This window comes from Bufo gargarizans, unplaced genomic scaffold (genome assembly GCF_014858855.1).
Source record: "Bufo gargarizans isolate SCDJY-AF-19 unplaced genomic scaffold, ASM1485885v1 fragScaff_scaffold_695_pilon, whole genome shotgun sequence".
In the NCBI taxonomy this organism is placed as follows: domain Eukaryota; kingdom Metazoa; phylum Chordata; class Amphibia; order Anura; family Bufonidae; genus Bufo; species Bufo gargarizans.
Window position 1 is genome coordinate 1 of NW_025334168.1, and position 50648 is coordinate 50648.

The 50648-nt window shown below is 45.8% G+C and overlaps 2 protein-coding genes across 2 annotated transcripts; both read left to right on the forward strand.

Moving 5' to 3' along the window:
• Positions 1–10307: 10307 nt before the first annotated feature.
• On the forward strand, positions 10308–23073 carry LOC122922772 (hyaluronan-mediated motility receptor-like). Its single transcript, XM_044273497.1, is given in 8 exon segments — positions 10308–10399; positions 10878–11009; positions 11839–12837; positions 12839–12925; positions 13015–13108; positions 21290–21466; positions 21993–22155; positions 22935–23073. Coding segments are annotated over 8 exon segments (1764 nt in total). The 3' UTR covers positions 22955–23073.
• Positions 23074–41419: 18346 nt separating this feature from the next.
• On the forward strand, positions 41420–45809 carry LOC122922767. The gene is made up of 2 exons (XM_044273489.1): positions 41420–42906; positions 45030–45809. The coding sequence occupies exons 1-2, from the start codon at positions 42893–42895 to the stop codon at positions 45691–45693; spliced, it is 678 nt and encodes a 225-aa protein (XP_044129424.1). The 5' UTR covers positions 41420–42892; the 3' UTR covers positions 45694–45809.
• The last annotated feature ends 4839 nt before the right edge of the window (positions 45810–50648 follow it).

Consider the following 50648-nt stretch of genomic DNA (forward strand, 5'->3'; position numbering starts at 1 on the left):
GTACCACTCACAGGTACACTATTAGCATAGGGATCATCTCACCAGGACAGGCACACAGGGCTATTAGGGCCCATTCACTCACTGCTGCTGCAAACGTCTCCTTTCACATGGGACAAAGTGCATAACGCACTTCGCCACATCTTTGGGCGATTTGCGCTTTGCACATTGTCCCATGGGGAAGGAGAGGTTTGTTCTATAAAGGTAAAAAAAACAAAAAAAAAAACACCAGTAAGCAAACGGGTTAATGTTCAGTTAAAAAAGTTAAAGTTTATATGTTCTGTTGCAAAGTTAATAAAAATTATTGCGTTGCGGCCTGGTTTTTTTTACCTTCCAGGTGGACCAACCGATCGACCAGCTGCAGCACCGATGTGCATTCTGACAGAAGCATTGCGCTGCTGTCAGATTACACGCAAGTCGGTGTATGCGGCGCTGCAAGACGAGATTTTCTCCTCTGCAGTGACAGATACGTTTGCCCAGGCATACGAGCTGAGGAGGAGGCGGCGTTCCTATGCTTTGGCAAACACTTTGTATAAAAAAAAATCCCGGCAATGATTTATTCATCCACATCGATTGATGTGAATGGAGAAATCTGGTTTGCCAGGGCATACGAGCTAAGTGGGTATGGATGTAGGGCGGAGCTCCTATGTCCTGGCAGACGCCTTTCCCCTCCATTTTTTTTTTTTTTGGCAGAGATTTTTTCATCCACATTGAATGAAGAAATCTGTGCCGTTCATTTTTTTCTTTCAGCCCAGAGGCTGAACGGAAAAAAAAATCTCATTACCTGTATTCTCAATATAAGGAGAATAGCAGAAACTCCTAATGCTGGCCATACATGTAATGATTGCGGAGACCCTCAAATGCCAGGGCAGTACAAACACCCCACAACTGACCCCATTTTGGAAAGAAGACACCCCAAGGTATTTGCTGAGGGGCATATGGAGTCCATGAAAGATTAAAATTTTTGTCCTAAGTTAGCGGAAATTGAGACTTTGTGAGAAAAATAAAAAATCAATTTCCGTTAACTTATGCGAAAAAAAAAAAATTCTATGAACTTGCCAGGCCCCTCATTGGATACCTTGGGGTGTCTTCTTTCCAAAGTGGGGTCACATGTGGGGTATTTATACTGCCATGGCTTTTTAGGGGCCCTAAAGCGTGAGAAGAAGCCTGGGATCCAAATGTCTAAAAATGCCCTCCTAAAAGGAATTTGGGCACCTTTGCGCATCTAGGCTGCAAAAAAGTGTCACACATCTGGTATCGCCGTACTCAGGAGAAGTTGGGGAATGTGTTTTGGGGTGTCATTTTACATATACCCATGCTGGGTGAGATAAATATCTTGATCAAATGCCAACTTTGTATAAAAAAAATTGGAAAAGTTGTCTTTTGCCAGGATATTTCTCTCACCCAGCATGGGTATATGTAAAATGACACCCCAAAACACATTCCCCAACTTCTCCTGAGTACGGCGATACCAGATGTGTGACACTTTTTTGCAGCCAAGGTGGGCAAAGGGGCACATATTCCAAAGTGCACCTTTCGGATTTCGCAGGCCATTTTTTACACATTTTGATTGCAAAGTACTTCTCACACATTTGGGCCCCTAAATTGCCAGGGCAGTATAACTACCCCACAAGTGACCCCATTTTGGAAAGAAGACACCCCAAGGTATTCCGTGAGGGGCATGGCGAGTTCCTAGAATTTATTTTTTTTTTGTCGAAAGTTAGTGGAATATGAGACTTTGTAAGGAGAAAAGAGGAAAAAAAAATCATCATTTTCCGCTAACTTGTGACAAAAATAAATAAATTCTAGGAACTCGCAGTGCCCCTCACGGAATACCTTGGGGTGTCTTCTTTCCAAAATGGGGTCACTTGTGGGGTAGTTATACTGCCCTGGCAATTTAGGGGCCCAAATGTGTGAGAAGTACCTTGCAATCAAAATGTGTAAAAAAAAAAATGGCCTGCAAAATCCGAAAGGTGCACTTTGGAATATGTGCCCCTTTGCCCACCTTGGCATCAAAAAAGTGTGACACATCTGGTATCGCCGTACTCAGGAGAAGTTGGGGAATGTGTTTTGGGGTGTCATTTTACATATACCCATGCTGGGTGAGAAAAATATCTTGGTCAAATGCCAACTTTGTATAAAAAAATGGGAAAAGTTGTCTTTCTCGCCCAGTTTCCTTGGGGGACACAGAAGACCTTGGGTATAGCTCATCTCCATAGGAGGCGTGACACTAAGTGAAAACTGTTAAGCCCCTCCTCCACAGCTATACCCTCAGCCTGGAGAGAGAGACTGCCAGTTTTTTGCTTAGTGTCCAAGGAGGCAAGACACTCCCTGCTACTGCAGGGCTGTTTTCCCCTTGTTTTAAATTTTGATTTTTACTTTTTTCTTTTCTTTTTGTTCCAGATCATCAGGGACAACAGAGACGCACTAGACCTCTGTTTCTCCCGGGGTCGAGCTGCGCCAGTGCCGGTCATCCGCACTGCTGCCTCCCCCACAGAAGGCAAGGTGGATCAGGGCAGCCCAGCTCCCCTACATCCCGCCAGCACAAGGGTCGCCCGCACGCCAAGTCCCTCTTCCAGCGTCCTGCCACTACGGTGCCAGTAGCTGAAGGGGCGACCCTGCTGGAACGGACCGAGGGTGAAGACGGCTATGGTGAGAGATTGGCTTCTCCAGCCCTACGTCCCCACCCCTCACCCCTCACCCCACCCCGGTCTCCTGCGTGCCTGACTCCCATACTGACAGGGCCTCTGGACCCTTTTGTCCCTGCTAGCCCCTGGCTGCCACAGGGCGACATTTTGCTCCCATAGGACATGGCACCCTTCTTCCTGCAAGAAGAATGCCTGGGGAGCTGCAGACCTAGCTGCCCCTGACGTAGGGGTTAGGCAGGATTCCCACCCTCACAGACCCGGTCTCAGGGTCCCCCTCCCTCTTACCGGCCACTGCTTCAGGGCCACAGGGCCCGCGCCTTGCTGCCCCTGGTCCATCACGGGCTCCGGTCCGGTCAGCACTAATATTCCGGTGCGGCCGGGCGCCGCAAAAGATTTTAGGTTCCGCGGCTCCCGCGGCGGTCCGCCATTCCAGGCCTCCTTACTTCCGGCAGGCGGGGTGGGCTCCCGCGGCCAGCGAGCCACCATTCCAGTCCTGTCTCTCCGGCCGGCCGGGTGGGCTCCCGCGCCGGCGAACCGCCATTCCGGGCCCCTATCTCTTCTGGCCGGCGGGGTGGGCTCCCGCGGCCGGCATTGGGCTATGCCCAGCAGGTGGCGGTCGGCGGGGCTCCGCTACTTGGTCCCAGGCTTCGGCCTGCTGTGCCGCAATCCCGACCGGCCCGCGGGTGGGCTCCCGCGGCCGGTTTGAAGCGCCGTTCCGCCCCAGGTCCCGGCGGTATGACGGGCCGGGGGCCGCAATTTAGCCCCCGGCTTCGCGGCCTACTAGGCCGCAATCTTCCGGTCTCTGGTGGAGGGGGCGGGAACTTCTCCAGGCGCGAATTTTCCCGCCTGGAGGTTCCTCCGCCCCCAGGGGATCGCACGCCGCCCTCCAGGCCGGATCCCTGTTAACCCTTTGGGTGCAGGCCGGCTCCCAAAATTGGGTCTGTATAGTTGGCCCCCATTTTTTTCTCAGGGCCCCTATATGGTGGCTCCCCTTTAGCCTCAGAGGCTGAGTTGAAAGAAAAAAAAAAAAAAAAAAAAAAAAAAAAATGAAATAAAAATAATAGATCATGATTTCTATTGGGCTGCGCTTGACGCTGCAGCCTCATCAGTAATGCTGCATGTCTGCATGACCTCCTTCCACAGGCGGCATGGTGTTGCGCTCCCAGCCTGCGTCGCTGCTAGGGCATTTCCCCTTTTAGGCGGTTTTCTTGCCTCTTCCAGGATACGGCGCTGGCCAAGTGCATTCGGCCCTCTGTAGGCAGCATTCATCGTCTCTCCAGTTATGGTGCCTGCCATGTGCATCCCCCCCCCCCCTCCTAGGCGGGCTACTGCACTCTCCCTGGCTGGCCATGTGCATGACCCCCTTCTTGGGCGGAATGCTGCACCTTCACCGGATACGGTGCTGGCCTTCTGCACGACCCCCTTCCATAGGTGGAACGCTGCACTCTCTGGATTTGCTGCCGGCCATGTGCGTGACCCCCTTCCGTGGGCGGAACGCTGCACTCACTGGATTCGCTGCCGGCCATGTGCGTGACCCCCTTCCTGGGCGGAACGCAGCACTCTCACTGGATCTGATGCCGATCATGTGCATCCCCCCTTTTTTAGGCGGGATACTGCACTTTCACCGGATACGGTACTGGCTGTGTGCACGACCCCCTTCCAGGCGGCGCTGATGTGCTATGATGTACTTATGTACTATGTTATTATGCTGCACTCTCGCTGATGTGCTATGATGTACTTATGTACTATGTTATTGTGCTGCACTCTCACTGATTGCGCTGCCGGCCTTTTCTTAGGCGGTATGCTGCACTCTCATTGGATTCCCTGCCGGCCTTAGGTATGCCTCCTTCCCTCAGACAGCATACATACATCCCTCTGTCTTTGGGTGTTTCCTCGCAGGTACGTTGCTGGCCACGTGCATGTACCCCATACATGGCAGGGTGCTTGCACTCTCGCTGGATCCGCTGTCGGCCATGGGCATGACTCCTCTTCCGTAGGCAGTGTACGCACTCTTGCTGGATTCGCTGCCAGCCAGGGGCATGCCTTCCTTCCTCAGGCGACATGCACGCGTTCTTAGTGACTGTGGTTGTCTCTCGCCAGTACGTTGCTGGCCATGTGTATGACTCCCATGCATGGCGGTGTGCTCGCACTCTCCCTGGAGGAGATGCTGGCCATGTGCTTTACCCCCTTTTTCTGGGCGGTGTGCTACACTCACCGGATACATTGCTGGCCATGAGAATGGCCCTCTATCATGGGTGGAACGCTTGCACTTCCATTGGATACGGTGCTGGCCTTGTGCGTGACCACTTCTCACTTCAAGGGCAGAATTTGGCACGCTCCTGGGATTCACGGCTGTCCTTATGTGGCTGGGCTGGACTTGTACATGTCCCCATTCATTGGCAGAGTAGTTACACTCTCGCTGAGTTCAGTGTTGGGTGTATTATTGCACACTCATTTAATGCTAGGATACCCTGTGCATGTTCCCCTTTCACTAGATGGACCTCCTGCATTCCTGCTGGTTTATAGGGTATGTCCTGCTTCTCTGAAGTAGGTTCGGCCTTAGGCATCACTCCCTTTTGGGACCGGTCTTTGCACTCTTGCCAACTGTAGTTGGCCAGGTACAATTTCCCCCCTTTCGGGGTGGACTGATTGCGTTCCGTCGCATGCTATACTGGTTTTGTGCATAACTCCCTTTCAGGTTGCACTTTGCGATTCCGTACATGCTGTGGCGCTCTGGGACGAGCCCCCCTTTTTTCTAGGTGGGTTGGCCTTCTCGCTGCTTGCGGGGCTGCTCGTTCGTATGCCTCACCTGCTTCCTGCGGCATACCTTTGTTTCTTGGGAGCCGATGCTTGCCGCCAGCCTTGCACTCGTCCCTAGGGAGTTCCTTCTGTCCTCTTGACCGGACAGGCTCTATTTCTCTCTGCTGCACCGAGCTGGGTGGTGCTCATTCATTTAGTTGGCCTTTCATTCCAGGGAGTGTTCGTGGGTCCTAGATGCATGCCCTTTGCGTCCTTCTGCAGCATTGCTTCCCTGCGCTAGTGGTCCCATGGTCGAGAGTGCTGTTGTCTGCGGGGCCTCTCGAATTCTTCATTGGCGCTGTCAGGACTGCGGTTCCCTTGCCTGCCGCAATTTCCTCCTCTTCGGATGCAGTGTGGTATGAGTCCTTCCTCTTGGCGCCTCTACGCTTTCTGTCTGATCTGCTGCCGGGTTCGGGCTGCTCTTCTCGGGACGGTCACCCAACTTCTCTTGGGTGCTGGATTACCCAGGTCCGGAGGACCTCCGCCTTGGGTTCTTCAAGGTATTCGCCTTCTGCGAGGCGGTGGACCGGGCGTCTCAGTGTAGCGGGTTCTGTTTTTGAGCTGTCTTATGGCTTCCCTGTTGCCCACTCCTCCTCCTTTCGGTTGGAGGGTGTTATGTCGGCCTCTGTCTCGACTGCCTCTTTTCGCCGGCTTTGTTTGGCTCCCGCTCTATACAGATCACTCCGATGTGGCTTCCCACAAGACTACGGAGGCTGTGTTTTCACTGTCCTCCCCTCTGGGGTGAGCCTGGTTGTTCCTGTGGATGGTTCCGGTGTTCCTTTTGGCCTCGTACTGTCTCCCTTGTTCGCGCTGGCTGTATTAGCTGTGTGCTTATTTACCGAGTCTACCGCGTTCTGTCCTCCCGCTGGGTGCAGATTGCGTGGCCCGTTCTAAGACGATGGTCCTGATGTAGACTTACCTTCTCGGTAACTTGGGGGGACTACCTTTTCGGTTCAGATTGTCCTTTGATCCCACACAGGGGCTGTTCAACGTGGTTACATCAGCATGGTCTTTAGCCTGCCTTCTCCTGGCGTCTGGCGGATCCTTTTGGGTCTTTGCATCTGTCCTTCTGCTCCCCATTCGGGTGGATGCGGGTCAACGTTGTTCGGGGCCGACGGGGCTAGTTTTGTCGACCCTTCTGCCCGTGTTACTGGTCTGCGCCTGTTCTCATTGGGTTTCGCCTGCTTGCCAGGCGACTCCAGCGGGTTCACTGCTGTCCACTCCTGGCTGTGTCTCGTCCAGGTTCTGTCGTAAGATTTAGGGTTTTTTGTCTGGGGTTCTGTGGAAAGCTGTGCATTCCCCACTCTGAAGTTCTTTCCCCATGGTTCTGTCTTTTGGTTGAGGTGTCAAGTGTCGGCGCTGTTCTTCCTCTTCCAGCGTTCCCGACCCTCTGGGCCTGCCAAGACCTTCTTCCTCGGAGTGGCTCTTTGGTTCCTCTGTGCTGTCCTTCGGTACCGCCCTGGGGACTATATCCAGAGCTCTCGGCGCTCCAATCTTGCCCTTGGAGCTGTTACAGGAGTTCACTCTATCCTTCTGTCCTGTACGGTTGTGTTCCGTATCAGTCGTGTCTCTGACGGGTGCCGGCATGGCCCCCTTTTTTTGTTATGAGTTTTCTGTCCTTTCTAGGACAGGGCTGTTCTGCATCTCGTTTCTTCCTTCCTTCCTTCCTTCTGAAGGTGGTGTTGCCTTCGCTTCAACACCTCACCTATTTGGACGTTGTTTGGGCCTGGCCGTTGTTTACTTGGAGATCTCCGACTCTTGCAGTCGTTCGGCCTCTTGGGTTTCCAGGAGGTCTGTGCATAGGGTTGGCAGACTCCAGGGTGGTTTTCCTCCGCTTGATCAGGTTGGCTATTGCTGAGGTTACCGCACCTAGGGCAGGATTCTGTCTTTGGTGTCACCGTTCCTTTCACCAGAGCGGTCGGTGCCTCCTGGGCCGGAGGCATTGGGCTTCGGCCGTGCATTTGGGCACGGTGGCCACAGGTCTGCCTTGCACGCCTTTCTGAGTTCTACAGGGTGCATACTCTGACTTTGGCAGATGCTGCCTTACCCCGCCTGGGTTTACAGGCGGCGGTTCATTGATGCCTTTCGGGTGCTTCGCCTTGGTGTTGTGGTCCCTCCCCCTTTTGGACTGCTTTTGAACGTCCCAAGGTCTTCTGTGTCCCCCAAGGAAACTGGGCGAGAAAACGAGATTTTTGTATAACTTACCAGTAAAATCTCTTTCTCGCTCTTTCCTTGGGGGACACAGCACCCACCCATTAATTGTTTTTTCTCTGTGCGTTTTCCGAGTTTTTGTTACCCGTTGGGTAGTTGGCTTGTTGGTTCCTTGTTGGACTTTGCCTTTTCTCACTGCTTGGACACGCAACTGGCAGTCTCTCTCTCCAGGCTGAGGGTATAGCTGTGGAGGAGGGGCTTAACAGTTTTCACTTAGTGTCACGCCTCCTATGGAGATGAGCTATACCCAAGGTCTTCTGTGTCCCCCAAGGAAAGAGCGAGAAAGAGATTTTACTGGTAAGTTATACAAAAATCTCGTTTTTGCCAAGATATTTCTCACCCAGCATGGTTATATGTAAAATGACACCCCAAAACACATTCCCCAACTTCTCCTGAGTACGGCGATACCAGATGTGTGACACTTTTTTGATGCCAAGGTGGGCAAAGGGGCACATATTCCAAAGTGCACCTTTCGGATTTCACCGGTCATTTTTTACACATTTTGATTGCAAATTTCTTCTCACACATTTGGGCCCCTAAATTGCCAGGGCAGTATAACTACCCCACAAGTGACCCCATTTTGGAAAGAAGACACCCCAAGGTATTGTGAGGGGCATGGTGAGTTCCTAGAATTTTTTATTTTTTGTCGCAAGTTAGTGGAATATGAGACTTTGTAAGAAAAAAATAAAAATAAAAAATAATCATCATTTTCCGCTAACTTGTGACAAAAAATAAAAAGTTCTATGAACTCACTATGCCCATCAGCGAATACCTTAGGGTGTCTACTTTCCGAAATGGGGTCATTTGTGGGGTTTTTCTACTGTTTGGGCATTGTAGAACCTCAGGAAACATGACAGGTGCTCAGAAAGTCAGAGCTGTTTCAAAAAGCGGAAATTCACATTTTTGTACCATAGTTTGTAAATGCTATAACTTTTACCCAAACCATTTTTTTTTTGCCCAAACATTTTTTTTTTATCAAAGACATGTAGAACAATAAATTTGGCGAAAAATTTATATATGGATGTCGTTTTTTTTGCAAAATTTTACAGCTGAAAGTGAAAAATGTCATTTTTTTGCAAAAAAAATCGTTACATTTTGATTAATAACAAAAAAAGTAAAAATGTCAGCAGCAATAAAATACCACCAAATGAAAGCTCCATTAGTGAGAAGAAAAGGAGGTAAAATTCATTTGGGTGGTAAGTTGCATGACCGAGCGATAAACGGTGAAAGTAGTGTAGTGCCGAAGTGTAAAAAGTGCTCTGGTCATGAAGGGGGTTTCAGCTAGCGGGGCTGAAGTGGTTAAAGAGGATCAGTCACCACAAAATGCAATCTGAAAGCACCATGTTATAGAGCTGGGGTAGCTGAGGGGATTGGTGCATGGTTTTGTGGGAAAAAATTCAGTAAAACTAACTTGTACACCATCTTGGCTTTTTGTAACAGCTATTTGTACAGGGAGGCAGTATCAGTGACAGCTTTGTCTGTTCATTTGTTCTCAGTGCTATCAATCACTGATGACCTTTCTGTTCTGTACCCATAGGTATTCACAGGAGGTTGGCCCCTTCGCCTCATGTAAATTTAAGTCGGGTGTTTAAAAATGGAGCCTGCTCATGGGCTCCATAGCTGCCAGGTGCCAGCTCTTTTAAACAGTAGGCAATAGGGAATAATGTATGCGATTGTCGGTAATGTCGATCGCATAAATTTATAGCGAGCATCGGGGAGCCAGAGTGTGTGCGCTAGCCTCTTTATTCCTGAGTCATACGAGACTGCCACACACTGGTTCCTATGGAAACCCTGCCTGTGGCCTGTCCACTCACAGCAGCACTCACCGCTGGGACCTGCATCTACACTGAGAACTGAGGCCTAAAACTTGTGGAGTGCACATGCGCAGCCACCCTCCATTTATTTCTATGGGGTTGGCTATTTCAGTCGGCCCCATAAAAATGAATGTGTGCTCCCATTCAGGACTATGGGGGAGAGCACTTATTGGTGGTCAAAGGTTCGCCGAAACGCACGTCGGGGCTGGCGCCATCCTGGTGGAGACACAGCATGGGTAACTGTTCTTTGTCCCTTTTTATGTATTTGATACACTAATGCACTTGCACTTTATTTGGTTTTCTATATCAATATGGACCATTTTTTTTAACTTTGTATCTGCTGTGTCCTCCAGGTGATGTTGCCTTTCCCTGTATTGATGTCTTTTTAATCATGTATTTAATTTTGTAATAGTTTTTGTATTTGATTTGCAAGCAGTCTGGTATTGCTTTATAGGTATTAAGTTATTATACCATAGGCTTTTTTTTATGATAAGTCCAACCCATTAGGGAGTCAACTTGGCAGATATGTTCATTTTTGGGGCTTCTTGGTTGTTGTATTCTGCGTAAAAACTGCAGGATATTTTTTTGTTACTCTGAGCGAGACCACTCATTCCTATGGGATCACCACTACACTGCTAACTTGCCACGACACTCGTCATGTGACCAATGTAGCCGTCCCCTAACACTCCTATCTTATATTCTGGGCTGTGGTCACATGTCCAAGCAGCGCTTATTTCCTGTTATGTCCATGGACATGTCAAAGCAGCAATGGGAGCAGTGATGGTATCATAGTCAATCCCCCTGAGTGGTAGGGGTGGTGCTGAGAAAGAAATGCATCATGGGTTTGGTTGGCCAGAGGAAGTGCTATGTACAGAGTGAAAACTGGGCAGGAGAGTGCGGACTGGAAAGCATGGGGAAGATGGACATGAGGTAAGTGACTACATGAGCAAATCTACTGAAAACCATTAATCTGGAAATCCCATATAAGGGGGCTGTGCAAAAGGTCTCAAGGGTCCATTCACACGTCCGTAGTGTATTACACCTGGCCGGCACCCCCATAGAACTGCCTATTGTCAAATGCGGACATGTGCTGTTTTATTTCAGAAGCCACAGACTGGAAGATCGGGGCTGCACTCCGGAAATGCGGATACACTGTGCTGTCTGCATCTCTTCCGGCCCCATAGAGAATAAATGGGTCAGGATTCGTTGTGCATCATTTGCGGAATGGATCCAGACCCATTCCACGGACGTGTGAATGGATCCTTAAGAGTAAAAATAAGGTAACTGAGGTGTATTACAAAATGTTATAGGCTTATAGTTATAGATCCCAAATACCATCTAAAAATCCATATACAATATATGGTAGATATGTACAGTATAACTGACCTGTAATTCCTTGCTTCCACAGTCCAAGACTTATCTTTGTGTTTTACAGGAAAAATCTAGAGCTGGAAAAAGCGAAAGAAAACTGCAAAATAGAAATTTCACAGCTGAAAGTGGAACATAACAGCACCCTGTCCAAACTCTCCGACTATGAAAGGTAACAGAAGTAGTTTATTTTGGGCACTAAATGAAACTGCTGCCAAAGGAAAGATTCATCTAGACTGCCACCTGATCTTAAGGCTAGGTCTACGCGACAACATTTGTCGCGTGACATTTTGTTGCACTAATGTCGCTTGACAATTTTTATAATGGCAGTCTATGGTGTCTCACTGCAACATGCTGTGACTGCGACGCAACAGTCGCAGAAAAATCCATCTCAAATGGGAGGGTGTTTTTTGTGGGGGATGAATAGTTGGAAAATCTCTTCAACCCTTTCAGCCTCATGGAGGTTTTTGCCTTTTCAGTCCTTTCCTTTCAGAGCTATCCATATGGTGGTCCCACTTCCTCCCAACTAAGACTTCACAGGAAGCTGGTTTGTGCAAGGAATGCCCCAGTGGCTAGGTATATTTACACCTGCTTCTTAGTCTGAGTATTATCCTGTGTTCCTATGGAGCCCTGCCACATGTCTCAGCTCCATAGGAACTAATGTGCAGCAGCCTCTATCATTCAGGAATACAGAGGCTTCTGCATGCACTCCGGCTTCTCATGATCCTCGCTAGGGTGAGCCAGTAAGTACACACCCGGATCTAAGGAGCTAAAAGTATGTGATCAATGTTATCTTCAATCACATACATTAGTCCCGTGTGTGTTAAAAACAGCAAGCACCCAGTGGCTATAGTGCCGGCCGCACTCATGAGCTGGAGCCATCTTTAAAGTTCTGCCCAGTTCCGTGCATGTACAGTGCTGGTCGGGAAGGGGCTAATTTTAGAACCCTTTTGGTGTGTTATTTCTTTTTTGTTGCATAATGGTGTTGTTTTTGTTTTTAGTTTGCAGGTTTCAACAACAACAGAAATTGAGTCTCTGAAATCCACTAATGCTTCCTTACTGGAGAAGTGTGCTGCAGCCAGAAATGACAGTAACGTTTTACAACAACATCTCGAGAGTAAAGTAAAACTCGTACAAGAGTTGGAAATGCAAATTTGTAATCTGAAAGCAGAGTCGAACCAGACTACAGAAGCATTAAAAAACCAATTGCTTGAGCTCCAGGAAACATTGAACAACACTGAAAAAAGATTTGGCGGGCAGCTTGTTGAGCTCCAGGAGGTCGCAGCAAAAAGAGAGGGTGAATTAAAACAGCAGCTTCTTGAGCTCAAGGAATCATCTGCTAAGAATAGAGAAGCTTTGGAACATCAGCTTCTTGAGCTCCAGGAGTCCTCAGCCAAGACTAAGGAAGATTTGGAGCAGCAGCTTCTTGAGCTCCAGGAGTCCTCAGCCAAGACTAAGGAAGATTTGGAACAGCAGATCCTTGAGCTTCAGGAGTCTTCTGCCCAGACTATTGAAAGACTGGAACAACAGATTATTGACATCAGAGGCACAAAAAAAGTATTAGAGCAACAGCTGTATGAACTACAAGAAACCTCATGCAAAACCATGGAACACTTGCAGCAGCAGTCTGAGCTTCAGCACACTAAGGAAATGTTGGAGAGACAACTTTATGACCTCCAAGAGACCTCAAAAAGGACCAAGGAAGGATTGGAAAAACAACTGTTTGATCTGAAAGAGTCCTCAAGCAAAACAGTATTTGAATTAGAGCTTCAAGTACTTGAGCTGCAGAAAGAGTCTTTCAAAACTAGAAATGAAATGGCACAAAAGCATGAGGAAATGGTGAGCAAAGAGAAGGAAGCAATGGAGAAAGAAATTCATGAACTGAGAATTGCGTCTATCAAAATCGAGAAAGAACTAGAGCAACTTCATGAGCTGAAAGACTCCAAGAAAAACAAATAAACGGTTAGAGATGCAAGTCCACGACCTTCAGAAGATGCTGACCATAATTGAGCATGAATTGGAGGGGAAAAATAGTGAACTTAAAAGTCTTAAATCCCAACTCCAAGAGCTACAAGAGGAATATTCCAAGTAAGTTTAAGAAAATACAACTGTAGTACAGGAGTATTAGTCTTCATGTGCACTTTCTATTTATATACATTTCTTGTTTTTCCACACAGTAAAGAATCTGAATCTACTGAGACAATTTTATCAGAAGTGAACAAGTGGCGTACAATGTTTGAGGAGCTGGAAAATAAAGTTCGACCTTTCCAGGTATACTTGTTTTTATTAATCAGTTTGTGTAGATGGAGACCTGTGTGGATCACCACTACCATTCAGTAGTGTAGACCACATGGTATGAGACCTCTTGCAATTAGCAGTGCAGTCACGTTTACATTTCTAGCACCCCCCCCCCCCCCCCCTTGCTTTATTACCAGAATTGGTAAGTTTTGGCTTTAGCTGGATATATTAACGTGCGTCTCAAGTAATAAATAAGACCATATGTTGCAGTACATTTCCGGTTTTCGATTGTGCCGGTGAAAACTGATCCATCCCCATTGACTTTCGTTGTGTGCCAGGATGGATCTGTTTGGCTCAGTTGTCAGACGGACACACAGCGTTTTGGTGTCTGCCTCCAAAATGGAATGGCGACGGAACAGAGCCAAACTGATGACTTCTGAGCGGATCCTTTTCCATTCAGAATGCATTAGGACAAAACTGATCTCTGAACGAATGTCACAAACGGACAGCCAAAACACCAGTGTGAAAGTGGCTTAAAACACATCGGTCACTGGAGTATGGGACATACAGGAGATCTAGTGTCAGCTCCATTTTCACAGCGTGTATAGAGTCCAGTATGTAACATAGTACATAAGGCCGAAAAAAGACATTTGTCCATCCAGTTCGGCCTGTTAACCTGCAAGTTGATCCAGAGGAAGACAAACAAAACCTGTGAGGTAAAAGCCAATTTTCCCCACTTTAGGGGAATAAAAAATTCCTTCCCGACTCCAATCAGGCAATCAGAATAACTCCCTGGATCAACGGCCCCTCTTGAATTCCTTTATTGTACTCCCCATCACCACCTCCTCAGGCAGAGAGTTCCATAGTCTCGCTGCTCTTACCGTAAAGAATCCTCTTTTAGGTTTGTGTACAAACCTTCTTTCCTCCAGACGCAGAGGATGTCCCCTCGTCAGTCACAGTCCTGTGGATAAACAGATGATGGGATCGATCTCTGTACTGACCCCTGATATATTTATACATAGTAATTATATCTCCCCTCAGTCGTCTTTTTTTCTAAAGTGAATAACCCTAATTTTGATCTTTCAGGGTACTGTAGTTGCCCCATTCCAGATATTACTTGGTTGCCCTCCTCTGGACCCTGTCCAGCTCTGCTATGTCTGCCTTGTTTACAGGAGCCCAGAACTGTACACAGTACTCCATGTGTATGGATAGAAGAAAACATACAAAGAATGTGGCACTTGCTATTAAACTTTTTATTTCCTCATTAAAATGCAAGCAAGCAGGCAAATCTGTGCTTCCTCAAGTGTAACCCTAGAAGTGTAGATCTGCACAAAATGGCTGTTTGCTTGCCTGTATCACATATTGTACTTGTACAGGTCCTTCTAAAAAAATTAGCATATTGTGATAGTTCATTATTTTCTGTAATGTACTGATAAACATTAGACTTTCATATATTTTAGATTTATTACACAAAACTGAAGTAGTTCAAGCCTTTTATTGTTTTAATATTGATGATTTTGGCATACAGCTCATGAAAACCCCAAATTCCTATCTCCAAAAATTAGCATATCATGAAAAGGTTCTCTAAACGAGCTATTAACCTAATCATCTGAATCAACTAATTAACTCTAAACACCTGCAAAAGATTCCTGAGGCTTTTAAAGGGATTCTGTCACCTCCCCTAACCCAAAAAACGATTTTAAAGCAGCCATGAAGCACAGCTTACCTGGATTAGGCTGTGCTCTTTTATCTTGTAATCCGTCCAGCAGTTTCAGCAAAAAACGACTTTTATTGATATGCAAATGTGTCCTGAAGGTGCCCAGAGGGGCGTTTTGTTCCTCTTAGAGAGCCCAGTACCGCCCCTCTTACAGTGCCCAGCCCGCCTTCCTTGCACTGTCTAACTGTCCCCAGCCTGCCACAGCCTCTCATCCCTCTCCTCCCCCTCCCTCATGGCCGAACAAACTCTCGCACAGGCGCAGTACCCACTGAGGGCTGCGCCTGTGCGATCAGCAGGAGACTGAGGGCAGGAGCTTCATCCTCGTCGCTGGGCATGCGCCGAGCCCAGGGACGTCCGATGCTCGCTCTTCCCTCAGTCAGCAGGGAAGAGCGAGCATCAGACGTCACTGGGCTCGGCGCATGCCCAGTGACGAGGATGAAGCTCCTGCCCTCAGTCTCCTGCTGATCGCACAGGCGCAGCCCTCAGTGGGTACTGCGCCTGTGCGAGAGTTCGTTCGGCGCGAGGGAGAGGGATGAGAGGCTGTGGCAGGCTGGGGACGGTTAGACAGTGCAAGGAAGGCGGGCTGGGCACTGTAAGAGGGGCGGTACTGGGCTCTCTAAGAGGAACAAAACGCCCCTCTGGGCACCTTCAGGACACATTTGCATATCAATCAAAGTCGTTTTTTGCAGAAACTGCTGGACGGATTACGAGATAAAAGAGCACAGCCTAATCAAGGTAAGCTGTGCTTCATGGCTGCTTTAAAATAGTTTTTTGGGTTAGGGGAGGTGACAGAATCCCTTTAAAAACTCCCAGCCTGGTTCATTACTCAAAACCGCAATCATGGGTAAGACTGCCGACCTGACTGCTGTCCAGAAGGCCATCATTGACTCCCTCAAGCAAGAGGGTAAGACACAGAAAGAAATGTCTGAACGATAGGCTGTTCCCAGAGTGCTGTATCAAGGCACCTCAGTGGGAAGTCTGTGGGAAGGAAAAAGTGTGGCAGAAAACGCTGCACGACGAGAAGAGGTGACCGGACCCTGAGGAAGATTGTGGAGAAGGACCGATTCCAGACCTTGGGGGACCTGCGGAAGCATTGGACTGAGTCTGGAGTAGAAACATCCAGAGCCACCGTGTACAGGCGTGTGCAGGAAATGGGCTACAGGTGCCGCATTCCCCAGGTCAAGCCACTTTTGAACCAGAAACAGCGGCAGAAGCGCCTGACCTGGGCTACAGAGAATACAGAGAAGCAGCACTGGACTGTTGCTCAGTGGTCCAAAGTACTTTTTTCGGATGAAAGCAAATTTTGCATGTCATTCGGAAATCAAGGTGCCAGAGTCTGGAGGAAGACTGGGGAGAGGGAAATGCCAAAATGCCTGAAGTCCAGTGTCAAGTACCCACAGTCAGTGATGGTCTGGGGTGCCATGTCAGCTGCTGGTGTTGGTCCACTGTGTTTTATCAAGGGCAGGGTCAATGCAGCTAGCTATCAGGAGATTTTGGAGCACTTCATGCTGCCATCTGCTGAAAAGCTTTATGGAGATGAAGATTTCATTTTTCAGCACGACCTGGCACCTGCTCACAGTGCCAAAACCACTGGTAAATGGTTTACTGACCATGGTATTACTGTGCTCAATTGGCCTGCCAACTCTCCTGACCTGAACCCCATAGAGAATCTGTGGGATATTGGGAAGAGAAAGTTGAGAGACGCAAGACCCAACACTCTGGATGAGCTTAAGGCCGCTATCGAAGCATCCTGGGCCTCCATAACACCTCAGCAGTGCCACAGGCTGATTGCCTCCATGCCACGCCGCATTGAAGCAGTCATTTCTGCAAAAGGATTCCCGACCAAGTATTCAGTGCATAACTGAACATAATTATTTGAAGGTTGACTTTTTTTGTATTAAAAACACTTTTCTTTTATTGGTCGGATGAAATATGCTAATTTTTTGAGATAGGAAATTTGGGTTTTCATGAGCTGTATGCCAAAATCATCAATATTAAAACAATAAAAGGCTTGAACTACTTCAGTTGTGTGTAATGAATCTAAAATATATGAAAGTCTAATGTTTATCAGTACATTACAGAAAATAATGAACTTTATCACAATATGCTAATTTTTTTAGAAGGACCTGTATTATAACGAGGAATTTATAATGGTGAGTGCCGCACTCTGAATCTTTCTGTATGTTGATGACTGAACTGTCGGCAGAAAAGCTGTTTAAAAGGTTTAATGTTAAGCATTTATTTCTTATTATAAATATTTTTGATATATTTATTTTTCATATCACTATGTAAATTTTTATTGTTTTCACCCTTTGCCACTGAGCCTACTGCGTGGAGACTTCATCTTGGAATAAATATTGGTGATGCATTTCCTTTATTTCCTGAACGTAATTATGGGGGCTGCCATCTTGTGTGAGCTGTTTTAACAGCATTTAGAAAGCATTAAGAAAATTGCTTTATGGTAGCTCCTAGAGTTGTTGCGATACCAAATTTTTTATTCGGTTTCGATACCATGAAAAAGTATTGCGATATTCGATACCACGCGAAAAAAATAAACCAAAAAAGCCACGTGCATTCCACATTTTAAAAAATGGCGATCGCGCAAATTATATTTTATTTTTTCTGTTCACCACCTAGATTTTTTTTTAAATTTTTTAATAGTTTGGACTTTTCTGACGTGGCGATATGCAAGATGTTTATAATTTATATATTTTATATGTGAAATTGGGAAAAGGGGGTGATTTATACTTCATATTTTGGTGGGGGTTTTTTTTATTTTATTTTTTTACTTTTTATTTAATAACTATTTCCCCCCTTAGGGGCAAGAACCTGGGATCTTTCATCCCTTGTCCTATTCAGCCTGATAGATCTCTATCAGGGTGAATAGGACTTCACACTGTCCCTGCTGCTCTGTGCTTTGTGCACACGGCATCAGGGATGTTATGGCAGCCAAGGCTTCTGTAGCGTCCTGGCTGCCATGGTAACCGATCCGAGTCCCAGGCTTACCCAGCTGGGGCTCCGATCAGAAGCTGCCACTGCACCACCAATGAGGGGGAGGGGAGAGGACCCTGTGCCCACTGCCACCAATGATTTTAATACTGGGGGGTTGAGAGGGGCAGGCGCACTGTGCCACCAATGATTTTAATGGGATGGGGGGTTGAGGAGGGGCACACTGCACCACCAATGATAATTACCCCTTTATAAAGGAGGCAGGTACTGGCAGATCAGCGGCAGTTAACCCCCGCCACCTGCCAGGGAGTCTTGCTCAGAGTCCTCATTAGAAGAGGTGTGTTCTGAGTAAAAAGTTGTCAGATGCTGACTTTCTCACTGGAGGAACAGTCATCCAAACTGTCCGCTATGGTACACAATCTCATTGCAGCAGTTATAGAAACCTTGCAGGTTGAGGATCCTACACCCTTATCTGGCGGTTCTAGTTTTTCCTTCAGGTGATCCTGTCGCTCGCCAAAAGTTTTCCCCAACCACCCGGAGTTTGATTCCTCCCTTTCCAAGGAATGCAACTTCCCTGACGGGCGTTTTGCTTTGCCGAAACATTTGATGTATTCTATCCCTTTCCAGAGGATTTGACAAAGTGGGTGTCTCCTATTGATCCTCCGGTATCCTGCCTGGCCAGAACACCACCTTGCCTACGGCGGATGGGGCTTCCTTCTCACACCCCAGGGATAAGAAATTGGAATCTCTTGCCAAATCTTTTGAAGCAGTTGACACTGCCCTGCGCCCGGTTTTGGCATGGCTTGGCAAGGCTGACAGAGTGGGCAAACAAATTACATCAGGGCCCTGCCTCTGGGGACACCCTGGAGGAACTCTCGGATATTGCAGTGCAACTTTCCCACGCCAGTTCTAACATCTGTGAGACCTCTCTGGACGCGGCTAGGTTTTTTGCCCGCTCTTTGGCCCCTTTGAGTGGCTATTTGCCGTACCCTGTGGCTGTCTTGCTGGGCAGTGGATAAACCTCCCTCCATATTGCAGGTAGCAGACTTTTCGGCAAGCGTCCGGATGAGATGATCTGATGCTACAGGGGGTATAAGCACCCATTTGCCACAGATCAGGACGTGCTTCCACTGGTCTAAAAAGGCCTGTTTTTTCGGCCATTTTGGAGTTCCTCCAGCCTGAAGCGGCCAGCTGACAAATCTGCCCCAGAGCAGAAGCGCCAGCCATCTTTCAAGCCTCGCCAGTCGGGCTCAAAGTCCTATATGCTCGGCGCTCTCCAGTCCTCTGTTTGAGCCTTTGCAGCAGGTGTCCCTTCACTTTCTGTTCTACAAGGTGGCCTTTTTGGTGGCAATCACTCGTGGCTCTTTCCTGTCGGTCGCCCGTGTTTTATCCTCAATCAGGACAAAGTAGTCCTTCGCCCTGTCCAGTGCTCCCTTCCGAATGTCATATCTGCATTATCTCAATGCAGAGATCATTCTCCCTTTTTGTCCTGCCCAGTCTCATCTTCGTGAGCAGTCGCTCCACACTCTGGATTTGCTTCAGGCCGTTCACATCTATCTGTCTCAGACATCCTCTTTCCAACGTACAGATTCGCTATTCGTCATTCCAGAGGGACCGAGACAAGGGCTGTGTGCGTCCAAATCTTCAATTTCCTGATGGATTTGTTTGGCCATTGTGGAAGCGTACCGCATCAGTGATCGGGCTCTGCCCTTCCGGGTTACTGCTCATTCTGCTTGGGCAGTACATCATGGGGCATCGGCCCTTCAGGTGTGCAAGGCGGCTACCTGTTTCTTTGCACATATTTTTCCAAATTTTACAGAGTACACACCTTTGCATCTTCTGACGCTTCTCTAGGGTGTATAGTTTTGCAGAATGCAGATCTCTGGCCAGATGGCTTCTTCGTTTGACCCACCCCTGGGACTGCCCAGTACCGTCCCACGGTCAAGCCTTTGTCCCCCAAAGATACGGATGAGAACTTGTCCCCCAAAGATACGGATGAGAACTTGTCCCCCAAAGATACGGATGAGAACTTGTCCCCCAAAGATACGGATGAGAACTTGTCCCCCAAAGATACGGATGAGAACTTGTCCCCCAAAGATACGGATGAGAACTTGTCCCCCAAAGATACGGATGAGAACTTGTCCCCCAAAGATATGGATGAGAACTTGTCCCCCAAAGATATGGATGAGAACTTGTCCCCCAAAGATACGGATGAGAACTTGTCCCCCAAAGATACGGATGAGAACTTGTCCCCCAAAGATACGGATGAGAGAGATTTCTTCTGTTCATTGTTGGCCATAACTCCCACCCACTCTCTGGTTACAGGCCCTATTGTGGCCTGCATGGTTCAGGGTTTGTACATTGTTTGGTTTCCCTTTTTTTTGCTCCTACTGCTTTTGCACATACTGTTTTTAGCGTGGTCCCTGTAGGAAGGTTGTAACTGGAGGGAGAAGCTCACACTTAGTGTTGCCTCCTAGTGGCAGCATCTATACCCACGGTTAAGCCTGTATCCACAAATGAACGGAAGAGAAATTGTTCAAAAATCTAGTTTAGCCTGCAGAATAAAGTTTACAATATACCTAGTCTAGAAGTTGCCCTGCATGATGGATGTGATGTTGGCAGCAATAGGATTTTCAGGCAGGAGCACCACATGAGTTCTAGCGCTGCCAATCCAAGTAACTTTGAGATGGTAAGTATATTGAAAACTTTCTTCCGCAGGGAAGTTGGGATTAATTGAGGTAGATTGATCGGATCCGGAAACCATCTCTAAGAGCAGCCGGGCAAGATGCCTGTCCCCAGTCGTATACAGAAATTAGAATTAAAACTGCAATCAGAAAATGTAAAAAGTGTCCTTTTTTATTTTATGGATTTTTATTCTGATAAACATCCTTGTAATTAAAGGAAATGTCCAGATTTAGAAAGTCCTGCAATTTATTTATTTTATTTTTTGTTAAACTGGACAGGCCCTAAAAGGGTTTTCCAGGATTTTACAATTGGTGACCTATCCTTGGGCTAGGCCAACATTATCATATTGGTGGAGTCTTGCATTTATCAGCTGTTGGAGTAACTCCAGTGCTGATTACTACATGACTCTGTCCTATCGCTTGAAGAGCAGCACAGTAACCAGCTCTGTCCACTACACAATGGCTGGAGCTGTGTAGTTCTGGCTCCTGCTTTAGAAATAGGTGATCAGTGGGTGTCACATCCCGACCGATCTGTTAGGGCTCATGCACACGACCATATGCCCTCCAAAACATGTGGGCCATATGTCCTGGAGTGGCATACATTGTGCGCATCGGGCCGTCCGCGGGACTATTGTCCCGCACTCATAATATCATGTGTGCGGGATAATGGTACCGCAGGCGGCCCGATGCGCACAGCATCATTGTGACCTAAGATGTATGCCGCTCCGGGTCATGTGGCCCGCTCACAGACTGTTTCGGAGGGCATACAGTAGTGTGCATGAGCCCTTATTGATGACCTATCCTAGGAAACCCTTTAAGTTTGTTCTAAAGCTTCTCCTTCATATCTGTATAATCTCACTACAGCAACAATTAGATGCGTTTGAAGCTGAAAAAAACGCCTTACTTAATGAACATGGCGCAGCCCAGGATGAACTGAACAAGCTGAGTGACGCATATGCCAAACTGCTTGGACATCAGAATCAGAAACAGAAGATCAAGCATGTAATGAAGCTAAAGGCAGAGAACACTCAGCTCAAGCAGGTACTACATGGATTTTGAAGAGTTGGTTTTCTAACGCCAGCCCTGTAGATCCACATTCTTTCAGACACTAGGAGCCCCCTTTTTATAGTGAACAGTCCTAGGCAAAAAGTGATTATCTTAATACAGGCCTCTTGTGGAGGTGGCAACGTTTGCCTGTATGCCCCTTTTGTCTAGTACGGTTCACTATAAAGGGGCTCTTAGTTTGGCTACCTCTTATAGAGGAGAATAAATGCAGTAGAGATGTATTAAACCTGTACATATAAGCATTTTATAGATTGCCCCAGAAAAGACCTGTATAACAAGCTATAAAATGCTACTGTGTATAGGTTTAATAACACGTTCTCTACTCCCTTTCCCACCACAATCGGAAACGCCCAAACTAAGAGCCGCCTCGTTACCGTGAACCGCGCTAGATGACTAATATAAGCAAAAATTTTGTTCCAGAAGAGGTCTGTACAGCAAATTATAAAACGCATGGCAGGTTTAACCATAGTCTCAATTATTTTTCTCCATTCCCTCAAAACAGGAGATTGCCAAACTAAAAGCCCAGCTTTCCAAGGAGAAGAAAACAGAAAAGCTGCTCCAATCCCAATTAAATGACCTACAAGGTGTAAGAAAATATGATCCATCCAAAGCGTTCCAGCAGGATGTCAAGGAAAATGTGTATCCTAAAGCCCCATTAAGAGATGGTAAGATGGCAAACTCCTTGTGTATCACCTCTGCAGGATTATAACCTGGTTATGTGGTGTGCAGCGGAGCTAAGATGTGTCATCCGTCACTACTTTGGGGTATTTGTACTTAGTCTGGCACCGATCAACTATAAAACAAGTTGATTGGTGCTTGCCTTCCAGCATACAACTTTATACGTTGGGGCAGTAGGCTAACTGTAACCCACCCGCCATCTGAGTATCTGATCGTTGTGACAAGTGTCACTCAAACTATTCCGTGTGAAGTTGGCAGGGGCATACGGAAAGCACACGGATCATCCGTATGTCCATTCCGCAAAAAAGAATATGCGGATAGCACACAGACCACATCCATACTTTGTGGAACGCAAAGCGGATACGATCATGTGCATTAGAACAGCCTTCTTTCAGAGGGTAAGCCTGGCCTTACACAAGTATATTCAGCTGAGCCCTGGAATGCAGTAAACAGAATTTATCACCAGAACAGACTCCATTTAGAGGAGCCATAAGGAAAACGGCCAGCAAGTGCTCCTGCTAAGCAAACCGTAATGTGAATTTAGCATCCCGCCCGACTTGCTGGTCATGCAGGACACCTTTCTTGCCTGTACCAGACGTCTCCAGGATCAACCCTATTAAACCAGGCATATAGCTTGGTAAGGTTGATCCATCTGAATAGAATAGATCCTGTTGACAGAATCTTTTTTAAGTTCATTTTCTATCAGTGTAATACATGAAATGTGTTATCTGTATGATATCTGAATCCTAATTTTATTTCATTACAGGAAACAGAAACAATAGCTGAGGAGGCATTTTCTTTCAGCACGATACGTATGGTTTTAAGTGTAGCACTGTATATTTTTGTCACATGAAATGCAGACTATAATATAATTAAATCATGTAAATGAACTTTTATTTCCTATACACTACTTGTTTTATTGTCTTTTAATAAAGTTTTTCCTCATGTATTACACTTCACTATATAGCAGCGGCGCTTCACTGGTGATGCCTACGATATACTTTGTGTATCATGTCAGTTTCATACAGGAAAGTTCAATATACTAGCTAGGGTTACACGTAAAGTATCCACTTACATTTAGTCCCAATGTGCTAATCTTTACTACTGTCCTATTGGGGCACGTGGGAAGTGTCCTACTTTCACCTTCTGTGACTAATCCAGGTTTTGGAGAGGACCATATGGCTAGGACACATCTACGAGGCCAAAGGGAAAATTATCACAAGATGACATCACACAATCACAATAAGGTAAATTACATTTAATTTCATTCTGCATCAGGTTACTTACATATTTGTGCAACTAGACTCTCGTGACCCATTTCATGTAGTCCCATAAGCAACATGTCTAATTTTGTGACCTAGTCGTTATGGTTCCATTTGTCATGGATGAGCAGTAACAGACCTGCCCACACATAAATGCAAAGTCTCCATGCTCATACTGTATATGAAATAGTTTGTATGGGCATAACATAATACGATTTCACAATGCTTGGACAACCACTCGATAATACCTTGCAGTATGATTTCTTGGTATTGGCTAGTCTGGTCTGTTTATATTCCTGCTGAGAATCGTGCCTCAAGTCTAACTTCATGTAACTTTGACTTGTATGTATAGCATACACTTCCAAAGCTGGCACAATCCCTCTAAGGATGGATTTTCAAGTTATACAGCCCTTCCCCCTAGAGAACATGGAGCAGAAGTGTGCATGCCTGACCTTTCGCTCCATCAAAATGGGGGAACAGGATTGGTGGGGGTCCCTGAGGTTGGACCCCCAGCAATCGGCTAGTTTTCTCCTATCCTGAGGAATCTCTCATGCTCTTGGAAGTTGTAGTTTTACCACAGCTGGAGTGCCAAGGGGTAAGCCATCACTGCCCTATAATGTATTAACCTGTAGAGGATCCACGCCGTACATGTACGGCACAGATGTCGTTGACTGATAGCCGGACCCCTGCTGCATGAGCTGGCATCAGTGAAATCACCCTTGATGTGCCATGGTCAGTGCTCACTGTGATGTCCTTGCGGGTATCAGAGCTTCAATCAGGTCCCTGTACTGTTGTGAGAGGGACCCGATGGCAGGGAAGGCAGCCAAATGCCTTCCTTAGGCACTGTGGCTTCCTTCCGGGAGAGCCTGTGAGATCCAGCCCCCTGGATCTCACAGGCAAACAGGCTGTAAGTGTATTACAGTCTGTAGTACACTTAGAGCCAATGCATCACAATACAGAAGTATTGTGATGCATTGCAAACGGGATCAGACCCCCAAACTGCAAAAAAATATAAACTTTTTTTTTTGTCACCTTACAGCAGTGTTTCCCAACCAGTGTGCCTCCAGCTGTTGCAAAACTACAACTCCCAGCATGCCCGGACAGCATTTGGCTGTGCGGGCATGCTGGGAGTTGTAGTTTTGTAACAGCTGGAGGCACACTGGTTGGGAAACACTGCCTTACATCACTAAAAGTGCAACACCAAGCGATCAAAAAGGCGTATGCCCCCCAAAATTGTACCAATCTAACATGCACCTCATCCCTCAAAAAATTATACCCTAACTAAGACAATCGCCCAAAAAATAAACTGTCTCTCAGACTATGGAGACACTAAAACCTGATTTTATTTATTTTTTGTTTTAAAAAATGCTGTTATTGTGTGCAACTTGCGTAATATAAAAAAAAGTATACATTAGGTATCGCCGCATCCGTAACAACCTGCTCTATAAGAATATCACATGACCTAACACCTCAGAGGAACACAAAAAAATAAAAACTGTCTCGAAAGCTTTTTTTGGCACCTTACATCACAAAAAGTGTAAGTGCAATCGATCCAAAAATCATGCACCCCAAAATAGTGCCAAACGGCCATCTCATCCCGCAAAAACGATAACCTACCTACGACAATTGCCCAAAAAATAAACTATGGCTTTCATAATATGGAGACACTAAAACATGATTTTTTATATTTTTTTTCAAAAATATTGTGCAAAACTTACATTAAAAAAGACATTAGTATTTCCGCGTCCGTAAGAACCTGCTTTATAAAAATATCACATGACCTAACCCCTCAGTTAAACACCGTAAAAAAAACATTGTTAAAAAAGCCACTTTTTTTGTCACCTTACATCACAAAAAAGTGTAATAGCAAGCGATCAAAGTCATACACCCTACAATAGTACCAATCAAACGGTCATCTCATCCTAAAAAAAAAATGAGCCCCTACACAAGACAGTCGCCCCAAAAAATAAAAATACGGCTTTCAGAATGTGGAGTCACAAAAAAAATCCTTTAAAAAAAAAAAAAAAGCTTTTATGTAAAACTGAAACAAACAACCAAAACAAGTTGTCGTATTTGGTATTATCGCGGCCGTAGCAACCTCTAGAAAAAAAAAACCACATGATCTAACCTAAAAAATAAAACGGTGCCAAAACAGCTATTTTTGTTACCTTGCCTCACAAAAAGTATAGAGCAACCAAAAATATATGTACCCTAAAATAGTACCAACAAAACTGCCAACTTTTTCTGTAGTTTCCAAAATGGGGTCACTTTTCTGGAGTTTCTACTCCTAGGGGAGCTTCAAATGGGACATGGAGTCAAAAAAACAGTCCAGCAAAATCTGCCTCCCAAAAACCATATGGCATTCCTTTCCTTCTGCGCCCTGCCATGTGCCCGTAGAACAGTTTACAACCACATATGGGGTGGTTCTGTAAACTGCAGAATCTGGGCTATAAATATTGAGTTTCTCGTTAATGGCATTGGGGGACACAGTACCAGGGGTAGATGCCCAGCTACTACTAGGAGCCACTAGATATGAAAAAAAGTTTGCTCCGCCCAGGTGGACCATACCCTCTCCACAGCACTAGGCTATTCAGCTTTAGTCTAGTGTCCGTAGGAGGCGGACCTGACCTGCTTTTTTCCTGCAGGTCTTGCTACTATTTTCTTAAATTTTTTCATCTTAATTTTTTTTTCTCTCTCCTGCAGGTTTTCACCGGCTGCAGGCGGTTGCTCCATCGTGGGCTGCCACTTTAGCTGCACTCCCTGCGGGCACGTACTCTGGTATGTCGCTGGTCACCCACTCCCCATTGACTGCATCCGTAGTGGCATGCTGGCTTTCCCACGGTCCCCGTGTTGAGTCTGCCAATGGATGGGGTGACCCTGCGTCCCTGCCCCAGAGTTAGTGGGGGTCCCGGGTTAGGTCCCCTGTTGTGGGCCGGGGATGGCATCCACTTTGTCGGTGGTCCGAGGTGCTACATCCATTTCATCATCTCCCCCAAGCAAGGCCTCTTTCCGTCCGTCCCCCGTGGTCTTTTTCTCTTCTCCCTGACCACTCTGCTTCCTTTGCGGCCTAACCCCGTCCACTCCCTGGCCATCCATCTACTTTAGTCCCCGGCTTCTGCCGGAACTAGGCCGAGTTTTCTCCGGCCCGGGCCCCTGGTGCTCCCTCGTCACAGTTTTTCCCCTCCCTGAGCATCAGTTTTTTTTAATATTCTGGAGGGCCCCCGGTCTCCCGCGGTTCCGTCCTGCCGATGGCGCACCTTTTGCGGCCACCTTATTAATCGAGGCCCCGGCTTCCTCCATGCCTAGGCCGCATTCTCTCCCGCCCCCTTCCCTAGTTTCCTGGGCTTTTGCTGGCCCCTCCCTGCTCCTCTCAGCTTCTGGAGGAGTTCCTCCTCCTCCTCCTATGCCAGCCAAGTGCGGGCTTTAACCCTGTGGATGCTATTTCATCTAGAAAACAGCACCCATCTTGCCAGCAAAGGGGGGTCCTTTCCCTCTGATAATCTGCAGCTGCTGCAGCACATCTTTGGGGACTCTGTCCCTGGGATCCAGTAGAAAGCCTTTGGCTGGCTGCTTTCTTTTTCAGGCTCCCTCTCAGGCCTCATGTCCTCTTTCTGAGGACTCCCATTCCCAGCCCCCCCTCGTTGGTCGCATGTATCTGGGTGCGCCCAGGGCGATTAAAGGTTTGTCCCTGTTTGTGCGCAGGCCCTCTCATGATGCCCTGACCTATTTTTCTGTCGGTCTCTCCTGCCTGGGCCTCTTCCCTGTCCCAAGCCATAGGGAATCCTGTCAGACTGTCCCAGTCTATGGCAGAGTTGCTGCACCGACTGCCTGTCCAAAAATTGCAGCCACCTCTGCCCTCCCAGGGTCCCTTCTGCAGATGGGACACCCTATGCTAGGTCCCGCAGACTACCTCTGGTTGTCGCAACCGTGTCCTGCTCCTCCTTGGATCACTCCCAGGACAAGTTGAGGCTGGTGGCGAACCCTTCCCTGCCATTCCATCCGCTGCCTTTGCTCCGATTCTCTCTCGGTAACAGAGCATCAGGTGGTCTTCCACCATACAGATTCCCTCTGGGTGGTTAAAGACAAATGTCCGCTGAGGAACCTCTCCTCTCCAGGGTTGGTATCCCCTCTAGGGGACTTTCGGAGGGCGCTCCCCTGGCTGCACAAGGAAAGTCAACCTGCCACGTGGTTAGCATGCCGGCACACCTACGTGGTGTCCCAGGTACGTACGCCTTCCCCTTAACAGGGGTACTTGTACCACTGCTAAAGGCTGTACCAGGGGTTATATTGTACACACCCTCCTAGTTGGATAGTGTTCCTGCCAGGTGCTTTAGCCAAAGCAGCCATTCTGGTGCTAGCGTGCGACATGCAGATATATATACAGAGGGAGCCCTGGTTCACCAGCGTGAGTGCGTGCGTGCCTGGAGCCATTACAGTACACTATGCAGCTGTATCCGAGCAGATACATTACTCCTGTCATAGGTAGAGTACCTGTACCATCTCCAGATGATGTAGTCATTACTCTTGTTCTATTGTGCACCAAGCAGCCACACTGTTCCCTTCATAGGTAGAGTACCTGTACCATCTCCAGATTTGCCGTAGCCATTACACCTCTCTGGTTCTATTATGTACCATGCAGCCCTATTTCTCCCTTACCAGGTCGAGGTATAGAGGCACTCTTCTAATGCGGTAGCTATTGCACTCTGGTTCTAGTGCGTACCACACAGGCATCGTTCCCCTCTGACGTGGAGTTCCTGTGCCATCTCCAGATGCTGTACCCTTTACACCTGTCTGGTTTTAAGTCTGCACTACACAGCCGTATTTCTCCCTTATAAGGTAGAGTATATGCACGGCCTCCATATACTGTAGCATTTCCAAATGCTGTAGCTATGTTCCACTCTCATTATAATGAGCACCATACAGCCACACTACTCCTATTATAGGCGGAGTATTTCCAGGATCTATGCCCTATTGGTACAATCTGCAGCCCATACGGCTCCTGCATTACTGGGCGTAACCCTCCCTTCCCTGGCTCTTTTTATTTTACTATATCCTCTCTTTGAGTGAGATCCTTAAGGGCTTTTTTTGTTTAATGGTTAAATTGTGTTTTTTATTTTCAGACTTATGATCATAAATGAATGTAAGTTTCTTTTCCAAAACTTCTTGAAATGAATCCATGCCTTGCGTACGCTATTTTAGTGGGTAAAACTAAAGAGTTTACGGCATTAAAATTTTGTATAGCTGAAGATGAAGCTTTCCAAGTGTCACCTATTGAAGCCACAAGTCAAGTATTTCAGCCATGTGAGTGCTGAATGTGTGAAGCCAGACAAAATAGCTAATGTACAAAGCTGGACCACTCCAAAGGTAGAGATCAAGAGCATTCTTGGCTTTGCAAGTTATTACAGGATATTTCACCCAAATTGCACAACCTCTCCAGGAGCTCCTGAGGAGTTATCCTAAGAACTGAAGCTGCTTTCCAGCTACTCAGTAAAAAAATTAGAGTGCCACCAATCCTGGGTTACCCGGACTATGACCAGCTGCAGAGTCTATATACAGGTGTCATCAAAAAAGGTTTAGGAGCTGTGTTGGTCCCAGCCTTCACCTGAGATGAGTCATCACCTGCGCCAGCAGACCCTTGCAAGAGCTAGTGTGAAATAGCCAAAATTATAGCTCCTTCAAACTAAAGTTCCTGGCCTTGCTGTGGGCAATAACTGTCACCATCAGTGTGTGGGGAGATGATGACTCCCCACTGAACACAGGAGGGAAGGGGAAGGAACAGGTTACCTCCTAAACAATCCTAATCCAGGCCCTAACTACCTACTAATATGAATAGACCTTGAAGGTAGGAATATTCATAAACTGTATACCTAGGCTCTTATATCCCTATAAGGCCCTGGAATGAGGTTAGGACCAGAGACTACCCATTCCTCCCCAGATGAATGAATGTAAGTCTCTGTCTCAGGCCCAGATACAAACAATAGGGAATATAAAAATACAATAAGAAAAGACAAGTTAGCTTGAAGTAGAAAACTGGCAACTCCAGAAACACCCCAAGTTGCCAGTCTCTCCGCTCTCCTGGTACCTCCACAGGAACGTCTGTGACAGTAACCCCCCCCCCCCCTCTCTCTTTTCTACGGGTGACCTCTGGGCACCCAGGACCGACCTTATCCGGCTGAGATCTTTGAAGACATTCACTAAACGATTGGCATTAACGTCGGATGCCGACACCCACATCCTCTCCTCCGGTCTATAACCTCTGAAAGGATCCACGGAGAACTCGAGAGTCAACTATTTTCGGGATCACGATTTCCAAATTACCGTCCACTATGACCGGAACGGCTGTCAAGGAAGATGGCTGTAAAAGTTCCACGTATCTTTTCAACAAAGACCTATGGAACACATTATGAACTTTCAGGGCCCGAGGAAGCTCAAGACAAAAAGCTACAGGATTAATAATGGCCGTGCTCTTATATGGGCTGATAAATCTTGGACCCAACTTCCAGGAAGGTACCTTCAACTTAATGTTTCTTGTAGACAGCCACACCGAATCACACACACTTAGGTCCGGACCATTCATACGTTTCCTGTCAGCCACGCATTTTTATTTGTTGCCCATATTTTTCAAGTTTTTCCATTTTTCGCTAGATCTATGTCCATGATGACTAAAAACGTTCTTCCTCAGGGATACCAGAAGTATTAGAACCAGAAAATGTGCCAAACGGTGGGTGAAACCCATAGGCCCCAAAAAACAGCGACTCACCAGTGGCCTCCTGACTACGATTGTTTATGGCAAACTCTGCCAAAGACAAAAAGGAAGGCCACTACTCCTGGTTCTCAGATACAAAACATCTCAAGTGGGTCTCCAGACTCTGATTAGTGCGCTCCGTCTGTCCATTTGATGAAAATCTGAAGAAAAGGACAGTTGAATTCCCAGACGAGTACAGAACGCCTTCCAGAACCTGGAAACAAACTGAGTGCCGTGATCCGAGACCACGTCAGAGGGAATGCCATGAAGTTTCACAATGTTGTGCAAGGGTTTTAGCATTAGGCAGGCCTGGTAATGCAATAAAATGTACCATTTTACTAAAGCGATCAACTAGCACCATAATAACTGTCTTTCCTGAAGAATTAGGTAGATCAGTCATAAAGTCCATGAATCCATGGTCTGGACAGAATGGGTAACGGAAGTAAAGATCCAGAAGGTCGAGTATGTGTCACCTTGGCACGTGCACATGTAGTACAGGCTGACACATAGTCCTTCACACACTTGCGCCACCCTGGCCACCAGAATTTACAAGATATGAGGTTGGTAGTGGACCTACTCCCAGGCTGTCCTGTAAGAATCGTACATTGATGTTCCTCGAACACCTTGTGACGCAATTCCAGTGGCAAAAATAGTTTTCCAGAGGGCCACGAGTCCGGTGCATCTCCCTGAGCCTCTAACACCTTCACCTCAAGGTCAGGGTAAAGAGCGGATATCACCACCCCTTTAAACAGTATTGGACTCAGGTTTTCAAAATCACCACCTCCGGGGAAACTACATAACAACAAGGCAACCGCCTTGATATTCTTAATCCTTAACTACCTATCAATATGAATAGACCTTGAAGGTAGGAATATTCATAAGCTGGATACCTAGGCCCCTATATCCCTATAAGGCCCTGGAATGAGGTTAGGACCAGAGACAACCCATTCCTCCCCAGATGGCAAATGGAAGTCTCTGCCTCAGGCCCAGATACAAACAACAGGGAATATAACAAACACAATACAATAAGAAAAGACAAGACTTAGCTGAAAGTAGAAAATTGGCAACTCCAGAAAAACCACAGAGTACAACCAACCAGCTAGTTAGAAAACAGGAAGAAAATCTATAAACCGCACTTTCAAGAGTGAGAAGTGGCTACTTATGGGAAAGATAAATTACCAACAAGCAACACCAAGCAAGGGGTGTGGCATTCACCAAAACACAGGCGTAATAAGATCCATAGGGAACTTTTCAATTTAACCTACAAGTTGCCAGTCTCTCCGATCTCCTGGTACCTGCCACAGGAACGTCCGTGGCAATAACGGAGAAGTTTAAGGGCTACACCCTACAAGATTTACACCAATAACCCGCTGGCTCACTTGAACACTGCACGTCTTGGAGCCCTGGAGGAACGATGAACCTCTAGGCTCACAAACTAAAATTTCTCCATCAAACATTGTGCTGGCAAGACTAATGTCAATGCTGATGCCTTGTCCAGGTTTAAGGGGTTGGCTACCTGCTGGTTATTTCTGACAGGTGTTTGTAAGATGATTATATGACGCTTATTAATATAGCCTATGAAGGTGATTTGCTTGGTCAAGTGACCCTCCATCAGCAGCCATTTTATGGACAGGACCACTGTGTGGACAGCACAATAGACTTTGTAAACAAGGGAGCATACCTTATGAAATATAGAAAATACCACAGAATTTAAACAAAAGCTTTATTAGTGTCATATTATCATCTTCCAAACACATTGGTTAACAATAACCAGAAAGTGGCCAACCCCTTTAACTGCTCAAAAAGAATTCATTTCTGCAGATGGACAGTGGGAAGATGTGGAGATGCCAGTATTTTATTCCCCATTTGCCCAGCACGAAGCCCACCTCCTCAGGCCTAAGACCTTTCGAGCGGTCGACTATCCACATACAGTACAGACCAAAAGTTTGGACACACCTTCTCATTCAAAGAGTTTTTCTTTTATTTTCATGACTATGAAAATTGTAGATTCACACTGAAGGCATCAAAACTATGAATTAACACATGTGGAATTATATACATAACAAAAAAGTGTGAAACAACTGAAAATATGTCATATTCTAGGTTCTTCAAAGTAGCCACCTTTTGCTTTGATTACTGCTTTGCACGCTCTTGGCATTCTCTTGATGAGCTTCAAGAGGTAGTCACCTGAAATGGTCTTCCAACAGTCTTGAAGGAGTTCCCAGAGATGCTTAGCACTTGTTGGCCCTTTTGCCTTCACTCTGCGGTTCAGCTCACCCCAAAGCATCTCGATTGGGTTCAGGTCCGGTGACTGTGGAGGCCAGGTCATCTGGCGCAACACCCCATCACTCTCCTTCATGGTCAAATAGCCCTTACACAGCCTGGAGGTGTGTTTGGAGTCATTGTCCTGTTGAGAAATAAATGATGTTCCAACTAAACGCAAACCGGATGGAATAGAATGCCGCTGCAAGATGCTGTGGTAGCCATGCTGGTTCAGTATGCCTTCAATTTTGAATAAATCCCCAACAGTGTCACCAGCAAAGCACCATCACACCTCCTCCTCCATGCTTCACGGTGGGAACCAGGCATGTAGAGTCCATACGTTCACCTTTTCTGCATCGCACAAAGACACGGTGGTTGGAACCAAACATCTCAAATTTGGACTCATCAGACCAAAGCACAGATTTCCACTGGTCTAATGTCCATTCCTTGTGTTCTTTAGCTGTAACACTTCTGGAGTTATATATATGGCTCAATGTGACTGTGGACTTAAATATATAGGTAAAACTAAAAGGATTTTTAAAAAACGTATCCTTGAGCATATCGGGGATATACGTAATAAACGGGATAAACCCATATCTAGACATGTATGGAGCAGACATGCCGGATCCATCAAAACCATGCATTTCTCGATGATTGAGGTTATAAAAATATCTAAAAGAGGTGGGGACCTAGACAAACTGTCGAAACAAAAAGAATCAAGGTGGATATTTAGGTTAAATACTGTCACACCAGCTGGATTGAATAAGTCTATAGAATTTGCGTGCTTTATTTAGTCGTCCAATGTACCGTTTGGGATCATCATATCCCCTATATCTTAATAATCATCAATCGGAGGGTTAATTTATGTACTTATGACCCTGATCATATATTTCAGCCAATCACCCTTAAACAATTCAAATTGGCTACATAGAAACTATCGGCCTGTTGTCTGTAGATAGCTATCCCCTTAACTGGATACTATCATCTAATCCTATTGAATATGTGGCTGTAAATAAAATAAAATATATTAATATCTTCATAATAGTGCTCCTTAGCCATCGGTCTTTGCTTGGCCCCTTCTCACTAACCAGTTGAGGATGTCAGCGGTTGACTGAGTCATGTGATCGGCACGGCTGGAGATATCACATGATCGGCGCAGCAGTCATGTGGGTGCGTCTCTTGCCAGACGCTATCTGTTCCACCTCCCACAGAGGATGACGTATCAGTACTATACGTCATCAGACGTCGCCCCCACGTGGGCCGGTCATGTGACTCATACCCGGAAATAATAGGTTTAAAAGGCAGGAACGCCGTTAAATCCGGGCCGCTTCTCCACGGACACCACCGGGTCACCATGACGTTACCATCGTCATCAGCAACTTAACTTGCGGATATCACTGCTGACCTTCCTATCTAGCCAGTTAAGGGGCACGCAAGTATTACTGACTGTATCATCTGATACCACTAAAATACGTCATATGTTATATCATCTAATGGTACATATTTATCTGGTGACGCTATATACATTTATGTGGTTCAGTTGGTAGTGCTGACCTATAGCCAGTATATTCTGTTATACCATTGTTGTCCGATTTACTTGCATTTTATATCTTTCGGCCTGGTATATACATACAGGCACTCAGGGGTCAAGTCCTGGGAAAAAAAGATCCACTGCAACCCCCCCTCCCCCTCCAAAAAATAAAAAAGCACAGAAAATCTAGCATGCTGTAATTTGTGTCGCTGCGGACAAAAAAAAAAAAAAAACTTTTAGAAAAGTTTGTCCTGGGATTCGATCTCATGACCTCTACACATCAGAGGCAAGGCATATGCCCTGCACGGCTATGAAAGCTGTCTAACTAGTTACTTAAAAAAATAAATATATATAAGACTTCTACTGTAGGTAACTTTGCCCACTGTGTATGGATGTAGCAGAGCTGGGTGTGTTGGGGCAGCTGTCATGTGTATGGTTGTACAGTAGGTATCAGTAAACTAGGTATCAGTAGAAGTCTTATAAAAAAAAAAAAAAAAAAAACACTTTTAGAAAAGTTTGTCCTGGGATTCGAACTCATGACCTCTACACATCAGAGGCAAGGCATTTACCCTCACAGCCATAAAAGCTGTCTAGCTAGTTGCTAAAAAAAAATAAAATAAGACTTCTACTTATACCTAGTGTACTGATACCTAGTGTACAACCATACACATGACAGCTGCCCCAACACACCCAGCTCTGCTACATCCATACACAGTGGGCAGCTGACATGTGTATGGTTGTACACTAGGTATCAGTACACTAGGTATAAGTAGAAGTCTTATATTTTTTTTTATTTTTTTATTTTATTTTTTTAAAGCAACTACCTAGACAGCTTTCATGGCTGTGAGGGTAAATGCCTTCCTCTGATGTGTAGAGGTCGTGAGTTCGAATCCCAGGACAAACTTTTCTGAAAGACATTCTAAATGATCTCGTAGCTATGTGTCAGCTGCGAACGCTCTGCCCGAAGTGACTGAACATACTCGCAGCGTATCTGGCCAACAGAAGAAGTGAAGGAGATGATGTCAGAAGGGGGCGGGGCGCCATGAGAGGAGTCACAGTGAGGCAGTCGCAGGCAGCAGCACCGCACAGACAGCTTTCTCTCAACTGAAGCCACTCCTCCCTTAGCCTGCCCTGCACAGTGCGCTCCGTCTCCCCCTGTGAATCTGATTCTGATTCAGCCGCGTTCTCCTGGCTTGAGGCTGAAAGGGAACAGCGTTCCTGCCATGAAAAAAGTGCAGGAACGGCGTTCCCCCTGCAGGCACTGATGTTTTATAAAACTGGGCTGTATACCTAGATTTATGATTTGGCACACCCCAGTTAGGCCATAATATATAGTACGAGATGTGTGAATGGTCTGAGGCCCCTGTTTATTAAAAATGAGACCTTATTATCTACCCATTTATTCATCTCTTACTAAAAACAACTGATCAAAGCGTTTTATAAAATTGATTGAGCTACGTCTTCTTCCTATTGGCCTATTGTTTTTGTTGCTATATGTACCAATTTATCTTTAACTATCTTTAAAGAGAAAAATAAAATTAAAAAGAGACAAAATTTGTATTTGTAGTATAATAATATCTGTAACTTTATATGGTGATAGATAATCATTGTCAAATATGTACCCTGATGAGCCTGACACCAACCAGGCGAAACGCGTAGGGACGGTTTTGGACATTTGACTTTTTTCTTTTTGTTCACACTTGGTAATTGGGTGTTTTTTGTCACCTATTTTGGGTATCTATACCAATTGTTTTTGTGTTTTGTGGTGTAGAATAGCCGATGTATCCTCACTAGGGTCCCCTAATATATCAGGCATCCATCTCCTGAGAGGGACAATAAGGGACACCAGGAGGCACGTGAGACGGGATCGTCCCTATCGGGGCGGCCATTCCGTATTTAGGCAGGGCTGCTACACCAGGGCCAGATTTAGGGATACTGCCCCCATAGGTTCTTTATAACATCAATTTAACTGAACTACTATATTGCAAGTTATATCTGCCCCTAGATTCTGATTTTCATTTTCTTTTTCTCTTTATTATTTAATTAATATATTTTGAAGGGTGTAATAACTGTTTTATATATAAATATTAAAAGTTATATTTTAGAATGATGGGATTACTGTGAACCTCTATTACTTATGACCACATTCCACTATAGAATCCCTGAACAGGACTGTGTTCAAACTGTGAATAAGTTCTTTAGCCCAAGCAAGTCTCTTCTGCTTGTTGCCTGTCCTTAGCAGTGGTTTCCTAGCAGATATTCTACCATGAAGGCCTGATTCACACAGTCTCCTCTTAACAGTTGTTCTAGAGATGTGTCTGCTGCTAGAACTCTGTGTGGCATTGACCTGGTCTCTTATCTGAGCTGCTGTTAACCTGTGATTTCTGAGGCTGGTGACTCGGATGAACTTATCCTCCGCAGCAGAGGTGACTCTTGGTCTTTCTTTCCTGGGGAGGTCCGCATGTGAGCCAGTTTCTTTGTAGCGCTTGATGGTTTTTGTGACTGCACTTGGACACTTTCAAAGTTTTCCCAATTTTTCAGACTGACTGACCTTCATTTCTTAAAGTAATGATGGCCACTTGTTTTTCTTTACTTAGCTGCTTTTTTCTTGCCATAATACAAATTCTAACAGTCTATTCAGTAGGACTTTCAGCTGTGTATCCACCTGACTTCTCCACAACGCAACTGATGGTCCCAACCCCATTTATAAGGCAAGAAATCCCACTTATTAAACCTGACAGGGCACACCTGTGAAGTGAAAACCATTTCAGGTGACTACCTCCAAGAGTGTGCAAAGAAGTAATCAAAGCAAAAGGTGGCTACTTTGAAGAACCTAGAATACGACATATTTTCAGTTGTTTCACACTTTTGTTGTGTATATAATTCCACATGTGTTACTTCATAGTTTTGATGCCTTCAGTGTGAATCTACAATTTTCATAGTCATGAAAATAAAGAAAACTCTTTTGAATGAGAAGGTGTGTCCAAACTTTTGGTCTGTACTGTACCTGTGACCTTACGCCGACAAAAGAGAAAGAACTCTACTCTTTGCTTGAAGTCTGAGCAAGAGTCATTGGCGAGCTGCTTGACTACTTCTCTAGCAGACAAGCACCTGAGAGAATCTGGTAGAAGAGGGCTGACCCAGAATTGGCTTCTCTCTACAACTTTTCCTCCAAAAAGGACTACTCCTCTGGGGGGTGCCTTAACCTGTTACCTATAAGTGCTTTCATCAGATAGTAGTGCCCCGCAGAAATGCCTAAAGAGTGATGGACATGTATCATAACAGGTCTGGACACTTTGGAACACAAAAAACTGAAGCCACAATTAGGCTGCACTTCTGTTGCATTGACATGAGGCCTAAAATTTAAACCTGGTGCCGTTGTGCCTGAGCTGCCATGGGGGAGGTCCCAGCGGTCCAACAAAGGCTGCACGTTACCTGGACTAGGTTCCACAGCTGGGGATTGTTCTACATTTAGAATAGGTTGCAAGCACCCCCTCCTTGGCACCATCATGGACTGGACCCCCTCGTATTTAGGAATATTAGCTTAGGCAATTTATTGTTTGTGTAACCACTTATGTTCTTGACCTGGTCTCTTCTCAGCAATGGAAGGGAGGGGGTCAGCTTGAACTGCGGCCTTGGACTTCTGATGCAGGACTGCTAGGCGGGACTACAAGCACAGCCCAAGGACTACCTTGCTTTCACCAAGTGGGTGTCAAGTACCTCAGACCTGAGGGTACTACAAATTATCTATTGCATACATTGTTATTTACTGTTTGTTTCCTGGCCACCGCTACAAGCAAGGAAAGGTTTGCAGGAACATGGTTAAACTACCCTGCTCTTCCCCTCTTGGTAGGAGTAGATTGATCCTGCTCCCTGCCAAGAGGGAGAGATCTTGTCTAGAGACAGTGGGGAGAGGAATCAAGTTGCTGAACTTCTGCTCCTGTCACAGATTCTGCAAGGTAAAAGACCCAAATTGTCCTCAAGTAAACCCTTTTAGATTCCAGACACCAGAGCGAACTGCTACATCTGCAGCTACAGACAATGCTGTAAGGCGAATGACTACAGCCAAGCCACTCAGCACCAAACAACAATTAGGCCAGTTTTACCTAAGTGCTGAATTGCCACCAACGAAGCTGCCTCCAAATCATTACCAGTGCCAGAGAGGTAGTGCACTTGAAGCCTTCTGCTACTTTTTATATTTAAAGTTCTTCGTTGCACTTTGCAAAAAATAATAAATTTTTCAACTCTTTCATCCTTCAGTACTATATTTCCACTGCACCGATCCTCAGGGAGCAACAGCCTGAGCCAGTACACCATAGCACAACACTTCATTAGGTCTACTGGCTCCTCAGGGGGGCGCTGCAGATCAACAATCGATCAGGTTTCCCGCCAGCACCTACATTAGTGGCTCCAACCCCTACTTCTCCTCCTCCACTTCCACCTCCGAATTATCAACAGGAAGACTATACTCACATCTGGCCCATTCGCTCAACTTTTGGGCCGGGTATGAGAATGTCTTCACTGCCTTGCCCTGTCACTCATTTCTGTTGTGGCGTACTGCTCACAGGCCTAAAGCATATGGACAACTGGATAGTGTTTGGTCTGTATAATAAGTCATACCATGCTTTGGCTTACTGAATTTGTCATCCAAATAGTAATATATTTCATGCAATTTAACGTCTTAACCCCTTAGTGACCAGCCTGTTTTTGACCTTATTGACCAAGTGATTTTATTTTATTTTTTCATTCGTCGCTATGGAGGAAGGAGTATCAAGACTGGACTTGGTGGAAGACAGGGTGGTGCTTAACTGGCTGTCAGCATTATCTGCTGCAATCCAACCGACCACGTGGTCGCATTGGTGTGATGTCAAGAGTGGTGTCCTGTGCCGCCCTGCAAACTGGGACATGAAGCTAGGTATCTTGGATGATTGTTTTTCTTGTGCTCTGGCAGCAGGCACTGTTTCACTTGCTTGTAGTTTTTATTAGTTTTACTTTGGGGTACAATTCTGGCTTATATATACAGGGTTCACTTACAAAGACAGAAGATTGCAGCTCTCACCTCAGATCCCTGTGAAGCACGGAGGATAGGGCTTGAACCCAGCCACATTTGAAATGTCCAAAAACAAAGGATCGACTCCAGCTTCTGACGGATAAAAATAATTGGTTCTTTATTGGCTTCCAAAATGTAAGATCCGACATACATCACACGGAAAGACAAGTTGTAGTTGTGACGCGTTTCGGGCTATGGTATTGAGCCCTTCATCAAGACAATACAGCATGTACTAAAAGCAAGTACTTATATACAACACAGGTACAATCCTCCTCCTTTTTCGATTGGCTGAAGGTCACACCCCCAGCCCAGGTGTTCCTGGGTTAGGTGAGAGAATCAGCCAGGCGAAAAGATGGGAGGGGGAGGCAATGAATTTAGCATCATGAATTAAGTCACAGACTGATGAACTACATATATTGCAATGTTAAGTCATATTTTCTGTTTAAACCCTTCGGTGTACAGGTATCAAAATAAATATCCAAAATGTTTCTCTGCTTAATAACTTCTGTTTACGATCGCCTCCTCTAATAGGTGCAGAGACAACCTCCACGCCCTGCACAGAAAACGCAGAGGTGTCACCTTTATGAACAGTGGCAAAATGCATAGTTGCCGCTGAAACATTCCGGGACATAAAATTAGGGACATCACTTAAATGCTTCCTTATCCGAACTTTTAGATCATTTGTGGTACAGCCCACGTATTGCAATCTACAAATTTTGCATGTTATAACATATATTACGTGGTCTGTATTGCAATTTATATACTGCTTCAACACATGTCTATTATTATTAGCCATAGATATGACCTCTTTTGAGATACACATGTGTGGACAGCAGATACATCTTCTGCTACCACATTTATAGTTTCCATTGGTTTTTGGCCAGGTACATATTTTGGGGATCTTTTCCATGAATAAGCTTGGACTGATTTTTTTGTCCCACAGTGGGAGCTCTTTTTGCTATACATCTTATTCCTGCAGATGCTATATTTCTCCATTCCTCATTATAGTTCAAAACCGGAAGATGTTTCCGTAAAATTTCGCATATCCTAAAATAATCTCTACTGTAATTAGTGATGAAGGAGATAGGTTCATCTTTATTCAAATTTTTATTTTATTTTTTGTCTTTTTATGCTTATTCCCTTTTCTTTTCTTTTCATTTTTGCCATTACTTTTATCATTCCCATTAGAGAAGATGAGGGTCTTTTTGTCTTGCTAACTGTATGCCTTTATTTATGCTGGTTTGGGTATATCCTCTCATCTTAAGTCTAGCTGCAATACTATGGACTTCTCTTTCAAATAATTCCTTGGTGGAGCAGTTCCTTTTTGCCCTTATCATTTCCCCCTTAGGCCTCATGCACACTGCCGTGTTTCACAGCCGTGTGCGGGCCGTGGAACCGCGGCCTGGATCCCTCCTGAGAGCAGGAGCGCACGGCGTCACTGGTTGCTATGACGCCGTGCGCTCCCTGCTGCCGGCACAGTACAGTAATACACTGGTATAGATCATACCAGTGTATTACTGTATTGCGGCGGCAGCAGGGAGCGCACGGCGTCATAGCAACCAGTGACGCCGTGCGCTCCTGCTCTCAGGAGGGATCCAGGCCACGGTTCCACGGCCCGCACACGGCTGTGAAACACGGCAGTGTGCATGGGGCCTTAGGGATATATTTTATAACGTGTGGAGGATGGCAGGAGGAGGCAGAGAGAATAGTATTACCAGCTGATGGCTTCCTATGGGTGTATGTAATCACCTCATTACTGCCCTTATCCACTTCCAGACACAGATCCAGAAAGACAATTTTATCCGGATCGCTGGAAAAGGTTAATTTTATGGATGTGGTACAATTATTCAAGTATTCTATACATTCACCTATTCTCTCTTTGTCCCCCTGCCAAACCCACAACATATCGTCGATAAATCGACCATACCATTTAAAGTGTTCTCTATAGGGGTTATCATTAGAAAAAAGATACCTGCTTTCCCACCACGCCATATATATATTTGCGATCGATGGTGAGTACTTCGCTCCCATAGGGATTCCTGATTGCTGAAGGTAATATTTTTTATTAAACATGAAAAAGTTATGTTTCATCAAGAAATCTATACATGAACATAAAAAATCCTGCAACTCTGGAGTATAGTTACTATAACATTCCAGGAACCATTTTAAGGCAACAATAGCCGACTGATGTGGTATATTCGTATACAATGCAGTAATATCTGCTGTTACCCAGGTAAAATTCGTATGCCACTCAAAAGAAAAAAAGTTTTTTAAGGCCTCATGCACACGACCGTTGTGTGCATCCGCGGCCGTTGTTCCGTTTTTTTCCGCGGACCCATTGACTTTCAATGGGCCCGTGGAAAAATCGGAAAATGCACCTTTTGGCATCCGCGTCCGTGTTCCGTTGTTCCAGTCCGTCAAAAAAATAGGACCTGTCCTATTTTTTACGCGGACAACGGTTCGCGGACCCATTCAAATCAATGGGTCCGCGAAATTATCGGATGCACAACCGTTTGTCGTCCGCATCCGTTTTATTAATCTTTTGCATGGCAAAACTGTCTGCCAGATTTGAGCCCAATAAAAAATAAAATAAAAATTTCAATACAGGAAGGAAGCTTCAGGTCATAGGTTATCACATTGCAGTTCACTGCAGCCTGGTGTTGCATGTGGTTTGCTGGAGTGAGCTGTGGCTAATTTATCCATAAAATTTTCACCATGCCCAAGTGGAATGTTGAAAAACTCATCACGTTGGTGCAGGAGAGGCCTGAACTGTGGGACAGCAGGCTGAACATTTACCAGGACAGGGTTAGAAAAGAAGCATCCTGGGAGAAAGTGGCCAGGTCCATGCGGCGCACGGAATGGCAAAAAGCTGATGCCAGAGGTCGGGCAGATTTAGGTAAGTGCCAGCAATGTCATTGCACTGTCCTGGTCCCTGTCTTGTCACTATTGAAGGTGCTACAATTACATGATGTGCCCAAAACTGCATACGAGCATGGAACACGGAGGTGAGCGTTCCGCGGTATCCCAGCCTGGCATCCTCTATTGTTGCTATGATGCGGTGTGCTTTGTGTCAACCCTGAAGTACAGTCAGACCCTGGTATAGTTCATACGAGTGTATTATGGTACTGCAGTGGCGGCACTAGGTGCATGGCGTCCTAGCAAACAGTAATGACATGAACTCCTGTTCTCACCAGGATGCTAGGCCGTGATACTGCGGAACGCTTAGCTCCATGTTCCTAAAATTTAAACAGTTTGTTTTTTACATTCACCTCCCTTACATTATATATATATATATGCCTAGATCTGGATTAGACTTTATATTTTTGGGGTTAAAATACACCGCACTCCTACTATATGGTGTTTTTGAAATGCCTGGCCCTAGCTATGATACTGTAAACTGTAGTAATGGATACTATGCATGTGCACCGGCCAGTTGGTGGCACTTGTTCTAGTTTTTAATTGCGTATGCGATAGTTGACCCTTAACGCTTATTGTGCCTTAATTTACATACCAGTGCCTAGCACGATTATTACATGGCTTCCTGAACGTTTTAAATGAGTATGTCCAAAATGGCAGTACTGTAGCATGTGATCCTTTTTTTTTTTTCATTATGGCCAAATTATCCTCCGTATGTGCCTATTTTATGTTTTTTTTGGTCTATTGCATTTTCGCAAAGGACACTTTTCTCGACAAGTCTAAATTCTCTTCTTTTTTTTTGGCATGCCACAATAGTGAAACAGACCAAAACCCGGTGGAACAGTTGCCGGGATCAGTTCCGCCGGGAACTAAATGAGCGTGGCCGAAGTGGCGAGGGTGGCGCACGGAAAAGGCCATATATATATACACCTCACAGCTGGAGTTTCTGAAGCCAGTGATGGATTTGAGGCCGTAAGTATATTTTTTATATGTTAATTATCTATTGCTCACCACTTATTACCTTGGTGTATGTGCTTTTTTTCAAACCATATTAAAAATGGTCCAAACAAAGCACACTATTTCAGCAGTATGACGAGACAACACAAGTAGGGCTGCAGCTAACGATTATTTGAATAATCGATTAGTTGCCGATTAATTTCTTCGATTAATCGGGAAAAACGACAAAATTACAAAACAGAGGTTTTATACGGATCTGTGGGCGACACTATTATGGGGGATCTGTGGGCGACACTATTATGGGGGATCTGTGGGCGACACTTATGGGGGATCTGTGGGCGACACTTATGGGGGATCTGTGGGCGACACTTATGGGGGATCTGTGGGCGACACTTATGGGGGATCTGTGGGCGACACTTATGGGGGATCTGTGGGCGGCGCAGTTATGGAGAGGGGGATCTGTGGGCGGCGCAGTTATGGAGAGGGGGATCTGTGGGCGGCGCAGTTATGGAGAGGGGGATCTGTGGGCGGCGCTGTTATGGAGAGGGGGATCTGTGGGTGGCGCTGTTATGGAGAGGGGGATATGTGCACTGTTATGGGCATAACAGTGCACAGATCCCTTTCCCCATAACAGTGCACAGATCCCCCTCCCCATAGCAGTGCTATACACAGACCCCCCTCCCCATAGCAGTGCCATAGACAGATCCTCCCCCCTCCCCATAGCAGTGATATACACAGACCCCCCTCCCCATAGCAGTGCCATAGACAGATCCTCCCCCCTCCCCATAACAGCCCCGGCCCCGATGCTTATAAGTCGGACTAATCACTGCATCTTTATTTTACCTTTTTACAATGACGCTCCTGTAACAGCCAGGCAGAGCGGACGGCGGCGCAACGTCACTCACTCACGTGACGCACCTGCTCCGCCCACCTCATGAATGAAGGAGGCGGAGCAGTCGCGTCACGTGAGTGAGTGACGTTACGCCGCCCACCGCTCTGCCTGGCTGTTACAGGAGCGTCATTGTAAAAAGGTAAAATAAAGATGCAGCGACCGCCCGCCCGCATAGCAACGAATCGGCGATTATTCGATAACTGGATTCGTCGACAACGAATCCAGTTATCGAATATAATCGATTAATCGTTGCAGCCCTAAACACAAGCACATCGCACATGGCCTGACATCTGACGTCTCTCTTCATCCTGTGTGCCACTTGATGTGTAATATATAGTCTTTTCAATATCTGAGGGGATAGAGTGCTATCAGTGCTTGATATTTGAAGGTAGATGACACATGTGCCTTGCATGTTTTTTCTCATCATACTGCTGTTTGACATATATTTTGCCTGTTGTTTGGCGCTCGTCAATATGAGAATGTGTCCCTTAACATTGGATATGTTTGAAATATGTGCTAACGATTGGGCCAAGCCATACCAGTCAGAGGTGCCCGAATAGTGTTTCCAGCATTGTTTTTTTCGCAGTATTCCTTTTTTTTTTAAAGCTTTGTAAATTTTTTACATTTTAGTTTATTAACAGGACCTCGTGACTATGAAATTTTCCAGACACAATATTCTATAGTTGCATTTCAGTTTCCAAAAATGTCTTCCAGCAGATATTATGCCAAATGCAAAATAGATTGTAGTATTATACATTGACTAATGATGCACCTTCTGCATTCCTGGCACAGTTTTTGAAGAGAAACTTCAACCCTGACCTTAGCAAGCATTTGAAATGTCCAGGAATTATTATTTTGGAAGCTGGAATAAACCCTAACGAGTGTGAGAGTGTACAAACACATCCACAATGCCGATGTGGAGAATTTCAGCACTTGGTTAGCTCCTCGAATGTGTTCACCGTTTTTCAAAACAGGACATCCACAAACCTCTATCAGTGTTCCGTTTTTTAACAGTCCAAAAAAGAGTACTTGCTCACATTAGGATTCATCAGTGATTATTTAGTGTTGGAATGGATATGTTAAGTTTTCATCTCACAAGGATAATCCCCTTTTTGAAAAGTTTGGACTTGTCCAAACAAGTAGACTCCATTTGTTAAAATTTTTAGAGGGATCTAAACCTTTTGACAATCCACAATGTTGGGCAGCATTAAATTAATATCTTCTTATCTATAATGTTTCCATACAGGACTGTGGACAGCTTGGACGATGATCCGGAGGAGGATTCGGATGCTGGGGGCAGTGATACACCAGCCGTTTTCTCCCCGGAGAGCAGCCCCTCCCATCCCCAGGCTGAGGAGCCCCACCAGCCACCACTGGAGCCCCCAACCCATTCACAGGGGACCCTGGATCCCACCCCGCAGCCTCGGCCAAGGCGGAGATGCACTGGCCCTCAGGCTTCCTCTGTTCCAGACACACGGGAACAAATTGATGCCCGTGTCATCGAGTTCCTGGCCAAGAGGAGGAGTGAGGGCCCGGAAGAAGCCGTGGTGAGGGGGCTGGGTCCGCTGCTCAGGGGCGTCCCTGCCCACCGTTTTTGCTCGTGTGTGTCGGGCATAGCAATGCTCATTGAGCTATTCTCCTCCCCCTACGAGGAAGATATCCTGGGAGAACTATGCCATGTGAGACGGCGCATACTCGCTTCTCGTGCGCAAAATGTGGCTGGGCCGAGTCAAGCACAACCCCATGGCCCCCTGTACCTGGCCCCTCTTACCAGGTGGCCCCGGAAGCCAGCCGGCCATCGTCACAATTTTACTCACAGGCTGCCCCCTATGCCACTGCCCCAGCAACAGCAGAGGCCTGGCAGTTCTTACCAGCCTGGTCCCTTCACCAGGGATTTGTTTGAGCTTTAATTTTGTTATTTACTGTGTTTACCTTGTATTTGTGTTTTTTATTTATGGGCCAATTTGTGCCCACATACCTTGGTTTCAAAAATTGTGGAGACCTTAGGTTTTCCGTCTTTAAAAAATTTCACTCAAACAATGTGTCTGGTATTTATTTAAACAGCCTACCAAAATGTGCTGGCATCTAAAACGGACCAAACTATGGGATGATGCTTTCCAAACAACTCACCCATTTGTGGATGGAGAAGTAGCAATACAAATTATTAGATAGGGCATTGATGGCTAACCTTTGCACTACAACTGGGAAAGATTTCCAACTCCCAGCATGCTCCATTTATTTCTATTGTGTTTTTTAAACTAATCAACGAAGCTAGGGGGACAACTTGTGAGTTGGAGATTTTACCCAGCTGCAGTGCCAAGGTTAGCCATCATTGATCTTGCTCTTTTAACTAGGTGTTGGTACCAACATCTGTTTGGACGTGAGGTAATGTTTTAAAAAAAAAGAGGAGAGTATAATGCACACGGCCAAACCCACCTTTTCTTAAATTTTGGGTTTGGGCCTAATAAAATATTATCCTCCTGTTTGTCCTGCAAAGCTAGTGGCTATGTACAATTTCAACCAAACACACTTACAAATGTTTCTTTTGGGTATCCCAAAAGCAGATCATGTATGAGGACGACATGTAGAATGTGACAGTGTAAAATTCTAATTTTCAACTAATTTTCAAATATACATCTCTCATATTTCTATAAAGACACTTCAAAGAGACACAAACAATACTTGTAGTAGTAAAACAAGTTTATTTTACATGTTGACGGCCACTTGACTCAAATCATTTTAGAGGTATTAGGCTACTTTCACACTAGCGTTCGATCGGATCCGTTCTGAACGGATCCGCTCATATTAATGCAGACGGTGGCTCCGTTCAGAACGGATCCGTTTGCATTACCATGAACAAAAAAAAAAATATGAATATATATATTTTTTTTTTTTTGTTCATGATAGTGCAAACGGATCCGTTTTGACTTTACATTGAAAGTCAATGGGAGACGGATCCGTTTGAAAATTTAGCCATACGGTGTCAACTTCAAACGGATCCGTCCCCATTGACTTACATTGTAGGTCTGGACGGATCCGTTTGCCTCCGCACGGCCAGGCGGACACCCGAAGGCTGCAAGCAGCGTTCAGGTGTCCGCCTGCTGAGCGGAGCGGAGGACAGACGGAGCCATACTGATGCTGGACGGATCCACTCAGAATGCATTAGGGCTGGACGGATCAGTTCGGGGCCGCTTGTGAGAGCCTTCAAATGGAACTCACAAGCGGAGCCCCGAACGCAAGTGTGAAAGTAGCCTTAGAAGGTTTTGGGAAACATATAGCAAATCCATTTATGTGGTTTCTAAAATAGGAAAAACAAAGATCTTGTTTGGGGATCAAAAGATTGATTTGCTTTTAGTTCCAAAAAACCTCAGCCCGCAAGCCCACGTCAAGGGTCCTCATTGTCTTGCGAGTCCCTACACTCAACTATGTCTAAAATTACATAAGCTATCTGGAAAACAAAAGAAAACTAACGAGAACAGAAGAAATCAAACACTGCCACGAATTGCGTCCCTCTGCCATGGCACGGACCCCTCTGGGCTTAGAAAGTAGTCTGCATAGAGTTCTCGAACTGCAAGGCCTGCAGTCCCAGGTCGTCTATGCAGGGTCCGATCCAAGCCCAAACCTGCTGACGCAGGCCAATCTTCCATGTCAACAGAAGAGGCAGCCTCGTGAATCCTGGTGAAGTTGTGTAGAACAACACAAGCTTGAATCACCAGGGTAGCATTCTCCGGATCCATCTGTATGGATGACAAAAACACCCTCCATTTGCTAGAGAGTATTCCGAAAGCGCACTCAACATACAGACGGGCACGAGTCAACCGGTAGTTGAAAATACGCCTCCTGACATCCAAACCACGCTTTGGAAAGGGCCGCATAACATGGTGAGTTAAGGCAAACCCTTCATCCGCCACGATGACAAATGGAGCCGGCGGACCAGCAGATCCGGGCAGTCTTCTGGACTCGGGCAGGGCAAGCTGGTTGGCACGAAGCCGCTCACCCATTCTAGAAGAACTAAAGATCCGTGCATCAGCAGTGCTTCCATAGGCCCCGATATCAACCATTATAAACCGGTAGTTACTGTCAGCAACAGCCATCAGCACTACCGAAAAATATTGCTTATAATTGAAGAATCGGGACCCTGAGTGAGGAGGCTTCTTCACACGGATGTGCTTGCCATCCATTGCCCCGATGCAGTTTGGAAACTGCGCAGAAATTTGGAAGCCCTCAGCGATCCGAAGCCAATCGTCCACCTTGGGCTGCGGCATCACCGTCTCTCGGAGTTGCTGCCAGATGACCTGGCAAGTGTGTCGGACAATCCGAGATATCGTCGAGGTTCCTAAAAGAAACTCAAAATGCAGCGATGCAAATGAGTTCCCCGTGGCAAGGAATCTGTGGAAAAATGTAATGAAAAAGAATCAAACAGCGGAAAAACAAAGGGAACATCAGATACATCAATGACATATAATGTTGGACCCCAGATAAGATCTAAAAGTCCCCAAGTCCATTGTGGCCAAAACCCCCAAAAAAAGGCAAACACTAGGGGCTACGAGCTAAACACTATCAGCTATTGGGGTGTGGGCAGTACGACCAGAACTAAGTTACAAGTACTGTCTTTATCCCCTTTGAAATGTTGTACGTTATTGGCAAATTAAAACTTATATGGGAACATTACGCATGATGAGGACGAAAGATGCAAATCCCAGGGTTTTGCAACAACCTCAAACACACAAAATAAGGTACAGACTGGCATATAGGCTTCAAGCAGGGTGGTGCACACATCTAGGGATCCTGACTGAGGGGCCAAAAGCTTAAAGACACTACAATATAATCTGATGCAGTACCCAATAAAGTTATATTTATTACAGGAGATTTAGTCACTCACACGGCCAGGATACAAACTGCTGTAACCTGGCTGCCTGACTGACTATCCCCAACATTTTTTCACAAATTATTCTTGCGAGTGCTGCGGAGTATTGTAGTGTCTTGAGGACGTTTGGGGATCCAAAGTTCAAAAATTGCACATACACTTAGACAACCTTCAATATTTGGGGGTTATGTGGCAGGGAATAACGGTAGGCACAACGAAAAATTTACAATAAAATGACACAAAACATTAGGGGAAAAGAAAGGTTACTTCACCAAACAGAAGCACATGTCTAACAGCAGCCATTTTAAAACACATGTTCCTCCTGACAGAGGCACGGCACATTACTGGTGAAGCTTGATCAATTAAATATTGCTTACCTCAACGTGACGATGAGCCTTTCCTCAGGAGTAATGCTGCGCCTCATATTGGTGTCCATGAAGGTAAGAACAGTACGTAGAGACGACAGCAAGCGATCAAATGTATTGACTGACATCCTGCAGAAGGTGAAAAACTTCTCTGGATGCAGCCGCAGATCTTGGTATAGGGTATGGAAGTGTCCTTTCCGGTAACGTTGGGAAACAATCGGATGGACCCAAAATCTACGCCTTCTGCTAGGTTCCTCACGCACCGCAGGAGTGCGCGGTCCCCATCGCCGAGAAGCAAGCCAATGCATTAAGACCTCATCCTAACATGCATCATCCATGGTGAAATCGCAAAGAAAAGCAACCAAAATCACCTCTGTACTCTGTGCAGACTACAGAAAATGGCCACCAAACAAAACTCAGGTGCACTTCATTTATACCAGTATCCTGGGTGGAGTTATTAAAATTTCTATTTTTTTTACCAATCCTTCTTTAAAGACGGTCCGCAAAAAAAACCGGACACACGGAAACACAACGGAAGGAAAAACGGATCACGGAACAACGGAACCCCCTTTTGCGGACCGAGAAAAAATACTGTTGTGTGCATGAGGCCTAATACTGTGCCTGTATCCCTCAGATATCCTGGTATGAACGGTACAAGTGGTTGTAGCAGGGAATCTGCCCATTCCGATAAATTTTCGGAATATGAGCCGATGCCTGCCACAATCGGACGTAATGGAGGTGGAAAACCTGGTTAATGAACTTTTGGAAGCGCGTGGAATATTGGTGTAATGGCATGTTCTACATATATAAGTTCAGTTTCTTTTTTTAGATAAAATACCCAATGAGTGACCTCTATCCAAAATTTCACAAAGCATTTTCTGACAGGGGAGGAGAGGATTGCAATCTAATGTAAGATAGACATCATGATCATTCAGCAAGTTCAAAATCTGATTCTTATATAACTCACTGTCTAGGATCACTACCGCTCCTCCCTTGTCAGCTCTGCGTATTACAATATCCTGCATATTTTGTAATTCCTCAAAAGCTTTATATTCATCCCTTGTAAGATTATTTTTGGGTACTTTTTCAGTGTTCGCTTTCAGAGCACAGAGATCCTTCTGAACTAACTCCTGGAATCTGTCAAGGACCTCGGACCGGGACTGTATGGGATAAAAACTCTTATTAGAGATTTTATATGTAGCAGATTTATTGCATATAAAATCCCTGTCCGGGTCCCCACATGCCTCCTGGAGTGAGGAGATCTGTGCCAAATTAGCAAAATCAAAACAGGGATACACATTTTCAACCATATCATCCTGAGATGCATTATATTCCTGCAATTCTGATATACAATTTTCTTCAGCATTTTCATCTTCATTAATGGAAGAAAAATGTTTTTTAAGGCCCCATGCACACGGCCGTGTTTCACAGCCGTGTGCGGGCCGTGGAACCGTGGCCTGGATCCCTCCTGAGAGCAGGAGCGCACGGCGTCATTGGTTGCTATGACGCCGTGCGCTCCCTGCTGCCGGGACAGTACAGTAATACACTGGTATAGATCATACCAGTGTATTACTGTATTGCGGCGGCAGCAGGGAGCGCACGGCGTCATAGCAACCAGTGACGCCGTGCGCTC